The 71072-nt window shown below is 34.9% G+C and overlaps 8 protein-coding genes and 1 long non-coding RNA gene across 12 annotated transcripts; 5 read left to right on the forward strand and 4 right to left on the reverse strand.

The window, feature by feature from the left end:
- On the forward strand, positions 7289-14379 carry LOC109332190. 2 transcript variants are annotated; one of them, XM_019567080.1, is made up of 10 exons: positions 7289-8133; positions 8921-9187; positions 9391-9604; positions 9768-9877; positions 9954-10153; positions 10585-10688; positions 12452-12639; positions 12723-12922; positions 13983-14040; positions 14098-14379. In XM_019567080.1, the coding sequence occupies exons 1-10, from the start codon at positions 7890-7892 to the stop codon at positions 14202-14204; spliced, it is 1692 nt and encodes a 563-aa protein (XP_019422625.1). In that variant the 5' UTR covers positions 7289-7889; the 3' UTR covers positions 14205-14379. The 2 variants fall into 2 exon arrangements, with proteins under 2 accessions (XP_019422625.1, XP_019422624.1); XM_019567079.1 differs by having other exon boundaries at positions 7291-8133; positions 13983-14379.
- On the forward strand, positions 15040-24117 carry LOC109333298 (GTP-binding protein At2g22870). The gene is made up of 4 exons (XM_019568708.1): positions 15040-15583; positions 15684-15753; positions 23292-23454; positions 23546-24117. The coding sequence occupies exons 1-4, from the start codon at positions 15112-15114 to the stop codon at positions 23753-23755; spliced, it is 915 nt and encodes a 304-aa protein (XP_019424253.1). The 5' UTR covers positions 15040-15111; the 3' UTR covers positions 23756-24117.
- LOC109333299 lies at positions 15635-16355 on the reverse strand. Its single transcript, XR_002105997.1, has 2 exons — positions 15828-16355; positions 15635-15790 (listed from the first exon to the last, which is right to left on the reverse strand). It is a non-coding gene; the product is annotated as an uncharacterized LOC109333299 (long non-coding RNA).
- LOC109332125 (50S ribosomal protein L21, mitochondrial-like) lies at positions 24847-28041 on the forward strand. The gene is made up of 5 exons (XM_019566959.1): positions 24847-25398; positions 25490-25570; positions 26542-26643; positions 27450-27524; positions 27610-28041. The coding sequence occupies exons 1-5, from the start codon at positions 24925-24927 to the stop codon at positions 27727-27729; spliced, it is 852 nt and encodes a 283-aa protein (XP_019422504.1). The 5' UTR covers positions 24847-24924; the 3' UTR covers positions 27730-28041.
- LOC109333031 (probable ubiquitin-conjugating enzyme E2 24) lies at positions 36206-42868 on the forward strand. Of its 2 annotated transcripts, none has more exons than XM_019568261.1 (9): positions 36206-36599; positions 37175-38046; positions 38371-39827; positions 40034-40144; positions 40377-40811; positions 40900-40963; positions 41243-41355; positions 41513-41824; positions 42456-42868. In XM_019568261.1, the coding sequence occupies exons 3-9, from the start codon at positions 38382-38384 to the stop codon at positions 42711-42713; spliced, it is 2739 nt and encodes a 912-aa protein (XP_019423806.1). In that variant the 5' UTR covers positions 36206-36599; positions 37175-38046; positions 38371-38381; the 3' UTR covers positions 42714-42868. The 2 variants fall into 2 exon arrangements, with proteins under 2 accessions (XP_019423806.1, XP_019423805.1); XM_019568260.1 differs by having other exon boundaries at positions 36209-36599; positions 41216-41355.
- LOC109333032 (pentatricopeptide repeat-containing protein At2g33760) lies at positions 43189-45264 on the reverse strand. The gene has a single exon (XM_019568262.1). The coding sequence runs from the start codon at positions 45223-45225 to the stop codon at positions 43450-43452; it is 1776 nt and encodes a 591-aa protein (XP_019423807.1). The 5' UTR covers positions 45226-45264; the 3' UTR covers positions 43189-43449.
- On the reverse strand, positions 46007-47148 carry LOC109332662 (CASP-like protein 1C3). Its single transcript, XM_019567677.1, has 3 exons — positions 46913-47148; positions 46492-46597; positions 46007-46338 (listed from the first exon to the last, which is right to left on the reverse strand). The coding sequence occupies exons 1-3, from the start codon at positions 47137-47139 to the stop codon at positions 46117-46119; spliced, it is 555 nt and encodes a 184-aa protein (XP_019423222.1). The 5' UTR covers positions 47140-47148; the 3' UTR covers positions 46007-46116.
- On the forward strand, positions 51663-54375 carry LOC109332265 (protein LOL2). 2 transcript variants are annotated; one of them, XM_019567189.1, is made up of 4 exons: positions 51663-52005; positions 52775-52882; positions 53279-53388; positions 54017-54375. In XM_019567189.1, the coding sequence occupies exons 1-4, from the start codon at positions 51876-51878 to the stop codon at positions 54080-54082; spliced, it is 414 nt and encodes a 137-aa protein (XP_019422734.1). In that variant the 5' UTR covers positions 51663-51875; the 3' UTR covers positions 54083-54375. The 2 variants fall into 2 exon arrangements, with proteins under 2 accessions (XP_019422734.1, XP_019422733.1); XM_019567188.1 differs by having other exon boundaries at positions 51667-52011; positions 54017-54374.
- On the reverse strand, positions 67271-67929 carry LOC109332677 (stress-related protein-like). Its single transcript, XM_019567692.1, has one exon. The coding sequence runs from the start codon at positions 67811-67813 to the stop codon at positions 67286-67288; it is 528 nt and encodes a 175-aa protein (XP_019423237.1). The 5' UTR covers positions 67814-67929; the 3' UTR covers positions 67271-67285.

The following is a 71072-nucleotide window of genomic DNA, read 5'->3' on the forward strand; positions in this document are numbered from 1 at the left end:
CCTTTTGCAACCATAAGAAAGAGGAAAGGCGCCATTAGATCACCCTATCTAATGCCTTTTGACACTGAAAAATTCTTCGAGGGAGTTCCATTAACTAACACAAACATAGAGGTAGATGAAAGACAACCCCTGATCCACTTCCTCCAATTGTTTGAGAACCCGAATCTACACAACATGTAATCAAGGAAGCTCAATTTAACATAATCATAAGCTTTCTCAAAGTCAACCTTAATCATGAAGCAACCATCCTTAGCCTTCTTTGCTGAATGAATAGTTTCATTAATCACCACTGTTGCATCCAAGATATTGTGGTCCTGAATGAAAGTTGATTGAGAATAGCTAATTAAGGATCCCATAACCATCTTTAGTTTAGCTGCCAGAACCTTTGCAAAAAATTTATACAAAGATCCAACCAAAGAAATAGGTCTGAAGTCCTGAATCCTGTTAGGGATTTTACACTTCGGGACCAAAGCAATAAAAGAAGAATTCAGGCCCTTTAGAAGCTTCCCAGATCCGTGGAATTCCTGAATAAAGAGAATAATGTCCTTCTTGACGACTTCCCAAAAAGACTGAAAAAATTTGAAGTTGAAACCATATGAACCAGGACACTTATCACCAGCACAACTCCAAACCGCTACCTTAACCTCTGCTTCCAAAAAATCAGTATCCAGGTTTGAATATTGAGACTCAAGAAACCTATTGAATGCCACCCCATCAAGAGTAGGATTTATGGAAGGCTCTTGTGCAAATGAGGCCTTGAAATAATTAGAGGCACCAGACCTAATGAGATTATCCTCTTCAAACCAAACACCATCAATCCACACCCCTAAAACATGATTTATCCTTCTCCTGTGATTAATACAAGCATGAAAATAGCTAGTATTTGCATCCCTCTCATTCAACCACAGGTTTTTGGATTTCTGTCTCAGGAGACTATCCTTCCAACTTGCAGTCTTCCACCAATCCGCCAAAAGCTCTTTCCTACAAGAAAGCTGAGAAACATCCAAGATGTTTGATTCACCATAAAGGTCAAGTGCTTGAATATCCCCCACCAAATCTCTCAATTTTGTATCAATGCACCCATAAGTCACCTTATTCCAATTTCTGAGGGCCACCTTTAGACGCTTCAACTTTTCTTTGACAATAAAAGCCTTTCTACCAACACCAATATGATCAATCCAACTATTCAAAATCACCTCCCCCAAATTAGGATGCTGCAACCAACAATTATTGAATTTGAAGGGGATATGACCTTTCTCCAAATTTTTAACCCTCAAAATAATAGGACAATGATCTGAGAAGTCTCTATTGAGTGCCCATTGAGACAGATTCGGCCAACAAGAAATCCATTCAGGAGATAGAAGGATTCTATCTAATCTACTCATGGAACCATTCCCAGAATGATACCAAGTGAAACTTCTCCCTATTAAAGGGAGATCAACCAATTCCATCTCCCCAATCCAATTGTTGAATAACTTCGCCTCTCTTCTATTAAAGAACCCTGTCATACCACTTTTTTCTACGCCACTCCTGATAGCATTAAAGTCACCAAGAAAACACCACATTCCATCTCCAATCGATATTTTGAGACATAAAAGCTCATCCCACAACTGAATCTTTAGGGCAAACAGACAAGGAGAATAAATATTAACAATACAACAATTAATCTAAGAGGGCAGCCAAATACCTTGAATAGCCAGAAATCCAGTGCCTCTTTGAACATTAGATTTTTGAAATTACAAAGAATCTCAAATACTCAAGATTCCCCCAGAATTACCAACTGAAAGATTAAACTCCCAGGAGCAGTTACTATTACCCCATAAGTTATAGCATAACGCATCATCAATTTCTTCCTTCTTTGTTTCTTGAATTGCAATAAAATCAACATCATTATTCACAATTAAACTCCTAACACCCCTCGATTTCACTCTACCCCCAAGACCCCTAACATTTATAGACAAACAAATCATGGGCAACCATCTTCATCCCTTGGATTGTTTTCAATGAAACCAATCTTATCTCTCTTCTCTAAGTCTCCAATTTTCAGAATAATATCAAAATCAGGGCCATCATAGGAAACACCCATACACTTACGAATTTCCCACACCTTGCTAGCAACATCTTCATAGTCTTTAAAGTGGAGTAAATTAACAGCCCGGACATTTGAGTTAGAAATGGAGTTGCTGATCGAAAAATCCACCTTATTGTCTCCACTTTCAGTCCTCAAAGCAGTGTGCAACAACTTTTTATTATGTATGTCATCACAACCCGCCAACAATCGTTTAGACTCTCCATTCCCATTCCTTTTCGTTTTGTGCTTGGCAATTTGAGAAGAATTTTTTTTTTATTGCGGAAGGATGATAGGAAGGGAGAAAAAGGACTTGAGTGAGAATTTAGAATTTTTTCTCCTACTCGTTTGGACTTTTAGAGAAGGAACACAAGGTTGACAATTTTCATTGTCCTTACACGTTAGCAAAGTTTCAGAAATATGAGAAGTATCATTTGTGAAGGTTTGGACAAGGGAATGAGAGTCCAAATCCTTAGCCGAAGTTAGATTGCACTCACTATTCAAGGCCTGAATTGGAAGGCCCAAAACATTAGCCTCCCTTTGACTTTGACTTGCCCCAAGCAAATTCACCCCATCAATTTTATCTTTCACGTGCAGCTTTTTCATTTTCACATGTTCACCCTTTGGCAATGGGTTAACACAAATTAAGGATTTATTGGGCTCATGAAAAATTGGCAGCCCAACAACTCCATTTCCTTGACAAACCCTTTTCCCTTTTCTATCTTTCTCTTTCTTCCAAGCCAACCCTAGTCGTCCTTGCCTTTCTTCAACCTCCTTATTATGGTTATGACATAAAGCAACTTTCTCTCCTTCTGAAGGCAATATTTCCAAACACGTGTGTGAAACCACAATATCTTCTGAGAAAACCGGCACCTCCTCACCTAGGTTCTTAGACATGTCTCCCTCATTATCTTCTTTGGTACTTTTATTGCACACCCCAACGTCTGAACACTGTCCTTTTTGCAGAGCCTTGCAGAGAATTGTCACGTCATTTTCTTCCTCCACCGAAAAGGATTCACTGTCCCGCCGGAGTTGCAATCCGGCCACCACTCCTCATCCTCCGAGTCAGTCTCCTCCGATGCTCCTTTGTTACCAGTGTTCAACCCGGCAACAGCTAAGTGGAAACATAGGGTTCTTGGTTCTTCCTCCAAAATTCTCAAATCAAAGATCAAATCTTCAATCAACACTCTTTGATTCACTTCAACATTGCTCCATTGAGAAGTAGCTATCAATACACGGCCAAAGTCAAGCCTTTCAATGTTCAAAGTTTTATCATCCACTTTTATGAACACCCTAATTTTTTCGGCAAGAAAACGAAAAAATTCTACAGTCCAAGCATGAATAGGGACTCTGATGCATCTGACCCATATCATTCTCTCTTTTGCTCCTTCTTTGGGATTCCATCTTCTTATGGAGGAGAAAAAATATTTGCACCAATCTTCCTCCATGTCAAACCTTTTTTCAACATCAACTTCACCTTTGAACAAAAACAACTTTCCCCCCATTGGAATTGCTTTCACGTCCAACACCCCTCGATTAATCAGCGAATCATGAATGGTAAGCACATCCTCCCAATTTCTTAACTCACCTAGAAAAACAGATAGGTTTTTTTTAATAAACTCCACTGGAGCCGAAAAATGAAACAATTGCTTATTCCCGCTGTGAAAAGTCTTCGGTTTTGGGATGCCACTGAGAGTTTCTTTCCAGGATAAAGATGCTCCTAAGTTAGCTCCCACTTGTTTTTTGATGTAGGTTTGAACAGGTTTTGTTGAAGGTCTCATATTTGAATTGATAGAGATCTTTTTTCATCTCAGACTTCCTATCCTCCACTCTATTGTATTTTGGGCTATTGACTTTGATTTTGAGATTCCCAATCCAAATTTGTTCCAAAGCTTTTAACAGTTTACCCCCCTCATTTGATTGCTTAAATCTAACAAAGCCAAATATGTTGCATCTTTATCCTTTTTCTGTGGAATGAACACCCCTCCAACTCTTCCCCATTTTGAGAAAATGGACCACATCTCTGCAACTCCATGGCTTTCAGGGAAATTGGTGAAGAAAAAGGAAGTACAAGTAGCTTGTAAATCCTTGAAAAAGCCTTTTGGGATGAACGAACTAGACTGGTTGCTTTTCCTGTACCTAGGAAAATTTTGATTTGCAAGGCCATAATTCCTGAGTCTTCCTCTTTCCCATGGTCTTCCTTGCTCAAGGTCTCTCTTTCGGTCACCCACTCTCTCTCACCCTCTCTCATTTTTTTGTTTAGGGTTTAGGGTGTCTTAAAACCATGATATTAAATACAATATCATTAGTTGTGAAAAATACGAGGTCCATTTTGTAAATGTGTCACTTGTAAAAAGGTGTAAAAGTACCATCAAACCCAACCCAACTAAGAATAAATGATTAAACTTCTCTAATGTACGTTTTGATTAATGTGTATCAATCTAGACGATTAAAAATGATTGATGATTAATATTATCATATCCAATAAATAAATTAACATCAAATCAACTTAATATAGTTCTTATTGTACATTAAAATCTTAAGTGCAAGCTACACATTTTTTTTTTGTGCCCAAAAACAAAATGTGGATTTGGGATGTGTTAGAACAAACGTTAAACAAACCACAATAAATAATCATATATTATAAGATGCCCAATGTCAACCAATTATCTCTACTTGCACCACAATTCATGTGATGCTGCCGATTGAGAATCAATAAGTGCGACTGTGATTCTAATTATAAACTAGCAAGATATCCGTGCATCAGCGATGCACGAACAATACTTCTATGCTGCAAGATTAATAACACATATTATATGTACATTTATATGGTTAAGAAACATATGTTACCTGTGCATTCGTATTGTTAAGAACACATATGTGACCCGTGCATTTACATGACTAAAAACACACATGTTACTTGTACATTCACATTACTAAGAAAACACATGCATTCGTATAGTTAAAACACACGTTACTTATACATTCACATTATTAAGAATACATGTCTTACCTGTATATTTGCATATTCAATCACATAAGAAAAAGAAATGACAATTTTTAATTTGAATTTTCTAATGGAAATAACAAAGTGAAAGTCTAAAACATGATACCATATTATTTTTATTAAAATAAATATTTTAAAATTTATAGAAAATGAAATGATTTTTTCAATTTTAAATACAATTTTTTAATGAAAAAATGGAAATCAAATCATTATACTAATTTGAGTTTTTTTATTAAAAATATATTTAAAAGTTATAAAAAACTTCAATTTGGAATTTGATTTTTCAATTATAATAGAGAAAAATTAAAATTCAAAGAATCTGAAATATTAAAATTCAAAGAATCTGAAATATTAAAATTCAAAGAATCTGAAATATTAAAATTCAAAGAATCTGAAATATTAAAATTCAAAGAATCTGAAATATTAAAATTCAAAGAATCTGAAATATTAAAATTCAAAGAATCTGAAATATTAAAATTCAAAGAATCTGAAATATTAAAATTCAAAGAATCTGAAATATTAAAATTCAATTGGAAAAGTGTTACAAAACTTTGATGAGGTGTAACAATGCAATTATTCTTAGATTAATAGTAAACGTTAAATATTATACATAGCTTAGTGTAAAGAAATAGTTTGGATGTGAAAAATGATTTCAATCTCATCTAATACTCAATGTCTATTACATTTTAACATAACAAAACATAGGTACAATAAATACTCAATTTTGGTGGGGTGGCAACATAGACCAATCGCTAATTAGTATTAAATTATTAACATATAAAATATATAAAAAGTAAGGATGGTGTGGGAAGGTACATAGTAATAAATTAAATTACTAACATATAAAATATATAAAAATTAAGGATAGTGTGTGAAGGTACATAGTAATAACATGTGACATGAATGAGTTTTTTTTTTTAATTTTTTAATAACTTAGAACATTTTAAGCTGGGAAAATGTGAGGAAAATGTGACATGTGGCATATTTTAAGATGGGAAAATGTGAGGAGAACGTGACATGTGGCATGAAGGGAAAACATGTGAGGAGGATGTGACATGTGGTATGCAGGGAAAACATGTGAGGAGGATGTGACATGTGACATAAAAAAATTTTTTTTTTATTATATTGTTAATAGATAGATAGAAGGTATGACTTTTTCTTGATCCAATTCCAAATATTGATAGACTAATTTATGAATTCAAACCTAAATCGACTTTAGATTTATGAGTTTAACTAATTCTAAATATTAAAAAGATTAATTTTTAAACACAAACTTATATATGATTATATATAATGTATTTATTCTTCTCATAAATTTTTTCATTATTACTTTTATTACGCGTATGAAATTTCACATATGAAACTACACACATAAATATATTTTGTGAATCATTTATATATGTGTATATATGCTAAAAAATGTTATAGAAACAATAGTATATGAAATGACATACATATTGACAATAAATTTGTTGCACAAAGTCTAAAAAATAACTAGAAAAAACAATTAAAAAGGTAGTGGTCTAATGATCAAAGTAAGAAAATTTAAGGAACATATTCAAAAAGTTGTGGGTTTAAATCTCACTCATAACAAATTTTAAAATAAAAAAATAGAAATAAAATTATAAGGTAGTTTGATGATTAGAGGGAGATGAAGTGAAGAAGATTGATGATTCGAGTCACGCCCATAACAAACACTAACATTATAACATTTGTCGATAAAAAACAATTAAAAAAGTAAAATGACATTAATAGTTAGGTTGCTACAATCAAATGCATCATCTATAAATCTATTTTTAGTAGATATTATTACTATATTCATACTTAAATAAACATATATGATATAAAAATAAGTCAAATGAGAATCATCTATGAGAAAAAGATATATATACTAATAGTGTAAGATTTTTTTATATTGTTAATGTATCATCTATCATTCATTTTAAATTATTATTGACTTTTCGAAATAATAATAATCTAAATGAATAATAAATAATACACTGACTATATATACATATTTATATTATCAGTAAATAGATTTAATATTCATTATCCATTACTAACCCAAAGATGAATTTTTAAACTAAACTAACACAAACTCAACCATAACAAATTCATTAAAGTGTAGACCAAACTAGATGAACATAAAAGTCATGATTAAAACACCCTAAGCTATTGGAACATGGTAGCTTAGGCCTTAGTTGCTTTGATTCATCCTTTCCTAAAAAAAACACTCTATCTATGACTGAGAGTATCTGAAGTGGCCTAACATTGTGCAACATGCACACTACCAGATTACAAATTTCGAAGTTTCTATTTTTTCCTCTTAATTCTGTATCTTTACTACATATAAATGCCCAAATTATAACTTTCTTCTCTCACTTCATCGTCATCACTTGTGGATCAGCGACATAATAAATAACAATAATTAAAAAAAACATATCACTTCATTTTTATGACCATGGATTTCTTCCACCAAGTCTCAGATTTCAGAAAACCCTAAAGAGCACCATTAAAGGGAGAGTTTTTTCTCCGACCCAGTTTCTGTTTCAGTGTAATATAACCGTGTCTCAGTTGATTTGGGCACAGCTCTTCTATTTATGAAACTTCCCTTTTTCATTTGATTTTGGGGTATAAAAAAACAATTTTTTAGTTCCATTGTTGAGTTTAAGTGGCATTGCTAAAGCAAAGTGCATTCCAATTGGTGAAGTGGGTCTTTGTTAAATCAGAGAAAAGAAGAGAAATTGAAGGTGATTCAGAAATGAGATGGGCATATGAGAATTTCAATGATAATGAGATATAAGAAAAACAACAATGTCTGGAGGAGGGTCATTGGGAATTCGTTCTGGAAGTTATGGATCTTTAGATAAGCAACAGTTACAGGTTCAAACAGCTACACTTGCATCAGCACGCAGAGCTTCAAAGATGATTAAGGAGAAAGAGAAAGAGAGGTTTTTCCTTTGGATCTATAAGTTTACTGGCCGCAAGAGGGTTGGAATGCTTTTTCTATGTCTTGTGTCTGCTGCAGTTTTCATTTGGGTTTTGTTTATGGCAAAAGGTCTCTCCATTTCTCCCTTTCTATTTGGATTGGTTGCGAAAAATATACTATTTCAGTAATGGATCATATCTATAATCGATTATTTTTATGATCAATTATTGTTATAAGTGATTATAGTTATCATTGAATCAGCTTTATGTTTGTATGAAAGTGATTTTAAAATAATTTGTTTTGCTGCGTCCTTTAATCTTTAGTGAGTCTCAGAAAGCTTACACAAGGTATTTGTTTAGCTTAATAATATTTGTTTGATAATTAGTTCTACATGGTGAAATGAGAAAAAAATATGATTCACTCAAAATAATCAAATTGAAACATCCAGCTTCTTTTAAAAAAACAAACTGTTTTGTTCTCATAAAATCATGTTTCAGTATTTAATCAGCTTTGCAAAAATATGTCACATTAAACTGGAAACAACCTTCTTAAAAAAAGTTTCCATATGGGAATTTTCCCCCAAGTGATCCCTTGTTTTTTATTTTTTTGGTTTTGAATATGTGATTGCAATGTGGTCACTGCTAGTTTAAAGCATAAGTATTTTATTCTTGCTATATTAGTCTGCCTAGCTGTTGCAATTATCAGAAATACAATTTGAGTTTTCGGAATTGTTTGCAATTTTTCTACTAGGATCTAAATTGGAATATGCTAACGCCATAGCTATCTAGTTCTTCTGTTTCGCTCTACTTGGCTTGCCAGCATGTGCTTTGAGTTGTGATTCACATCTATCACTTGATTTCGTTCTAATTTAATTATTAGGATATAACATAATGCTTGTGATTTGGCTTGCTTCCAGGTGAAGATTCTCAAAAAGGAAACAGTGTGCATAGCATTAGCGTTGGTGACAGTGTGTCTATACCTGATTCTCCATCCTTGATCTTCACTGCGGTTAAAGCCATAGGCTTGAGTACGAATTTGGCATTGCTTTCTCCTCCTCCTCCTCCTCCTCCTCCTCCTCCTCCCCCTAGCTATTTTTTGGGCTATCAACTTCCTCCGGGGCATCCATGTAACAGTTTCACACTTCCTCCCCCACCAGCTGATAAAAAGCGTACTGGGCCTAGGCGTAAGTTTTTTTTTTCTCACTATTTTGACGTGCTGCCTATGATATCTCTTATAGGCTGTTTGATATTTACAAATTTGCAATAATATATGTATTAGTTCTTTTGATTTTTGTAGTTCATGATGACATGGAGGATCTGGTATATATTTTAGAGTGCGTACTGTATGTGGGTCTTATCCTGAACTTCTGCCTTGTTTGTGTTTCAGCATGCCCAGTATGTTACCTCCCTGTGGAAGAAGCCATTGAACGGATGCCGAAGTTCCCATCACCATCGCCAGTTCTTAATAATTTAACATTTGTCCAAGAGGAAATTTTAAGTAGAGATGGAGAATTTGGTGGTTCGGAATTTGGAGGATTTCCTACGCTGAAGCAGAGAAATGACTCTTTTAATATACGAGAGTCAATGAGTGTTCACTGTGGGTAGGTTTTGCTTTTGGTTGCATGCTTCTGTTATAGATTTCTATAGTGACTAAGGAATGTTCTTTATGGTATGATTTGTCTGTGCCAATAATAAAGTATATCTCTCGTGTCATACTTTTTTACTGATATTAATCAATTCTGCATCGTCATTTGCATCAATCAGATTTGTAAGAGGAATTAAGCCTGGCCACAACACAGGATTTGACATGGACGAAGCTGACCTTCTTGAAGTGGAGCAGTGTAATGGAGTGGTCGTCGCATCAGCCATATTTGGTCTGTATTCTATGATTTCTGCACTTATATACTTGTTTAAGCTAGTAATTGAATATAAATTAAATATCCCGTGCAGGAAATTTTGATGAGATAAATGAGCCAAAACATATAAGTGATTATTCGAGGAAGACTGTATGCTTCATTATGTTTGTAGATGAAGTAACAGAAAAATATCTGAGAAGTTCTGGCAAGCTGGGAATCAGCAAGAAAATTGGTTTATGGAGAATTATTGTGACTCGTAATCTTCCTTACAAAGATGCCAGGCGGACAGGAAAGGTCAGAATTATATAATTTGCAAGCACCACTGTGACTGTGAAATGGAAATTAGCATACGATTTTTTAGCCATTTTTGTTCATGATTTTCTTTTTACGTTATCTTTAACATCTGATCATTGCTGTGGGAAATTCTTTTTTTGCTCGTGGTTTAATGATTTTTTATAATCTCCCTTGAACTCTTGAAGGAGTTACTATTGCCATGCTGACTAATCCCTAATATTCACAAAGGGGAGGGGGATGCTTAGATCAGTTGACCTCTTAGTATTGGCTAGAACCTTGTGTCAGCATTGTGATGATTCTTTTCATTCAAAATGTAAATTATCTATTCTGTATGAATTGAAAAAAAAAATATTGCATAGACACCAGTGTGTATTCTAGTTCAAAGAGTAGAACTTTTACGTACCTTGTAAATTTTACTACCTTTTCCACAGATTCCAAAGCTTCTGTTGCATAGGTTGGTTCCAAATGCTCGCTATTCTATATGGATTGATGGAAAGCTTGAGCTTGTTGTAGATCCATATCAAATTCTTGAAAGGTATATATATTCCTCTCTCCTTAATACTATAGACAATTCATTTTATGAAAGTGATGTAAATATTCTCATTTCCGTCCCTCTATCATTTTGTTACAAACATAGTCTGGCATTCTGTATGAGATAGATATGATATCCCACCTGTTTAGGATTGACACTCAGAACATGTTTTAAACTAGATACTTCCAGTTTCCACAGCGGCATTAGAAGATGTAAGTTTGAAATTTGCCAGTATGTGTCTGTTGCTTTATCAGTTGTTTTTTATTTTCGTGTAGTTTTTGTTCTTAGTCACAGTTGCGCTATATTGTAGATGCTATACTTCTTAGGACCATCCAGCTTATGGTTCATCTGCCAAGATCCGAGAAGCAGCTTTGCTGCTCAAGTCCCTCTATCACCTATAGATGAGGGTTAGGGAGTAATTACAAGTTTTAAGGAAGCAATGTAATGAATGGCCTTACCAAAGAGCTTTTTTGCCTTAAAATGGTCGCCAGATATTCAGCTGTAGATTTTTTCGTATTGTATGTTCTCCAATTTTGACCAGGTTGCTTGCCAATGATACCACAGTCTAGGATGACGTAAATACAACACTTATCAAACTCTGCCCTGGTCCCACCTTCAATTTATCCCCACAGACTATGCTAACAAATAGAACGAAATCATGAAAGTCGTTTTAACATCTATGTACCTTATAACACAAGCCCGACAATTTGTTGCTTTAGTGCTCTACATTTTTAGTAATATGGGCATAGACGTGCCCAATGGACTCGTCAATCTGATAGGAATTGGATTAAAAGTAATAAAAATAGGAAGAAAACAACAGGAACAAGCTCCAAGTACAGTGTATATACAGAAATAAGTAAAACATGACAAAATTAAGAAGATATCAGAGAAGCAAGAATGCTTTGTCTGTCCCTTGGCTTCCGCCATCCCCTGTTTACCCAAAATGATCAGACACCTCTCCACCACCATCCCGTTCTCTTTATATCTTACACGATTCCAGCACTCCTACACGAATTCCCTGCGCTAAGTTTCCAATCTGTGTTAGAGCTACCTCTGTCTTGCATAACAACCTCCTCCACTACACTTTCTGGCTCATTTCCCATTCTATAGGAATTGAAGGCATTTCTTCAAATTAGAATTCGTAAATTAGGTTGTTTTTTGTCATGCGGTGTAGGCATTTCTTCAAATTGGTATTTCACCAACATTGATTCTCACCAGGAGCTGGCAAGAGTGAAGTTATAAGTTAACACCTTTAATAACTTTCCTGTAGGACATATACTAGAGGCTTACAGCATTAATATTTGTGTTATGAAGTTCCAGAATCTTGTGAAGTGCCTATCTCGGCTTATAGAACTGCCGTTCAGAGACTGTAATTGAAACATTGACAGTTTCAGTTGCCTATCGTTGTTCTTTTGTTGACGTTTACTGCAGAATACTGCTGATTTTGAAATTGATTTTATTAGATCCTTCTCTTCCATTTGCTCTATTCTGAGTCTTGTTTTCCACTTTGGTGGCTACCCACGGTCTAATGATTAGTTCCCGCATGAGCAAGATCCTCATACATACTGTATTATTTTCTATTTAAATGGAGCTTATGTTTTTGCTGATTTTTTTTCCTATATTGTTCTGGGGTATGTCCCAAAATGTAATGCATTAGGCATCATATTTCATACCTGCGTCATATCCAACTATATACAACCTTTGTTTTTATTTATCCTTGTATAATAATATTTTGGCACCTAAATCACTTCTCTTCACCTGTTTAGGTTTTTGTGGAGGACAAATGCAACTTTTGCAATATCTAAGCATTATAGACGCTTTGATGTATTTGTTGAGGCCGAGGCAAATAAAGCTGCTGCAAAGTATGATAATGCATCTATTGACTTTCAGATTGAGTTTTACAAGAAGGAGGGATTGACCCCATATACAGACGCCAAGCTTCCTCTTATAAGTGGTAGGCGAAACTTCCTTCGTGTATCTATCTGGGAAGAGATTCACTTGCTTAACTTTTTCTCAAACTTCATGGCTATATTGCAGATGTCCCTGAAGGATGTGTAATAGTAAAAGAGCATGTTCCTATTAGCAACCTCTTAACTTGTCTTTGGTTCAATGAAGTTGATCGATTTACTTCAAGGGACCAGATTAGTTTCTCAACTGTCAGGGACAAAGTTTTGTCGACGGTGGATTTTAAGTTTCACATGTTCCTGGATTGTGAAAGGCGCAATTTTGTGATTCAGGTAACTATTTTATCTTATTTGTATAAAAAGGGCAGTCAGGTGCATGAGTCTCCCACCTACTGGGTCTGAGAGGGGTAGATGTATACAATTTTACCCTCGGAAGTGAAGAAACAATTTCCAAGATTTGAACTCATAATCTCTGGGTCAGAAGGCAAACAACCTTACCATTGCACCGAGACTCAACTATTTTCTCCCCAATGAGGAGAGTAGATCAAATGGAGGTTAGTCCAATTTCTATAGGGAGAAGGAAGCCAAGAAAAGCCATAGGAGAAACAATTAGGAAAAATAGAGATCAATGCTTTATCAATGAACATGATTTATGATAAAACATTACGATGTTGTTCGATTGATGTAGTTAACCCCACTCAGTGGGATTAAAGCTTGATTGTTGTTGTTATTGTTGTGTATATCCGACTAGAATTAAGATTTTGATTCTGTAGTTTTTCTATAAGGTACATGCTGATTCTGAACATTTTCAATAGTTAGGAATGCAGTAAAGATACAATGATACAAAGATATTCATGAACACTTTTTTGACAGCATAAGCTAAAGTAACAATTATAGCACTTTCCATATTTGTAAATCTTTCTCATTTGTGGTCAACCATGTAGGTGGGTAGAAAGAGATCCCTTTGTTTCCCCACACAGTTTTTGTCTTTGTTTCTCTAAATGTTTCTGCACTTAGTTATACACATTCCTCTATTTCACTATTCAAGTACTTGGCATTCATTTTTTAAAGTTGATTGGGAAGGATATGACCATTTCCATTATTATGGTCGACAATCTTGTTGCATTTGTTTTAATTCACATTTACTCTCCTCACACCCCACTAAGTGGGAGCTTTCTGCACTGTGTCGCCCTTTTTTGTTTTAGTTAACAATTCCATGGCCAATTGTTTTATGAAAACTGTACTGCATCCACATTCTTTTAGGTTTTTTATGCTGAAAAACTCTTGACTCAATGGTTCTTGACTTGTGTCTTTTACTTGGATGGTATATTATTTATGCAAATCAACATTATTGCCAACCTTACTGTAATTCAAATATATCTTGTGCTTACAGAAATACCACAGGGATTTATTGCTGCAGCTCGCAGCACCCGGTGCTCGCATTCATCCACCCCCACCCTCACCTCCATTGCCTGTGCTTGAAACGTCGTTACCCGATAAGGTCATAACTTCATCCGATATAGCAGACCCTGGAAAACGTAGCAGAGATAGGATATCTGGTTCTAAGCGCCACCGTAAAGTTGTTGCCGGAAGTAAAGACATTGAAGGAAGATAAAAGTTTTGTTTAGGTGATTATATAACTAACTTTTAAGCAGAGCTGGAGGGAAAATGTGCAGGATACGAGTTGTATTGTTTCCACATATGCTCTCATTCTTTTTGTTTTGTCTTTTAGTCCATCTTTATTAATTTCTTGTTGTACATAAAGTAAAAAAAATCAATAATTATAATAGGGTCACCAATATATTCCTCACGTGTAACCCATTTTGTTATTCTATCGTCATAAAATAAGTATACTTATACCCCATGAGAGATATATAGAGTTATTATCTCTTATTTTGAGATAGAAGATGTGTTCCCGTAAATAAAATGTTGCTTAGTGGTCACCCTAACTTATCAAGAATGTATCATAGAATCTGCCTTAGTTTTTCCTATTGAAGTCCGTGCTACTTTATGTAACTTAATCTAATATAACTAATCTTGGAGTGCAACAATGTATAAAGAAAATCAAGGGGGTACCACAAAAATTTGTAAGAGAAGAAAACAATCAATCATTTTAACAAATACATGAAAATACAAAAAAAAATCAAGCATTTTGAAGGAATAAAAGAAGACAATAACAAAGTTACCTTGAAGTTCACATATCCCCTTCCCTATCTCAAGAACAATTGATGCAAAGTTTGTTAAAAGACATAGAAATGGAAAGCATAACCAAATGTGAAAATTGATGCAAAGGAAGCACTTAAACATAAAAAAAGATTATTAACTAGTACATAATTGTTGAAAGTCAATAAGAAGTCTCAAATTTCAGCTTATAATTGTGATTACGAAACAACATGTTTATTAGATTTATAGCTTCTTTTCTCTCACACTAGGCCGTTATACTTTGTAAACGACGCCGTTATAAAGACCCTATCGGTACCCCTAATGAGTGTTTCAGAACATAGTTAGAGCAGTGAAAAACCATGAGAAGTAGAATCCTCAGCCTCTCCCTTCAAATCCCTCGTTCTTCATTGCCACTCACCCAAACCCACACTTTTTCACTTTCCATTCCCAAAACCAAAACCCTTCCTTCTCTCATCTCTTTTCGACACCCTTTTTCCCATTCAACCTCAGCTTCCAAAACCACAAACCCTTCTTCTTATTCTTCACCCCTCTCTCAAAACGACACCGCCCTGTTCATCCCACCCGGAATTGAACCCAGTGACGTCACCGACTCAGCGATTCTACCTTGTTCCAACATCGTGGTGGGACCCTACGCCGGAGATGCAAAGGTTAAGGAAGTTGAGTTTATAAAGAGTAGTGCTCGAGCTAGGGATTGCCCCGTTGATGATCGACCTGAATTCGCTATTCTTGGTCGATCCAATGTGGGGAAATCTTCTCTTATTAATTCACTAGTTCGAAGGAAAGAGATTGCACTTACTTCTAAGAAACCAGGTTTTTTTATTTTGTTTTTTTAGTTTTCAATACATTTTAGGGTTTTTTGAAGTGATTCTAGCTTTTTTGATGTGTTTTTGTTTGTTTGTTGTGATTGAAGGGAAGACGCAGCTTATCAATCACTTCTTGGTGAACAAAAGTTGGTACCTTGTTGATTTACCTGGTTATGGGTCAGTCACAGCTAATAGCTTTCAATGTGTTCTTTTTCTTCTTATTTTTTGTAGTTTGATGTTTGTGTGGATACTTCAGTTTGATGTTTGTTTGAGCAAGCAACTTAATTAAGCACTTGTTCAATATGGTTCTTTGACATAGGCTAAAAAGAGCTTATTTCATGAGCTTATTAAAATAAGTTGAAAAAGAGCTTGTGGGAAGGCTGTAAGCTATTTTTATAAATTTATTTTCAGAAGTTGTTCTCATAAGCTCAAACTAACTCTTTATAAGCTCTCTTAATTGCACCCACAGTGTGTATGTAGATGTTAGATTTGTGTCAAATTTTCTCAATAATCGAAGAAGAATGAAGATTCTTGTGAAGAAGAGAGCAGAGAAATGTGAAACTCAATTGAGTATTCATTGTATTGAATTATCCGCAAAACTGTTTTACAAAATGTACATATATAGAAATCAAGAATTGGCGGGAAAAGATAATTGCCAATAACTAACTTAGAGTATCTAAAAATAGCTTATGAAAGGAATCAGTCCAGACTATATGTACAGATTCATTGATGTATCTGGATGGAAATAAGATCAAATGCATAGTGTCTTGGAGGCAATAACCCAGCTGAAATTAAACTGATCCTAACCAGCTTGATGCATCTTGACTATGCATTCTCAGTCAGCTTGGCACATAGAGTGTGACCAGCTTGGTGCATAATTAGATATCCAACACCCCCCTCAAGTTGGATGGTGGATGCAACACAATCCCAACTTGGAAACAAAGGATAGAAAAAGAGATGCAGGTAAGGGTTTAGTGAACACATCAGCCAGTTGATCAGAAGAAGCAATAGGCATGAGATTTAAGAGACCTTTCTGGACCTTTTCACGAACCACATGGTAATCAATCTCGATATGCTTGGTTCTCTCATGGAAAACGGGATTGTGAGCCAGATAGATAGCAGACCTGTTGTCGCAGTAAACAGAAGCAGGCTTGGACATCGTGATATGCAAATCTGAGAAGAGATATTGAAGCCATTGAAGCTCACATGCCAAGCTACCAAGGGCTCTGTATTCAGCTTCTGAAGAAGACCTACTAATCATGTTTTGCTTCTTGGACTTCCAGGAAACAAGGGATGACCTAAGGAAAATGCAAAAACCAGTGATGAATTTTCTTGTATCCAAACAGCAAGCCCAATCAGAATCAGCAAAACCTGCATGATGAAAGTCTGATTTGGAGGAGAAAAAAGAGACCCTGTGCAGGTGAGGATTTGAGATAGTGAAGGACCTTGAAAGCAGCCTTGTAATGGATGTCCATTGGTTTGGCCATGAACAAGCTCAATTGCTGAACAACGTAAGCGATGTCTAGCCTAGAAATGGTGAGATATAGCAGTCTCCCAACAAGCCTTCTATAACAAGAAACATCAGTGAAGGGAGTACCCTGGTTAAGCTGGAGTTTGAGGGAAGGATCAAAGGGAACCTTAGCAGGTTTGGAGGCCAAAGACCCTGAATCTTCTAAGAGGGATAAGGCATATTTCCTCTGATTAAGGTGAATGCCCTATGTGGTTCTTGCAATTTCCAAGCCCAAAAAGAAACGCAGTGAACCAAGATCCTTGATGTTGAAGGATTGGTCAAGAAAGGTCTTAACATGATTGATCTCTACCAAATTGTCACCAGTTAGAACCATGCCATCGACATAGACTAAGATGGCTGTAAAGGAAGTGGGAGATGACTTAGTGAAAAGGGCAAGATCTGCCGGTGAGTGACAATAACCTAGAGAAATCAAAGCAGAAGACAAAGTAGTGTGCCATTTCCTACTTGCTTGCTTTAATCCATATAAGGATTTGTGGAATTTGCAAACATGAGATGCATCAAGTAGAGGCAAACCAGGAGGAGGGACCATGTATACCTCTTCGTGCAAATCTCCATGAAGAAATGCATTAATCACATCAAGTTGCTCCAAAAACCATGACTTGATGGCTGCTAATGCTAGGACAACACGAACTGTGGTGATCTTGACTACTGGAGAGAAAGTGTCAAAATAATCCACACCCTCTAATTGATTATATCCCTTGGCAACCAACCTAGCTTTGTGCCTTTCAAGAGTGCCATCAGCATGATACTTGCTCTTGTATACCCATTTACAACCAATGGGAACCTTCCCGGGTGGAAGTTCAACTAGAGACAAGTCTGATTCTGATCAAAAGCCTGAAACTCAGTTTTCATAGCATCTTGCCAATGAGGAAATTTGGAAGCTTGTTTATATGTGGTTGGTTCAGGGTTGGCAGTAATAGTGAAACAAAAATTCTTGTAACCAGCTGAACATTTTGAGTAACTCAAGACAGAGGACAAAGGATAAAGAACACTTGGAGAAGTTGGGGACTCAACATTAGTGGATTTAGCAAGATGACAATGATAGTCTTTCAAATGCGAAGGGGGTTTTCTGGTCCTTTTGGATTGTCTGAGTGGAATAGTAGGAGGGACAGACTCATATGGAGGATTTTGGTTTGTGTTTGATGTGTGTGGAGGAGAAAAGTGGTTTGTGTTAGACATGTCAATAGTTGGTGACTCAAGATGATTGGAATCATATATAAATGGAGTGAAATTAGGATCTGAAAAGGTGAGAGGAGTAGGAGAGGAAGATTCAGATGAGTGAAAAGGAAAGTGACTTTCATAGAAAACAACATCTCTAGAAAGGAAGATTTCATGAGAACTAAGATCATACAACAAATAACCTTTGGTTCCTTCTCTATATCCCAGAAAAACAGATTTCCTAGCTCTAGGATCAAACTTACCCCTACTAGAAGTAAGAGTACTTGCATAAGCTAGACAACCAAACACCTTGAGAGACTCTAAAGTAGGCAGACTACCATGGAGTAGCTGATAAGGGCATGAGTTCTTCAGTAAAGGACTAGGTAGTCTGTTGATTATATGCACAACATGCTGAATAGAAAAATTCCAAAGGTTACTAGGCAAATGTGATTGAAAAAGAATAGCTCTAGCCACATTAAGAATGTGTTGGTGTTTTCTTTCAACTACACCATTTTGTTGACGGGTGCTCACACATGACCTTTGATGAATGATTCCTTTAAGGGTAAAAAAATCATTCATTAAAAATTCTGGACCATTGTCACTTCTAAGACATTTGAGCTTAGTGTCAAACTGATTTTCAAGAAGGTCTACAAACTGCATAATGTGCTGTCTGGTTTCACTTTTATTTTTCATCATGATAACCCAAGTGAAACGTGTAAAATCATCAACTAAAGTGAGGAAGTAGTTGTGACCTAACATAGAATTAACTGAAAAAGGGCCCCATATATCAGCATGAAGTAATTGGAAACATTTATTTGAATTGGATTGACTATTACAAAAAGACAACTTCTTTTGTCTAGACATATGTCATATATCACAAGGCACAACCTGTTTGTTACAAGAAGGAATAACAGGGAATAAACTTGATAACACTTGCATAACAAAAGTGGATACATGGCCAAAATGTAAATGCCAAAGATTAAAAACATTAGTAGACTCAGAAACAATGTTGTGAGCAGAGTTGTGTATGGATTTTTGGACTTTAGGCACTACGTTGATGACAAAGAAGTCTAGCTGAACCAATCATCTGCTTAGTAGAATTTTGCACAATGGCACAAGAATTTTGATGAAAGATTAAGTGACAATTCAAAGACTGAATTAACTTGTTAACTGAAATCAGATTAACATGAAAATGTGGCACATACAAGACATCAACAAGAATAAGGGAATGTACTAAAACAATAGTTCCACTTATGGATGCACTAACTCGTGCACCATTTGGCAGAGTAATTAGAATGGGGGAAATGGATTTTTGGTTACTCAAAATGCTCAAATCATGTGTAATATGATCAGTAGCACCAGTATCAATCAACCAATCTAGACAAATATTACCTGGTGAAGAAGGATTCACAACTGTGTTCACTACTGCTCCATTAGAACTAGCAGAATTTACAGCAATTTGGCTATTTTCATTCTTAGTCTTTTCAAGCAACATCAGAATGTCTCTGATCTGATCATCATTAAAGGATGAGGTTCCCTTTTCTTGAGATATATCCAGTCCCCAATTACCCTGATTGCGTCCTTCCTCTATTGAAAAAACCAGAGGCATTATTCACCATCTTATTTTACATGTTATTGTTATATCCATGTTTGAGAAAACATGTATCAATAGTATGATTAGTTCTCTCACAAAATGTGTAGAACCTTCCCATTTGATTTCTTCCTAAAGTTTTGTATGGAAATCTACCCCTTCCTTTATGAAAATGATTTCCTCTTCCTCGATTCGAGGAGAAACTTGGATTATTTCTGAATTGTCCATTGTTCTATGATTGAATTGTGAAGGCCTTAAAATCACTAGTCATGGTTGAGGAAATTGGCACATTGAATTGCCTTTCTTGTTGTGCTAACATAGAGAACACCTTGCTTATGGAGGGTAAAGGCTCTATTAACATAATCTGAGATCTCACTTGGGAGTATTGTTCATTTAATCCTTTTAAGAAACAGATCACATAGTCCTGATCCCTATATTTCTGCATTAACTCAGCTTGACCACAAGAGCAAGTACACTTGCAATGTCCTAATGGCCTGAAATTCTCTATTTCTTCCCAAAGAGTCTTTAATTGAGTGAAATAGTCAGAAATAGATTGATTACCTTGGCTCAATCTGTAAAATTCTTCTTGTAAATCAGCTATGCGAAATACATCACCTTGAAAGAATCTGTCATGAAGATCTCTCCAAGCTTCCACAACATCATCAATCTAGAGAATGGATTTTACTATAGCTTCTTCAACAGAATGTTGAAGCCATGACATAACCATGGTGTTGCATCTAATCCACTGTCCGTGCAGAAAATGTGTCATCAATGGCTGAGGCAAGCTTTGATCTATGAACCTCAATTTGTTCTTGGATTGGAGAGCTAATTTCATTGCTCTTGACCAAGAGTGGTAATTCTTACCATTTAGAAGAGGAGAAACGAGAACAAGTGCCAGATTCTCACTTGAATGAAGAAAGTAGGGATTTGAAGGATTTACATTGAAATCTTCATAGCTCTGATTCGCCATTGCAAAGGAATGAAAAATAAGATTTGAAGAAGAATCAGTGAATGATCACCCTGATTGCGTCCTTCCTCTATTGAAAAAACCAGAGGCATTATTCACCATCTTATTTTACATGTTATTGTTATATCCATGTTTGAGAAAACATGTATCAATAGTATGATTAGTTCTCTCACAAAATGTGTAGAACCTTCCCATTTGATTTCTTCCTAAAGTTTTGTATGGAAATCTACCCCTTCCTTTATGAAAATGATTTCCTCTTCCTCGATTCGAGGAGAAACTTGGATTATTTCTGAATTGTCCATTGTTCTATGATTGAATTGTGAAGGCCTTAAAATCACTAGTCATGGTTGAGGAAATTGGCACATTGAATTGCCTTTCTTGTTGTGCTAACATAGAGAACACCTTGCTTATGGAGGGTAAAGGCTCTATTAACATAATCTGAGATCTCACTTGGGAGTATTGTTCATTTAATCCTTTTAAGAAACAGATCACATAGTCCTGATCCCTATATTTCTGCATTAACTCAGCTTGACCACAAGAGCAAGTACACTTGCAATGTCCTAATGGCCTGAAATTCTCTATTTCTTCCCAAAGAGTCTTTAATTGAGTGAAATAGTCAGAAATAGATTGATTACCTTGGCTCAATCTGTAAAATTCTTCTTGTAAATCAGCTATGCGAAATACATCACCTTGAAAGAATCTGTCATGAAGATCTCTCCAAGCTTCCACAACATCATCAATCTAGAGAATGGATTTTACTATAGCTTCTTCAACAGAATGTTGAAGCCATGACATAACCATGGTGTTGCATCTAATCCACTGTCCGTGCAGAAAATGTGTCATCAATGGCTGAGGCAAGCTTTGATCTATGAACCTCAATTTGTTCTTGGATTGGAGAGCTAATTTCATTGCTCTTGACCAAGAGTGGTAATTCTTACCATTTAGAAGAGGAGAAACGAGAACAAGTGCCAGATTCTCACTTGAATGAAGAAAGTAGGGATTTGAAGGATTTACATTGAAATCTTCATAGCTCTGATTCGCCATTGCAAAGGAATGAAAAATAAGATTTGAAGAAGAATCAGTGAATGATCTGAGAATTGTAGAAGGAAGAAATGAAGAACTTGAGATTTCGAAGAATGGAAGACGAATCAGAGTTGAAATAGCTCTGATACCATCTCAATAATCGAAGAAGAAGAAGAATGAAGATTCTTGTGAAGAAGAGAGCAGAGAAATGTGAAACTCAATTGAGTATTCAATGTATTGAATTATCTGCAAAACTGTTTTACAAAATGTACATATATAGAAATCAAGAATTGGCAGGAAAAGATAACTGCCAATAACTAACTTAGAGTATCTAAAAATAGCTTATGAAAGGAATCAGTCCAGACTATATGTACAGATTCATTGATGTATCTGGATGGAAATAAGATCAAATGCATAGTGTCTTGGAGCAATAACCCAGCTGAAATTAAACTGATCCTAACCAGCTTGATGCATCTTGACTCTGCATTCTCAGTCAGCTTGGCACATAGAGTGTGACCAGCTTGGTGCATAATTAGATATCCAAATTTTGGGAAGTAAGTCTCACATCGCCTACCTCATTATCTCGGGAATGGTTTAAACACCTGTTGGGCTACTCCTCTCATTGCCAGTTGGTTTTGAGATGGAACCTTAATATGGTATCAGAGCTAGAGCCTAACTTCTTTCCGGTTGTTATGAGCCAAAAGATGTCTTTTAGTTATGGGTCAAAGGTAACCCTTCGCCTGGTCCGGCAGACTTATGTGGAGGGGGCATGTTGGGAAGTAAGTCCCACATCGCCTACCTCATTATCTCGGGAATAGTTTAAATACCTGTTGGGCTACTCCTCTTATTGCCAATTGGTTTTGAGATGGAATCTTAACAAATTTAGTTGTACAAGTAATGAAGTTGTTTGTTTATCTTGTTCTAAACATGACTGGTTCAAAAAAATTACTCCATGGGGGCAAAATATGTAAATTCAAATTTACAAAGTATTTATGTATAGGTTGACGTAGAACTATTGTAAGTATATAATATATAGGGAACCGGGAAATTACACTTTTAAATGGGATGAAATTGCAAAGTATAATCCATAACGGAGTTCATCTAGATTGAGTATTTCCTTGATGAATGAAGAAGCAAGTTGATGCAGAATATAGGTATGCATGCTTGTTAGGGAGAAGAAAATTTTTGCTAAAACATTGGAGCTGCGCATCCTCCTTGTTAAGTTTCTTTAGTTGATTAATAGTAATTGAAGTTTCTTTGAAAATGCTCAACAATTGCCCAATTAGCAGGATTGGCCTCCACTTTCTTCAATTATGTTTTTGCTCTACATTTCCCCCTTTTCTGAATTTGAATGTACTGTGCGTTAGTGATTGGTATTGTGTTATTGTTAATTGATCGAATGAAGAACATCTCCTCGCATGTTTTGATTTCCGAGTTCTATGCAGCTTTGCTAAAGCACCTGAAGCTGCTAAAATGGATTGGTCCTCATTCACAAAAGGGTACTTTCTGAACAGGAGCACTCTGGTGGGTGTCTTGCTTCTCATTGATGCAAGTGTTCCACCTCAAAAGATCGACTTAGATTGTGCAAATTGGCTTGGACGCAATAAGGTATGATTCTTTTTTATATTGTTCCTAAATTATTGCTTTTTAAGATAGTTATATTTGAAACTGTTCCAATTAAACTTCTTTGAATTTTCAGATACCAATCACTTTTGTTTTCACAAAATGTGACAAAATGAAGGTAACAAAGGGAAAACGGCCTGATGAGAACATTAGGGATTTTCAAGAGTTCATCAGAGAAAACTACAAGCAACATCCTGCATGGATTATGACGAGCAGCGTGTCTGGAGTCGGAAGGGATGAGCTTCTCTTGCATATGTCTCAGCTAAGAAACTACTGGGATCAGTAGGACAAGTTCAAGACCTCATCTAAGGCAGAGCTGAAGAATGTGCAGGAGCAAAGTTGAAATTACAGCAAGATGCAACTGTATAGCAGAATTATGCAGATAAGCATTGGGTTTTAACGTGTGTGACCCTTGGTATTTCAGAATCAGATGGACATTTCATCAGAGGATTTATTCTTCCTTGAACAGCACCCTGATATGTAGTGTAACTTACACACGAGAACCAAGCTAGAGTTGTTTAATGATTTTTATTTGCTGAAGCTGAGTTTTATAGGTCATGTTTTTATCCCTATGGGCCTACCACAGGAAATGTTGCATGCTTTCAAGTTTCAACAATGTAGCTAATGTTTTTTGCTGCTCTTTATTTGTCTTTTTCTTTCCACAATACATGTTCCGGCACACCATTTAATCATTTATATATCTGTCCTTTATTTAATAATTTGAGGAGAGAAAGACGTATGTTAGTTTTTTACATTCTAATGGTATGATCTATCATTCATGTTTAATCAACATTGTCTTCTAAATATAAGTAACACATATATTACTCACCATTCACAAAGTGTTATATTACATTTATAACTGGTAGGTAAAATTTTACTTAGGTAAAATTTTACTTAATTTTGACATAATTGTCTCGGTGTGAGTATAATTGTGGGAAATTAAAAAAAATAAGTAGCAAATAAATTATATTAAATGCATATAATAATTTCTATTTTTTATACCAAAAACAAACAAGTAATGCATGAGTTGTAAGGAAGGTCTTTTATCATTTTATGCATGGTGTAGGCTATTTCACTCTACAAGGATCAATATCAAATGAACCTTTATTTTTTTTCCTGGACAAACAAATAATTAGAACTTCTTAGTAATAAATTATCGTTCCTTAAGTTCATTGTCGTCTTACTTTGATTCTTTAATTTTTTTGTTTGTCTTAATTTGATCCAAGAAATGAGAAATAATAGGTTGACACTAAAATAATATTTTTACCTAATTAAAAAAAACAAAATACATAAAAAATGGGCCAGATTATAAATTAATCTGGTCATGTTCCATGGGCTTTCCTTCTTCACAGTTCAGGCTCTTTAGTTTGTGGGCTTCGGTGTAGCAACAAGTGTTGTTCCTTCGAGAAATCAAAAACCTAGGTTGGTGTTTTCTACAACAACAAGCTTCTTTCAATGGCGAATAGGAGCAGGTATCTCCTCAAAGCTTTAACTCGCCAAGCTACAACCTTTCTCTTCAGAAACACACACCCATCTCTTCAATCTCTCTCTTTCTCTTCTCATTTTCCAAACCCATCAACCTCTCTTCCCATTTTCACCAAACCCCTCTCTGCTTTTGCACAATGCTCCAACTCACGCCACTTCTCTTCTGATAAAACAAGCAATCACAGCAACAAAGTCGAAGACCGTAGTGATCAAGAAGAAGAAGATGAAGATGAAGAGGATTTCGAAGATGAAGAAGATTATGAAAGTGGCGAAGAGGGAGAAGGTTATGATGATGAAAATGCATCTGTGTCAAGTAGAAAGAAGGTGTATACTGAAGAGGAGAAAGAAGCAGAAGCATTAGATATTGGATACAAAGTTGTTGGACCCCTTCATAATGATGATCGTGTTTTTAAGCCATATGAACCTGTTTTCGCTGTTGTTCAGGTTTTCATTTTCCTAACTTATTGTTTCATGTGTACATCTTTGTTTCATAAAAAAGGTTACTTTTCGTGATTGGGTTTTTTTGTTGGTGTAGATTGGGTCGCACCAGTTTAAAGTGAGCAATAGGGACAGCATTTTCACTGAAAGGTTGAAATTTTGTGAAGTGAATGATAAGGTAGGTGACCCTTTTCTTTTGTTTACGTACATTTGTACTAACTAACACTCTTGTACATTGCTTTTGTCGCATTTGCGGGAAAATATGACCATAATTCGAAGAATTTGTGAATCACTGTGTGACTTGTGTTATAACTCTGTGTCTATCCAGTTGGTTTAATTTCATGGTAACATGTTAATGTACTAATGGAGATAAGGATTGTTAGCAATAATATAATTTGTCTTTGTTTTAAGATGCTGCCAATGTTGTCTCTTGCTTATTTCGTAAACCTGTTCGATTTTTTGTGAAGTAACCCGTGGAGTGGGGAGGACAACTGAGTGTTGAATAGTTTGGTGCCATTATTGTCTTACTGAATTAATGATTGAAACATGATATTGCTTAGTGCAAAGAATGAGATCTATTTAATATTAAAAGTATTCTTAAATCCAACTTTTACTTTCTTCCCCCAATGCCTTTTAAATGGTAATACACATGCCTGACTATTTTCATATTCTTCCTTCTGAAAATTATGCTTCTATTTACCTCATTTTTAAGACAAAAACTTAGAAGTGATGCTCATTTGAATAAGAGCTAGTACATGCTTTCATTTGCATTATACTATATATACTCAGATTTTTGGAATCTCTTCTTGCCAAATTAGAGTGCTAACTAAAATTTAATATGTTTTAGCAATCTCTTAAAATTTCTAAATGTTAGTTCTTATTTGAACATTTTTTTATGCCAAAATTTGTTCAGTACTACAGATGTATAACATGCATCATTTGAAGTATGCCAGAAGATGTTAGTTCTTAAATGTTGGCTATTACAATTTTTCCATACCATTTTGGTAGTTCTATGAACTACTCATTTTGGCCTAGTTCGAGATACACTGTCTGGGTGATAGCAGTATATAATATGCATCGTTAGAAGTATGCCATAAAAATTATATTAATCAACAGCTTATATTCCATTGTACTCTTTGCTCACTGCAGCTGATTCTGAACAAAGTTCTGTTGGTTGGCTCAGATAGTCAGACAATAGTTGGCAGACCGACAGTTCCAGGTGCAGCTGTTCATGCTGTTGTTGAGGAGCATGTAAGTCTGAATTGTTGAACTTTCTAGTTCAATTAAATTTCCGCAAATATGCACAACCTTTTACTTTTCTTATGATGGGAGTTAAAATCAATTAATGGTACATGTATAGAATGACAATTCCTTGTTTTTTTATGTCTGCATACTTGAATCTGGGTTGCAATTGCTTTATTTGATGCAATTATGGAATGGAATCAGAACTGTGACTAGATGACATGATTTCCTCTAGTTTGAAAAAATTAAAAAGAATTATATAATACTAATGAGAATAAAGTATCTCCTCATAACACAAGATAACTTATCTCCTCCTAACATGTGAATTGTTGTTAGTTTTAGAAATATTTTTGTAGAAAATGATTAAATCTGACACATGTCATGATTTTTAGGAAATAACTTATCTTCTTATATCAGAAAATATTTTATTCTCTACTTGAACTCATGTATAAAAAGGTCGCCCTAGTGCACGTGTAGATGTACGTAGCCTTACCTTTGCAAGTGGAGAGCTTGTTTCAGGATTTGAAGCCATAACCTTCATGTCACAAGGAAACAACTTCACCGTTGTGTCGAGGCTCATCCTCTACATGCAACTCATGGCATATAAATTTACTCTAATAGTATGATAACCTGTAAAGTTTTATTACATGTTTTTGGGTTTTTTGACCAAGATATTCCTTACAATGGTAACATTTTGCTTTTTTTGTTTTCAGTATTACATTATAATTGTATTATTTCTAATATTGGAATCATTGTATATTTGTTTTCTTTCTTTCTATGCACTTAGATGTGTGCTCATTTCCCCTTTATATCAGGCATTAGATGCTAAGGTAATCATTTTCAAGAAAAAGAGAAGGAAGAATTACCGAAGAACTCGAGGGCATCGTCAGGTGTGTTGGAAATGAATCATTAATCAAATGTAATTTCATAACATTTTTTATATTAATCTGCTTAATGCATGGTTATCATCTCCAGGAATTGACCAAGTTAAGGATAACGAATATTGAAGGAATTGAGAAACCTCAGAATGTTGTGGTTGAAAAACCTTCAAAAGCTGCCAAGGGGGAACAGAATAAGGTTCCAGTTACTGCATAAAAAGGATGTTCCACCTTGGTTGTTAACATTAATTGCTATATGTGTGTCTCAGTGAGTTTCAAAGGTTGTTAGATGTGCCATGTAATAAGCATGATTTTATACCTGATAAGGCTCTATTGCATCTGGAAATTCCTTGTAGGTGGAAATTTTCAACCATCCACCTTTGTAGGCAGGTTTTTGTAGGATTGTTTGCAGAGTTTCCCCTTTTGTAATGTTCTATTTAGTTGTTCAATATCTGAACATAAATCCATTGATTCTTAAACAATTTTTAAGGTCTCAAGAAATTTCATATGTTTAGTTTTATACCATGTCTTTTACTCTTCCGTTTGATGTTATACTTCCAAAGCATATATGTTCTGCTCTTGTAAATAAGAAAGACAAGACCATCTATTTTATGTAAGGATGGATTTGTTTAGATGACACTTTTTATAGAATGCATGAAATAAAGTTTAGAGACACCATTTCTTTAATTGGTTATTAATACTAGTTGGTTGTCATTGTCCAACACAAATATGCCCATCCAAATATGATATACTAAACCTTCCATAGAGGGAATGATTCACAATTTCCTAATAATATGAGAAAAACTTGGTGTGGATATATATATATATCATATTATATTTAGAGATAAATGTATTTATAATTTTATTGCTATCATTTGTAATTAAATTTTAATTAAAATTAAATTAATATGTTGTGAAGATTTTATCTTATACATATGAAATTTGAGATGAAACTCATAATGACATGCTTAAGGGACTCAAGCCCCTCTAGATTAACCGACACACGTTTTGAATTCAACATCTCCAATGAAAAGAATTAACTCTCTCTTGTAATGATTGTTTCCGAGAGTAATGCAAAACATGTATCCCCACCCCATGTTAACCTTGAATCTGATTAGGATTAGCCTTTTTATGTGCTGTCATAACACCCTTTTCTTTCCTACTACTAAAAGTTGAGTAACTCAACATGGTCCCTCTCTTTTACTAGAAAAAAATATTAAATTGTGCAAGACGAATAGTATTAACTATTAACAAAATCCTCATAATTAATAATTTAAAATTTAATTGATTTTATTTCAAATAAGTGGTAAATATATAATGGAAATGAAGTATCTCCTGGTATAAGGAGATAAGTTATCTATTCTTACTAGTAAATCATGACGTGTGTCATGTTTCATCATTTTCTATAAAACTATTTTTAAAAATAAACAAAACAGTACACATGTCACATTTTTACTGACTAGAGGAAATAAATTATCTTTTGATATGATGAGATATATTGTTGTTATAGATATTCTTATAGAGTTTATTTCTCTTTTTTCTTCTTGGTACAAACACATGATGATAATCGGTTTAATGCTTTGTAAATGCCTACATTGCAATAAATGAGGATAACGTGTCAATAGACACCTTTTCTTATGTGGACATTTTAGTGGCCTAAATTCACAACTAGGTAAGTGGATAATTTGTTTCATCAATTCCATACAAGAAAGATAGAATATACGGAATGTAAGTTTAATAAGAGGCAGATAAACTCTAATATAGAAGTAAAAACTGATGATTATATTATGTTGCAAGTTATTAGAATTAGGTATTTTGAGTCAATCATATAAAGTGTTAGGAGTTATAAGGTGATTAAGTGGTTAGGGTGGGTGACTTATCAAACAAATTCATATAAGATGTTAGGATAATTGATGGAGATATGAATTATAGGATTCAAGCGAATTTGATGAAACGGCTTAGTACTTCATTTGTCATATATGATAAAAAGATGTCACTTAAACTTTACATGATAAAAATGTTATATAAGTGAGTGTTAGGTGATAAAAATGTCAATAAGAAAATAGATTTCATATAGCATAAATCAGAATGTTGTACCAGATGAGTAGACATACTGCACAAAATAAGATTTCAAATGAATACATTAGGGGGAAAGTTGGAGTAACTTCTATTGTAGAAAAGATGATAGAGACGCACCTTATGTGATTTGAATATGTATGAATGTTGTTTAAGAAAAATAAACCACGAAAAATCATAGGATAAATGATTAAGAAAAAACTCACTGATCAATGTTGAGCATTATAATATCATTCATTTAATGTATCTGATTTCACTTAGTATTGATGTCTTCAATAAAATATTTCAATATAATCTACTATAAAAGCATTGCAAATTTGTATTGATCTCACATGATTTTAAAAATTGTTCTTATCATTTTATTTGATTCTATTCACCTAGTTATTGAGAAAATTGTAATTAGTGAAAAAGTAGAGTAAATATGTTAATATCATTTTAAAGACGAAGTTAATGAATTGTTTTGTGAACTTTATATAAACTTTAAACTATTTAATAAAAAGTTGAAAAAAACTAGTGTCATAGATTTCTTTTTCACTTCCTTTCTCGTTTTCCAATTCATGGGTAACTTTTCCTTGTGTTGTGTGAGCCGTTGCAACTTGCAAGGGTTAAAGAAATATGCTAAAAATGTATTTTTTACACTTGCCAGATCATCTATTATTCATATCTTAACAAAAATAGAAATGATCGATGATTATGTAATTTTTTTAATAATAATGTATAATATTAAAGTGAAAGAAAATATTGTTCCATGTAGTAAAGGGGTTCTAAGTGTACTCACTTTCTTTGTCATCTCCTCTTTCTACATACAATGATTTGGCATATTGTAAAGCACTTCGCTGCTCCCACTTTCGTTTAAGTTATCATTATGCTAATGAATTAATTGATATATATATTTATTTATTGTAATATTTATGTATTATCTGTGTAAAAATTTATACATAATTGATATATCATTCACCATTTTTGAAGAGTCAATGATAATTAAAAATGAACAATAAATAATATATTGACAATGTATAAAACTAATACATTAGTGTACATATATTTCCTATATATATATATATATAAACCTGTGCTGTCATTTTATTTACTATTATAATTTGTTGAGATTGCCATGAACTTGGTATTACATGTGACAAACTTGTTTTTACCGTACACTGCAGATATCTTTTGCTTTTTAATTTAATGGTGCATGGTGGGTTTTGATTTAGACTTGTATCAAATATCAATTATTTCGTGAATCTATTAGGCCAAAATGGGCCACTATTCAATACACCACATGTTTAAGTTTTTGACTTTTTTGTTGAGTAAACATACAGAATAATTACCAATTAATAATAACAATGTTTTCTCATAAGTTTTGTCAAACTTCCCCTCTTAAAAAATAAATTATATATGTATAAAGGAACCTTTTTATTTTATATGTGGGTTACTGCTATAATTGCATGGTGGACTGCTTGTGTGTCTAGTAATTATATGGGCATGTTACATATTATATATATTAATTATGTTTTCACGATTTCTATGAGAATTTTTTATTCAAAATTCAAATTTTTTTTTATTCTCTCTCATAAGTCATAATTTGTTTGGAACTCTTAACTCCAATAATAATAGAAAATGAATGATGAATAATAAATTGATAATGTATTAAATTTTTACATTATATATATATATATATATATATATATTTTTCTAAATCAGGAGAGCTACGGTTGTAAAATGATAGGATATAAGACCTAGTTAAGGTGCAGCTTTGGTTGTGAACTTGTGAAAGATGCACTATCCTGCTAGTGGTTCAAAAATTCAGTAAGAAGAATTATTTTTCTAATAGCGGAGGACCATATAAAAATGAATGATAGTTAAATGATGTATTGATATTGTAAAAAATCTTACATTGTTTCGTGCATTTTTTTTTCCTTTCTCAATATCATAAATAGCAATTTTCAAATGAAAATCACAGTGGATGCATTAACTACTATGTTTGAGAAAAACTGTTGATTCTAAAACATAATGTCATTCCCCCTTTATAATAATTGCGTAAATATTTGGTTGCATTTCTTCTCTATCTGTAATGCAAAAAAAGAGATATATATATCTTTTTCCAAAGTATTCTCCTCACAAACAAGTGAGAGCCCAATTTTCAAGGTATTGTCCTAGGCTCCTAGGATTATATTTTGCACACATGCTTGGACAATTAATCAAATTCAATATCACACCAATAAAGTGTTAGTCTAGTATGTAAAATCCTATTAAATTCTCAGGATGACTAAAAGGTCAAGAGTTTGATTCATAATAACAATGCTTATTGGGAGAAGTAATCATGAACTCTGAAATGAATTATTTCCTTACTCAAAAGGTAAGGGATGCCCTTGCTAGTACAAAAAATGAGTCAGACTGGAGAGGGAAGTGTTGTACAAAATAAAACAAAAAACAAGATAAAAAGATAATTATATCATTTTGTTTATACTTGTAATGACATTTTTATCCTAAAACTAAGTATAAAAAAATCACTTCTCTCACGAGAGGATCTCTACTCACCAAAAAGATACTCAATAAGACATGCTTCACCAAGCTCATGAGTATTTGACATACATGTAATCTTACCTCATAGGAAAGTTAACATATGAAGTGTCTATTCTCATGATAACTATGTTATCATTGCCGTTAAGGATGTTATTGTTCATGAAGAGCATCTTACTCTCTAAGGTTTTTTATGTGTCAAAATTTGGACCCCAGAACATGCATGGTATCATATTCTTGTCTTGTGTGAATTGACACCTTCATTTCTCTGGGTAATATTTGATCATAGATCTTCTTTAATGCTCAATCATTAGATTAGAGAATATTCTTATTAAGACTCTTGGCCTTTAATTACAATATAACAATGTTAGCTGATATTTAAATTGATAGAATATTATTTTATTTAAAGTTAAATTATTTCATTTTATTTTTTATAATTTATGTTTGGCTTATTAATTATTATTTTATCATTTATAATATTTTTGCTGATACAATAAATTACTTGGACTAATTGATACTTGAGTTTGAAGAATCTTTACCATAGTACACTTCAGTTGCTTTTCCACCATATGACCTACACTTCTGGCTTTGTTCTCATGTCTCAACCCTGTATTTTATCTTGACATTTCTTCTTCGGAAAATGCTCATAAATCAGATAAATTAGTTTCTTCATAGCATTAATGTTGTGCAAGCACTTCTTTGGCAATTTGTGCATTTCATGCTACAATATTTTTTGGTAAGTAGAATAATTCCATATTCCATATTCTATATATCCACATTCACTGGTTAGTATCTCTAGTTTTCCACGAACACATATACACAGCAAAAAGCTGACACGTATATAAGCACCCATTTTCACAAGTATTTAATTATAATGGTGCATACCTGCCTCAAATCATGTTGTAAAAGCCTACCATTGTGGAGCTTTCACAATATTCCTTTTAAATTTGGCATCATATTCTACCATCTATATTGCACCCTCATAAAAAAATGATGGTCAAAAGGAATGAGTATGTGAATTTCGACCTTGTACCCATCATGAATTTCTTGTCTTTTCATATGGAGTGAAATAAATATGTATTGTTAGTATAAAAATTTATTCATATTCAATACATTATTCAATAATTTAGCTGTATTACTTTTCTTGAAAAGTCAAAAAAAATAATTAAAAATGAATGATAAATAATATAGTGATAATGTATTAAATTCCTAATGCATACATTTTTTTCTCAATTATTTGTGCCACCACTAGTGCTTATTGTCCTTGCTAGTTATTAAAATGCAAGTGATCCACTATGTAAATAATTTAATGCACCAGAGCAATGTAGTGCATGAGCATTTAGCAATGACTTACACTATAGATCCATCAGCATTTATAAAATATTTTTTTTAACAAAAGTGGAGATGATGAAAGTTGCATTTACTCGTTCAATTTGCCAAATGTAGCAATGTCATATTGGATGAATAAATAGCATTTTTCATTTTTTATCACCCCACTATTTCCACATTGGTCAATCTATTATTGAATTTATTATCTCAAGCAAAAGTTTTATTTATGAAAGACTATAATAATGTAGGCTAAAATAAGTGTAAAGAAAAATGAGCTACAAAATGATGCATGATCCAATTTGGATACTACAGCCCTGGACTTAAAAGTTGAGAGATGCTCCACCATAATATATTAAAACTGGTCTATTTTCTTATCTTTCAGACTTTCCGAGTCAAAGACAGCTAAGTATATGAGGCCTGAGGCTTAGTGTGTTATGAAATGATTTTTGCAGTTTTATATTAGCAAATAAAAGTCCGTTTTTAGGATTTGAACTAATAACCTTTATTACACACCCTAAACAACTTCACCACTCTTAGACTCACCCTCTTTTGCATATACTTAAAGGAAAGAAAGAAAGCCTCTGATCCCACTCCAAACATAGTTGTTTCCAATTGATGATCATGTTCTAGCGTTTGAAATAAACTTGTGAACTGTGGTTTGCTTATATAGCATTACAGACAGAACAAGAACTTCATGTGATGCATTTCTTATTGACAATAAACTCCAGGGTAAAATCAAGCCGTTAGTATTTGATTTTTCTGCTTTGGCTGTTGAACAAGGAAACCTGAACCCAAAACAAGCATGCTAAACAAACTCTATTACAATTGTAACATTAGAGTCAAAAACATTTTCACGAAGTGTTTGGCTAATGGCTATTGAAGAAACTTCCCATCTCCATAACTTGGTCCCTTAGCAATCATCAAAGGGTCATTGGAATCTGGAATACAAAGAAGTACAAAAAGAAGAGTAAAGTAACTGTTTAAAATTCATTATGGTAACCGGAAGTGATTTAATTGCTGGCTACATCACTTGATGTGGCCCCAATATAGTAGTTGTGGTGACTGTCACAACTATATCACACTCCAATTGCCACAATCGCAATGATAACCACAATTTAAAAGCACCCTTTCCACGAAGTGAAAGAAGTTATTAAGGGTTGGTCACTTTCAGCTAATAGAATTAAACTGATTGGCTTCTAATATCTTCTCTTAGCATATACTGTGTACTAATAGAAAAATAAGGTTGGACCACTTGTTTCTACAAACATTCCTAACTACTTGTACCTTTGTCTTTAGATCATGCTAATGCAGCATTTCTATGTAAAACCATCCCACTCAGTTTTGAAGCATCAAGAATATTCTTTGTTTTGGCTATAAAAGTTATATATGTTGCAAAGGATATTCAAGAGAATAAATTAGAGAGAACCTTGCTTAAGGGCTAGAAATTGCTAATTGTAATCAGTATATAGCTTTTATCACTAAAGCATATAAAGATATTGATCAATGGCAATGACAGTCACTATAACAACCCATGTTCTTGTCTTTAAATACTTTAAAGTACTTTTTGACAAATGCTGTTACTTATAACAGTACTTCCACACACACAAAAATGTGATTATGGATAGCTTTCATGTACAGGTCCATTTTTTCATGGCATAAGTTTTGTTGCATTGGATTAACATTTCATTTTGAGTAATATTTTATGTACATCAAGCAAGCGATACCAAAATACTGTCCTTTGTATTTTGAGATGTTTGTTTGGGATGATTGAGATAGATATAACTTTACACAAAAAAAAAGAAAAAAAGTGAGGTTATTTGAGTATGAATACAATTGTGAAACTCAGCAAAATATCATATAGATGAACTTCATCCTTGTATGAGGATGGACAATTTACATGTACAAGTCCTCACAAAATTGATTTTATGTCAATCTGTCTCTTAGTACCAGTGTTGTTTCTTTAGTTTCATTTTGTGTAAACCATCTTCAAATTAGGGGACAAAAATCTAGTATTTCAAACAATTTTTCAGACTAATAAAAACATATCAAATAAATTTAAAAAATTAAATATTCATGTTTTTTCTGTTTTTCCTTTAATATAATTAATAAAAAGATTTAATCTTTTCTCAACTATTTTTCAAAATTTCTAGTTAGCAATTTTACCAAAAAAGAAAAATCAAAACGTCTTTGGTATCATCCACAATGCCACATCATGCTTTGATAAGACTCAACAATTGTGATTTGGTGAAACCAAATCCTTTAATCAGGTGAATAACATAAACATTATTTACTAGCACCTTTCTTATTAAGTACTAGTGTACTAGTTGTGTAACTTCAGAAATAACTGGGCGATCATTCATGATCAGGGTGTACTTTCAAAACAAAATTGAAGGGTGAGGATTAAAATCCTAAACTAAATTTCTAGGGAGAGTGTTACTCTAATCATGAGATGATTGAACTCTTTAAACATAATATCGTAAATTCGATTGTATAGAAAAAACTTACTGGCGAGGGAAATTTTATTATACAAAAAAAATTAATAGGGTTACTTTATATACAAGGATGCTAATTACACACCAAGTCTATACAAGGATGCTTATTTTTTGGGTTATGACTTATGAGCTTCTTTTATAAACTCACATTTTAAAAGAAATTTTATTTTAAAAAATGTAATATTTTTACAAAACTTCAAAAGAAACATTTCTTCATATTATAATCTTATAAATAAATATAATCATAATCTACTTTCTCCACACTGTGAAGTCCACTAAAGTGTACTTTTTCTAATATTTTGTGTCCGATACTGTTTGGTATATTCTTTTTCTGTTGGTTCAAATAGTCTCCCCCATTCCCTACTCTAACACAAAGTTCCCACCTTCACCAAAGCCTTAGCATTTCAGAGAGAGAAGAAATAGCGTCTCCCTTCAATGTTTCCAAACATGTGTCATGGTGTGGAGGATGGTGAAACTAGACCTATCTGAAAAATACTAATCCCTTCCTTCTTCTAATAAGCCTGAAAAAGTTCTGAGCTAAGTAAGAAGAGAAAAAAGATTGTTTTTTTAAGCTAAAAGCTAAATTTGGGAAGTACCCTTTTAATTTCAGTTTGTTTGAGTCATTGGGTCTATGCCTGTTATAGCTTATATGGGTCCAACTATCCCTAAGGTACAAATGATGCAGTCTCTTTCTCTGCAAATTCACCTTCTTCTTTTTCTTTTGACTCTTAGCTTTGTAGTTATTTATTTGTTGGGGCTAATAGATTAAAGATTTCTGTGTATACTTATTCTAATGCTATAGTATTGGATTCAATATTAATGATTTCTAATTGTCTATGTAACATGATTATGTTATCAGTGATTTCATATGAATTTCAAAGTTCAATAAATAAGGACTACCTTTGGGATTATTCTTCCAATAAAATCAATAAAGTTCTGATTAATTTGACTAGAAGATATTACAGATTGTTTCATGGATTGTAAAATATCATTGTTTTCTATGGATATAAGTTTTGATTCCTTAGGTTCCATTTCGTTGATGTACATTTAAAGATACTTAATTTATCAAAAGCTTTCCACTAGTTTAATCTCAAGTTCTAGCTTTTCCTCTTGCTTCCTAAACAATTGTGCTACATTATAAAATAGCTAACTTTTGTATCAGCAATTCTCATTCCTTTGCAATTTCCATTTTCCTTTCATATTGAAAAAGGTTAGAGAAAGTATTCACTAGTGATTTTGTTGCAGGTTCAGAAGAAATGGTCTTGTAATAGAAGCCATTTAATCAAATTGCAATTGTGTTTCACATTTCCCCTCTTGATGTGAATCCAGGAGAACAAAATATTCCCGTTGAATGGCTAAAGCAGTTCTGGTTACAACTCTTAAATTTTATTGGTTCAAGATTTCAACCAATCTTCTTTGGTACCAAATAGATTTCATAGAGAGTGTTTGGCGTCATTCTAGGAGCAAATACTCTTCAATTTGACTTCAAACTTGAAGAGGAAAGTTTCTTTCCTTTTTGGCTTCTACTTATGTTTTAAGAGTCATCTTTATTGAGCAAACCTCATTTGACAAAAGTGACTTAGTTTCCTTTGGTTAGGTTCTCTCAGTAAAGACATATATGAATTTTTGTTGCTGGCTTCAGTAAAAATATTACTACTCTGGAGTAATTCCTCTAGGGACCCAACCCTTTATGTAGGGCAAATCTCCTTTGGCATCATATAATTATCTTGTTCTGCTTCCCTCCAATAGCTAGAAATTTTCCTCCCAGTAAGCCACTAAAAAAACAAAAACTGAGTCATAGTTCATCAATATTCTGTTGTTTGAAACCTCTCTCAAGGGTTTCCTTATGTAAATTTCCAGTACAAATTGGGCAAATCTCCTTTGGCATCCGGAGTCCTTCATCGACTCCTATTATCCTATAGCCTATAGGGCAACTCTCCTGTTTCAGTGGTCAAGATAATCTTTCGGAGATACTGACTATCTGTGACAAAAAGTTCTATCAAGCAGAAATACTTTGCATTATACACAACTATCCATTGAAGGTCAATATCGGTATTCCAGTCGTGACCAAAATATATACTTACACTGGGATTGGGTGCTTCAATTTGCTTGAGAAGGTAAGGATTTTCATGAATTCATCATATTCACTGTTTAAGTTCATTATGGATATGGTAAAATTTTGTTGTCTAAAACAGTTACTAAGTTGTTGAATATTTTCCTACGGAAAATTGATTAGAAATATATAACTTTCATGCATAGCTCTCACCCAAAGGAAAAAATATGTAAACAGCACTTTTATCCCTTAATCTTGATGCCATCTATTTTTGAGTCTATTGAGAACTCCCCTGCATGGACTAACAGCACTTTTATCCCTTTATTGTTACGATCTCATGTTATTTTCTTATAATTTAATTGGTGTTACTATCAAAATATTATGCTAGGCATATTATCGATGGATGCACTCAGCAGTGATTCAGACTGGGAGGCATTCAGTGACAGTAGCAGCAGTGAGGACCAAGAAGAAAATGATTTTATATATGGCGGTCATGCTCAGAACATATTATCAAATTTAGAGCAAAGCATTGGGAAGATTGACGATTTTCTTTCATTTGAGAGAACATTTGTTCAAGGAGATTTGGTCTGCGCCTTGTCAGACCAATCTGGACAGATGGGCATGGTCGTAAGTGTTGATGTCTTTATGGATTTAGAAAATGTTCATGGGAAAGTATTGAAAGACGTGAGCTCCAAGAAACTTTCGAAGATTCGCTCCATTTCAGAAGGTGATTATGTGACGAAGGGGTCGTGGCTAGGTCAGGTTAAAAGAGTGGTGGACAAAGTGACTGTTTTGTTTGATGATGGAGCTAAGTGTGATATCACTGCATCAGAAAGAGAGAACCTTTTACCACTGACTCATAATTTTCCTGAAGATTCCGAGTATCCATACTATCCTGGGCAGAGAGTAAAGGTTAAGTCGACAAGTGCTTATAAAAGAGATAGATGGTTATGTGGAACTTGGAGAGACAATCAAGATGAAGGAACTGTTTGTTCCGTGGAAGCAGGTTTGTTGTACATTAATTGGATTGCTTCTGTTCCAGTAGGTTGCGATTTGAGTGTGAATGCTCCCCCGTGCTGGCAAGATTCCAAGAACTTGACTGTGTTGTCATGTTTTTCTCACGCAAACTGGCAACTTGGTGACTGGTGTATGCTCTCAGTTGCAGACCAAAAGGAACAGATTATTCAAGATGCACCTACAAGTGATCTTAGAATGGAGCATAGTATGGAAAGAGGAAATGAGAGAAGAAACTTTAGCTCTTACATTGGGGAATTATTTATAATTGGGAAGATAAAGACCAAAGTTGACATTGTGTGGCAAAATGGTGAATATACTTTGGGGTTAGGTCCTGAGAGTTTACTACCAGTGAATATAATAAACAATCATGAATTTTGGCCTCATCAGTTTGTGCTGGAAAAAGGTGCTTCTTATGATCCTCTTAAGCCTAGAAGTCAAAGATGGGGTGTTGTCCAATGTGTGGATGCAAAGGAGCATATTGTGAAGGTACAATGGAAAAATGCTTCCATATCCAACCCAGATAATTTGGATACAGGAAAAATGGAGGAAACTGTGAGTGCCTACGAACTTGTAGAGCACCCAGACTACTCCTTTTGTTTTGGTGATATTGTGTTGAAGGCGGCTCAAAAGCAGCTTGATTACCAAGCTGAGAAAGATAACGCAAAGTCAGTGATTGACTTGAATGTGCAGGCTGCTCTTAGAGACAGGAACCGAAAGGGCTATCAGGATGAGTTACCCGATAACCGTTTCCTATGCTGTATTGGAAATGTTATTGGTTTCAAAGATGGTGAAGTGGAGGTGAAATGGGCTACTGGTTTCACAACCAAGGTATGACATATAATTTTCTGTACTCAATATACTGTACTTAATGAGACTTGTAGCTGTATATTGTGCTGGTGCACTCATGAAGTTTATGCTTCCCATATCTCATTATCTAGAGGAATAGTTTTATTGATAATTACCTATCTTTATTAGCTTATTGATCCAGTCTTTCTCAATGTGTACTAATGCATAATTTTTGTTTTTCCCAACAGGTTACACCTTATGAAATTCTTCGGATCGATGAACATGAAGGTTCAAATGTTGAGCAGTTAATGCAAGGGATGATTGAACATGGAAATTTACCTTCTGAACAGAAGGGAAAGGTGAGGGAATATATTGAGCTTCACGAGGGTGAACCTCGGCACAACACTAAGGTTGCTTCCCTGTGACCTGGAGGTCACAGGTTTAAATCCTAAAGCATTGGAATGGTGTACATCTTTCATCCCCATACCCCACAAGGTGGGAGCATTGGGCCGCCCTTAGTATATATTTTTATCTACGTATATCATGTGTATGTTTGTATATTATAAACTGAATATCACTTTTGATGATCAGGACATGTCAAATTGTGATGGTATTAGAGAGAATTATGAAAAGTATCCACTTGAGTGTAGTTCCTTTTCCCTTCCCCAAGCTGCCTTAGAACTTTTGTCAAGCATTAAAACAAGTATACTCCAAACACTTGGTGGAACATCACTTTCAGGAGCAGTTTCCTCAGTACCTACATTTGAAGAGGATAATGGATCTGATTTTATTGATAAGCAGAATTTGGAAACCAGTGACCATTCCACTGATTCACATCGAAATACTCAGTTGCAATCTACTGAAGATTGCACTTCATATCCACAAGTTATTAGGATTCATGAGAAGATTGGTTTTCCATTTTCTTCAGACAGCAACAGTTCAAACCAGTTTAAGCAGTTTGATGTAATAGAAAATTGCTCTGATCACTACTTTTTGGATGAGGGAGAAGGGTTGAAATTATCTCAGGTTAGAAGTTCATACATCATACTTTAGTGACATATAATCACATTGAAATATTAGGCTAATTGTTTCCTCTCCTTTGGATACAATGTAGATTAAAAGAAGTTGGGTGAAAAAGGTTCAACAAGAATGGAGCATCCTTCAGAAAAATCTTCCTGGTGCGCACTTTATAGTATTATTCTTTATTCTTTTGAACCTTGTTTCTAGATGTATGGACACATTAAACAAGATAGGATTATAAATGAATGTGTTAGAGAGAAAGTTATTCTAGAAAAGATGTTAGAATCACACCTTACGTGGTTATGAAACAATTTAATAATGGTTTTGATTACTTGTTTTTGCTTATGAAAAGGGAAAATATTCTTACCAATTTCTACAAATGCACTTACAATCCTTATTGACCCAAACAGAAACTATTTACGTTCGTGTGTTTGAAGAAAGAATGGATCTCATGCGAACAGCAATTGGTGGTGCATCTGGAACCCCTTATCATGATGGGTTGTTTTTCTTTGATATACATTTCCCTCCAGAATATCCAAATGAACCACCTGTAAGCTTCTAAATGTACTTTGCAGTGCTTTTAATTACTTTCATGCATGGTTCATGCATAGCACCCTTGTTTATAGGGTCCTCCTCTTACTTTGAAATGTTAAGTTCAATATTTATTTATATTTGAACAAACTCTCATGTAGTAAAATTCCATGCAGCTGGTGCACTACAATTCTGGTGGGCTTAGATTAAATCCTAATTTGTATGAGTCAGGGAAAATCTGTCTCAGTCTCCTAAACACTTGGACTGGTACAGGAACTGAAGTGTGGAACCCTGGAGCCTCCACAATTCTTCAACTCCTTCTCTCTCTGCAAGCCCTTGTCCTTAACGACAAGCCTTATTTCAATGAGGCTGGATATGACCAACAAATCGGCCGAGCCGAGGGAGAGAAGAACTCAGTCAGTTACAATGAGAATGCTTTCCTTGTCACAAGCAAATCCATGTTGTATCTATTAAGAAAGCCACCCAAGGTAGAAATTACTACATCTGCAATTTGATTTCTTCCATAGTTGCAGTTCATTCAGTGATAATGGCTTTGAAATAATAGAGAATAATTCTGAGTGGCATTACCAGTTAGTTATGTGTTGAGTGTTGATCATGGATTTAAGCACAATATGGCAGATGTGTCTCATACACAATAAAGGCATTGGAACTGCTAGTAGTACCTGGGTATTTTTGCATATTTCAATGAAATAAATATTGGTCAAATATATATTTATGTATATTGAGTTTGAGCTTCTGGCATGACCTTGAGTTTCTGCAGGTTTTCAATTTATTCTACTAGATTAGATTGAAGCTTCCAGGGTTTCCATCCTTTGTGTGGCCTTGTTCTATATTATTGTGTAGAAAATAATGTCATCTGAATCATTTAATGTAGATTATAGATAGAGAGAAATGCTTACATAAACATGAAGTGCCCAAGTTGAGTGTAGTAAGTCAAATACATCATTAATTATGGTTAATTTTGATAATTAACTATAATAAACATCTATTAATCAATTGTGTAATGCCTCAGTGCATTCAACTTGAGTGATTTAAGTTTATGCAAGAATTTCTCATGGATAGAAATGGAATCTTAACTGATAGTGATGCCTGATGCAGCATTTTGAGACACTGGTGGAAGAACACTTCACGAAGCGCTCACAACATATACTTCTTGCTCGTAAGGCATGTCTTGAAGGAGCTCCCATTGGATGTGCTTTTGGAAGTGGAAAAACTGAACATGAAAACCAGAAGGGAACTTCTACAGGGTTCAAAATTATGCTTGCTAAGATCTTCCCCAAGCTTGTAGAGGCATTTTCTGATAAGGGAATTGATTGCAGTCAGTTTGTTGATATGCATAAATATCTTTCATGCTAAGTTTTAAGTAACTCTTCTAGTTTCCCAACCAGGATATTGCAACCTAAAGTGCAATATTAATATATTTACAGGTATTTGTATAATATCAAATGTAAGCTTGTTAAAGCACCAATCTCTTGAATAAATTGAAGTATGATAAAATGTCATTTCCTCTAGTGTTGTTACAACTCGTCTATTATAACTCTCAGTTCTCTACCCAACATAAAAAGTTGGACAACTTTTTTGAGACGAACTAAGTTGTACAAAAACTAAACATCTCTCATTTCCTTTACCCATCACAGTACACCCTAATATTAGCATTATATGAAAACAAAATTAAGTCTTCAAAAGGGGTGACAGCAAATACCAAGTTCTGCATATTACAAGGTAATCTGTTGTCTATTAGTCTTTGTAGTCTTTTGCTGCAGGTACATAATGCTGATGTTTCAAAAACTCTTAAGCTGGGTGAAGCAGCATCAGTATTTGCTGCTATGTAAGCTTGCTGTATAAGTGCAGAACTTTAGTTTCCAGATGTTATTTGCTTTATTGGTAAAGTGAGCATAGATTAGAACTCACAGAAATGTGGTGAATTTGAATGTTAATAAGAATCCAAACTCCTGTAATCTTTATTTTGGATGCCATTTAATATATTCCTTGGGCATACTTTGGTTATGTATCTTGAAACTATATCATTTTCTGCAAAGATTGTTTTCAAATGAATCTCCAATTAATCAGATCTACACAGGTTAAAATCCTATCACCAATAATCTAAACAAGAGCATGAGCCTTCTTTGAAGTGATGGAAACGAAGCTTATCCCGAATAATTATTTCTCTATTTGTTACAATTGAGATGAACTTAAATGCTGAATGACAGTCTTCACATATCTTAAGATTCTTCACAATCCTGAGAGTCATTCCATGGGTAGTTTTCATCAGACCAAATGCTACCGCAAGCTTCTCACTATGGTATCTTAGAGCAAACTCCCTCTCTTCTTCTTCCAACTCGTGCATCGCTGATTCAGGAATAGGTACATAACCTGCTTCCTTGCACCTCCATATCAACTCGTCCAAATAATGATAAATTTCATTCGTCTCTGGGTGAGACTTGTCACCCATGCTAAAAAGGTAAGGGTTGTTGTTGACATCTATGGTGCTATAGCCTACTTGCTTTCTCAAGCCTCTTTGGATCATTACATTTCTAACTGATTCCACTCTATCCATCTTTCCTGCCAATGCATACATGTTAGAAAGCAATACATAATGGCCAGGATTCTCTGGCTCCAAAGAGATGAGATGTTCAGCTACTTCCACCCCAAGATCAAAATTCTTATGCATCTTACAAGCCCCAAGCATTGCAGTCCATACTGCTGGAACAAGCTCCTGAGGACCAAGTTCTTTGATGAATTGGTATGCTTCACTGAGCAACCCAGCCCGACCAAACATATCAACCATACAAACATGGTGCTCCACACCTGGAACCAGACCATACTTTTGCCTCATGCTTGCAAATACTTCGCGACCTTCGTTTATTAGCCCCGCATGAGCACATGAAGATAAGACAGCAACAAAAGTGACACTGTTAGGAGTAAGCTTATATGCTTTCATCCGATTGAAAATTTCCATTGCTTGAACACCATAACCATGCATACCATACCCATTTATCATAGCTGTCCATGCAATAACATTTCCCTCATCCAATGAATCAAAAACCGCATGCGCTCTGCTTAAATTACCGCACCGCGAAAACATGTTAATCAACGCGGTAGCAAGAATCACATTCACATGTATCCCATTACTAATAATATACTCATGCACCCAATACCCCAAATCAAGTATCCCAAGTTGAGAGCAAGCAGATAACACACTAACAAAAGTTGTGGAATCAGGACGAACCCCCAACTCAAGCATCTTTCTAAACAGAACCACACCTTCATTAGCAAGCCCATTTTGTTCATAACCCGAAATCATTGAATTCCAAGCAACAACACTTCTCTCAGGCATTTCATCAAACACTTTCCGTGCAACATCCAAAGCACCCGATTTTGCATAAAACGTCACCATTGCAGCTTGCACGAACGAATTTGAGCCATACCCATTAACCAAAACATGGGAATGAACAACCCTGCCAATTTTGAGAGCGGAAAGATCAGCGCAGGCCTTGATGACAGAAGTGAAGGTGTAACTTGAAGGTGCAACTTTTGAAGTGAGCATGCGACGGTAGAAGAGGAGTGCATCAAGGGAGAAGCCTAATTTGGAAGAGGATTTGATGAGGGAATTGAAGAGGAATGAATCAGGGTGAAGAAAATGGTGGAAGATGCGGCGAGTGTAGTTGATGGAACCAGCGGCGCAAGATAGAATAAGGAGTTTGGTTATGAGAGCGCGGCTACGGTGACAACCAGAGACGAAGAGATGAGCGTGGATTTGTTGGAGGGGTCTCAGATTTGGTCCTGCACGTACAAGAGCTTCGTATTCTGCAGATTTTGGCGGGAGTTTTGTTGCTTCAACTTGTTCTTCATACTGTTTAGCTTCCATCAAAATTTTGAATGAAAAAATAAAATGAAAACTAAAAACTGAAAAAGGGGACTTATATAGGGACACAAATCAACTGCCCCATTCACAACTTTCTTTGTCATTTAATTAAAAAAAGTTCTAAAAACAAATATAATTCTAAAAAACATAAGATTTATGTTCCTTACGTAGAATTAGTCAATTAGTAGATTATGCAAGAGTGTTGTTTGGTACATGTCATAAAATTATTTTAACGCTGCAATTTTTAGATTATAAATCATAAAACTCATTTTAACAATATTTATATATATATATTAGTATCGGACTTTATGGGCATTGGAAAGAATCTCATCCCAAAAACAGTGTCAAATTAAACCTATAATAACATGTTAACCCTTTGTTTTTCTCACTTTCTACAAACTTTTTTGCTTTACATGCATCAAATCTCGCAAATTATGATTAGAGAACCCAACTACCAAGTTGCTACTAATACCAATTAATTGTATGGGGTCTTTATTTTTTTCCATCTTCTCATCATATCCAAGTGTGGTTTTTTAATGTTTTATTAACTTTATTGCTCTAATATATGATTAGTATTTTTTATTGGTAGTGTAAATTTAAATAAAATATACAACATAATTGATGGCTAAAATTTGTTAGGTATGATGTTAATATTTTTTTATTTGTGCATGTAAAAGAATTTATTTGTAACGCGGACAACAAACAATTAAGTCTTTTTTGTACTAGTTGAGGTAGGCAAGTTAATATTTCCAACAACTTTTATATAAAAGTCCTAGAGACAGTGTTCAATGAAAACAAAGCAACATATGAACACTACAACAGTCAAAATTCAAGAATAACTGCGTGTGAAAGAAAAACACCAAATAAACACTAACGTGTGGTCCTTTTCTAGTTTTATGGGAAGAGATTTGGTACATAGTAAAAAGAGGAACAAATAAGTAGCAAGTATATTATAGCTGCAGCAAAACCAGCAATGAGAGAACCATTGACATGGTCACAAAATTTAGGAACTTGTCCACAAATTGGTAGCCAACCAGCATGATCGTTGCCTTTCTTGCCCACATGAGCTATTGCCAATGCTGCTGAAACACTTGAAGATAGTAGCATAGCTATCACCTTATCAAAAAAGAGTTCAGTTTTAGTGTAATATTTATAGACGATCACAACAATAACAAGTCATGCAAGATTGCATTATATATTGTAAGTTAATTTTGTCAAAGTTTTAATATAGAGAAAGAGAAGGAGGAGGATACAGAAATGGTTGCTTACAACATCTAAGATTAAAACCAAACGCCAAAGTGAATTTTTAGAACGTGTAAAGAGAAGTACAATAAGGCTGTATCCACTTGCTACAGCTTCTGCTATCACAAAGTACCTGTTCAGAAAACATGTAGGGAGGGATTAAGGCTTAAGCCATTGAAAAGTTAAATTTTTTTTGGTATAACCAGGATATTTATTATCATACGGGTAAGAAATTAATTTATTCGAAACTATGTGGATGTCCTTCCCAACAAATGTCGATTTCAATAATCGAACATTTGGTCTTTTAGTATAATTGGGAATCTAGTGAAGTCATGTATCACTAGACTAATGCCTTGTTGGTAGTAAAGTTAATTTAATATGCTTATAACAATAGAGATTCAATATACAGGTCGTAAGAAAAAAGAAAAGGAGCAAAAAAATATCTCACCTGAATACAGGCTCGTTGCTATACTTGGCAGTAAAGGTAAGGTTCAGGACCTTAGTGGACTGATGGCTAAGTACCATAATCACCACTGCTGCTATAGTTGCTCCTATGGCCAGGAACCTTAGGAAAACGTTGAGGCCTATCTGGGTCTTGGTCATGGAGAAGAGTTCCCTGAAATTGAGCCAAATTGATGAGAAGGAAAATGAGTGCTTTGAGAAGATTTTAAGCATATAAAAGCTGAACACTATATAATAGTGAACAAAATATGTCCTGGCCGGTGAGACAAGTGTTAGGTAACCAATATATGGTTTAATAGCCTCTTAAATGCATTAATTAGAAATCAAAAAATTGAGCCTTTTTATTTTATTGTTTACCTAAGACATATCTATTATCTTCAAATCTCACCATTCGAAAACTTTATGTAATGGGTAAGACATTTTTTTTATAGATGACAAATGGTTATACAGCTTTGACCATGGTACTGAATTTTGGACAAAAAGTCTATAGCTTTGATCAACTACCTCAAGGAATGCTGACATTGTTTGTCACTGCTGTTTGTACCAGTGGAGTTATTCTGTTAGTAATATTGACTTGTTGAAGGTACCTAAGGTGATTATTTTATATAACCCAATGCTCTTTTATTGGTTTTCTGTTTACTTGTTTTATAATCAACTACAGAATTTGTCAATTTTTGGACAAATTAAGTATTATCTTCCTACATTTTAATTGCAAAATTTCCACTTTTAAATCCTTAAATAATTTCTTGAGACACATATTACCGTCATAAAATTACTAATTAAAAACTTCAATGTCAGAATAAAAAAATACAACTTGCCATTTTATCAAGGCAATGAATAGGGATGACAACTAGCACGGGCGAGCACGGATAGTAGCTACCTGTTTCAAAATAGGAGAATATTATCCATACCCGCGCTCGTACCCGTACGGGTATTTGCGGGTATTTCTGCGTACCTGTAGGTACAACGGGTACCCACAGGTTTCCGATATTATAAATGAATTTTTAATTTTTTACTTTTATTATATTTCAAATGAGATAAAATTTAATTATTTTTGTACTTTTTGATCGAATATTCGACAAAAATGCTAAATTTATTAGTGTTTTCTATTTGTTTGATTTTTTGTTCTCATTTCCTTAACAAAAAGTATATATTTTCTTTGTAAAACATGTGTGTTTCTACACATGTAATATTTGCAGGGTGTTTCACCACCAAACTCAATAAAATATGTAAACAAAGTAAAATGAAAAAAATGTACATAGTATAATGAATGTTAGAATAATGTACTTTTTATTTTAATTAAATATAATATATTAATCATATAAATAGCGGGTACCTCCGGGCACAAGTGCCATAATATCCGTATCCGCTCGTATGTACTACGAGTATTTTTAAAAACTCGTTTATAGTACCCGCGATACCCGTTTGTGACCCGTACCCGTGCCATACGGGTTTTACCCACGGGTACGGGTTTTTTTGCCATCCCTAACAATGAATAGTGTAAATATTCAATTTTGACCGGGGTAAAATATTTCAAAGCAAAAAGGGAGAGAATTTGAATTTCAAACATTGTGGCAACTGGGCTTTTTCCCTAGCCCAACCAGAAAACTTAATTCTCCACCCCTTATTTAAGCCTAACTTAGAATCTAACCTAAGGCTCATCAGAAAGTGGAAAAAAGAGGCAAACCTAAGAAAGGAGAAGAGAATAGAGAGAGGAGTAGTAGAAAGCTCTAACCCAATCTTCACCACATCCAAGTTGTCATTGTATATATTTTGTGAATTTTTTTCTGTTTGCAGTTTTGAAATAGGGGCTGTTGGACGGTGTCGGCTCTGCATAAAGCCATTGTCGCAGCCCCACCGTGTAAGGAGAGGGACCTGGACGGTGTCGGCTCTGCATAAAGCCGTCGTCGCAGCCCCACCGTGGTAAGGAGAGGGACTGGACAGCAGTCATGGAGGGTTGTCTGTCCCAGCCATGCCCAGAGGGGTTGGACCACCCTTCCCAACGGCGGTCCTCGTGGCTGGCTGCACCATCGCCACCCTGGATGGGCGATGGTGCGCCGCCACGGCTGGCTGCCAAATTGCAATATATATATATAGTGTCAAATAAATACTTATAGAAGTGTGTTTTAGTTTTCTCAGTTTGACTCAAAGGTATCAATTCAACTTCAGTTTTACATGTTAACATCAAATTTATAATTAATAAATCTATTGTTGGACCAGACTGCGACCAAGGGGAGCCTCCAACTATCGGGGAGTTCCATTGTTACATGGATATGGGAAGAGTGGAGAGTCACAAGTGAGACACTACGTCTTGAACAAAAACCTTAAGACATTAGTTATATGAGTCTTTCCTACTTATAAAGTCTTTCACTCCTCCACGCATATCCAATGTGGGACTTTCCACGCATATCCAATGTTGGACTTTACACTTGAATAAACCCAACAATCTCCCCCTCAAGTGTGGGTACCACACACTTTCCGGTATGCTCCCCGTTAAGTCCACTGTGTCCCAGCCGAACCATCGGCTCTGATACCACTTGTTGGACCAGACTGCAACCGGAAAGCCTCCAACCACTGGGGAGTTCCATTGTTACATGGGTATGGGAAGAGTGAAGAGTCACAAGTGAGACACCATGTCTTGAACCAAAACCTTAAGCATTAGTTCCATGAGCATTTGCTTCTTATAAACTCTTTCACTCCTCCACACATATCTAATGTGAGACTTTACACTTGAATAAACTCAACATCTATTAATTTGCAAGGTTGGGGTATGTTAATTGGCTGTAATAGTTAGGGCCTTTCCATAAAAAAAATCCATAAGAACATAGGGAGGAAGCAATAGTGGAACTCATGGAGTAAGAAGTTAATCTCTTTTTAGAATTTATAGTTGTCCATCTGAATAAATGCAGCTTCCAACAAGCTTGTTGGTTAGGTAACTTAGGGTTAGTTTGGTATTTGATTTTGGAGGGGAATGAAAGTATAGAGAAGGCTTTGGAGTCATGAAATATACTTATGAAATGACTTCTAAACCGTCCATTTCCTTTCCTTCTCCTTCAAAATCAAATTCTCAAACTAACAATTAAATTTTTTTAATAAATGTAAATAAAATTGCGACAAAAAAAGCAACTGATCATAGCATCTTTAATAACACCCTAAAACCCCACCATCCATCCTAGTGGCTCCCATTAATAGCCTCACACTACCCTTTTTTCTTTTCCTCCACCTCAAACTCCAATGTCAAATATTTTCTTCCTTACATTTCCCCATTTCATTCTATAAGCTCTACCTTTCATTTCCCTCCTTTTCACTTTCTTCTCTAAGGTTCAACTTATGTATGAATGGAATAATGCAATGAAGAAGGTGGCATTTTAGGCTAAAGATGATGGTTAAAAGATGATTAACAATTAGAGGAAGGTGGTATCTAGTTATGAGGGTGAGGGTGGAAGTGAAAAGGAAAGAGAGAAATAAAAATGAATGAAGGTTAGGTATATTTATAATTTTCGTCTGGAAGAGTCACATTTATAATGTAACCGAGTATATTTTCCTTACCTTATTTAAATTACCATGTTTAGTGAGTTGAGTTAAACCTAGCTAAGATTTTCGTCAACTAGGAATAATAACCCAACTTGGCCTAAACTCATGATGGCCTATGTAGGCTCGAAGTTCATGTCTCACTTGGAAGTTCTACTTCAAATATAGTCACTCACCTTAGAAGCATTCAACTACCAACATGGGTCCACCTAGATGAGCTAGCTAGAGTAATTCAAAGAAAGTGCAAGTTTGGATATCAAAATTCATACCCAAATATAATTTCGCATATCGTGGTCGATTCAATCTACAATGGTCTGGGCTAGACTTGGCGCAAATTATAATTAATTTGTTTTTAAACCTATCAAGTCAAACTTAAAAATTATTACAACCTTTTACCTGAATGACTAAAACTTATTTAGTAATTAGGCTAGTTCTGTAAATTACATTCCATGAACCAAAAGTATGTAGCCTAAATTACTAAGAACAATATGAAAATTAAAGAAACTATTATAAAGTGAGTTAATATCATTCGATGATTGAGATAAGAAAAACATGGATATAAGAGAAAAATATAAGAGTAATATAAATTATCTAATATTTAATGCACACTAGATGATCTAGAACGATATAATATTATATATATTATGCTTAAACAATATAATTTCTCATAAATCATAATTATACAAATTTGTAGTGGGATGGCCCTAGTGATTAGGGAGGTGGCGACATGATATTAGTGTTGACAACAATAATACAATGATATTAGTGTTGATAACAATAATAATAATGTGGGTGATATTGGTGGTGGTAGAGTGACAAGAATGGTAATATTAGGATAGTAATGGTTGTGATATAATGATAATGTTTGAGAGGGATGGTTACACTAAAATAGAATACACTATTTTATCTTATTTTGAACAAAATTTTCCAAAAAATAATAATTAAAAATGGAAACTCACCAAAATCATCAATTACAAGATAATGATATTCATCTTTTTCTTTACCACAAATTGACCAATATTGTTTATAATCAAGAATTTTCTATGAGCCCTGTCCAAAATATTCATTTTAATAGTTGAGAATAAGGAACAAAAAAAATTTAAAATTTTAAAATAAATACTATATAATTTTGAACCCTAACATGAACAAATAAAATATAATTATTGGATTGTGATCCTAGAATAAATACTAAATCTCTATAAATTAGAAGGTATCTCACGAATCCCGATGAACATCCTTAGCCTCCCCGAAGTTGAGGCATGGATGACCCATGTTTGAAGTAATAAAAACCCAAATTGGTGAGGACCCCACCAAAGTTCTAAGAAAATAATGCTATAGTGACATAAAAATCACCCAACTTGATTATCAGTTGAAAACAACCGTGGATTTTGTGGTGAGTGTGAGATTAAGCTGCAGCGATGATTCAAACTCAGGAAGTGAAGATGCGGGAGAAACAAGAAGACGATGATGGCCCACCACCAGGGTGGCAACAACCTATCCATACTACGACGCCGTCACTTCCAACGCCGCCGCCGCCGCGTCCATCTGGTGATAGTGAGTTTTACCATTTTTGTCATTGAGTCTCATTCTTTTATTTTGTTTAATTCCCATAGCTTTGCCCGGTTTTGTTGAATTTTTTTTTGGGTGCCTCTGTTCCAAAATTTGATTATGGAAGAATACCTAGTTGGGTTTTGGCATAAATTTATGAACTTTTTGAATTAGATATTGGTTTAGAATCAGTAGTTGCATAGTTAAGGGGATTTGATGAGATGGGGATTTTAATTTGTCTGTGATTGAATTTTCAAATGTGCAAGCTTCGATTTTTGTCGGGAACGTGTGTGGTTCTGAATGGAATTTTTAAGTATTTTCCCTCATGGACTTTGTGATCTTCAATTGAGAGTAAATCAACCAATGGCATGGTGTGGATCAAGTGTTATTCAGTTAAAGCACTACCAACCTCGGAGGTTTCAGTTTCATTGCTCTAGACCTAGTAGTTTCAAGAATCAGGTTAAAATTTGCTTCTAAATAGATGATAAAGGAATGACGAATAACATCTGTGGAAGAAAGGGGTGTGATTCTGTGAATACAGTGCTTGTAGCCTTGAGCTACATGCTTCAGGTTCAATTGGATCTTTTTAGGGCATAAAGAAATTGGTCGTCTGTTTCTGGTGAATTATTCTTTTTGAGATGTCAATAATGTTGTCCTTGATGTGTTGTTTTCTTTTTCATGTTTAAAGTTTTCAGCATTTTAGTAAGTATTACAAGACATTGGGCAATGCATTAACTTGTTGACTCTCACCGCTGAGCTGTGTTAACAGATATGGGTCAATTGGTTTGTGGTTCTTGCCGTCGCCTGCTTGCATATCCGGGAGGTTTCAAGCATGTTACATGTGCTTGCTGTGGGACAGAGAATCTTGTATTACAACGTTAGTTCTCTTTCCTTCTGTTTCACATGTCTCTACTGTTTGTATTAACTTTGCATTTTAAGTTTGATTTTTATGGATTTGACTGATTCCATGAGCAATTATTCGATTGGCACAAACCTCCTGCTATGCATACTCTTCTGCTTGTGTAAGCAATCTCTTGTGTTTAAGAAAATTTGTATCTATATTTTATAAAGACAAGGGCACTTTCAGGTTTTCATAGAAAGGTTGCAGTCCAAAGTCTAAACACCAATGAGCAATCACACTTAGATTTGATGTTCCATTTGAAGTTTTCACTCATTTAGTCACTTACCTATATGTGGTCTTTTGAAAATTCACTTTACTTCTTTGTTATGAAATATGTCATTATCCTTTTTGTGGTTCATTCCTTCCTTACAGCTCATCAGGTTGGACAAGTTAAGTGTGGGGGCTGTGCAGTATTACTAATGTATCCGTATGGTGCTCCAAGAGTTAGGTGCTGCTCATGCCGATTTGAGACAGAGATTGGGGTATGTTAACTTTGTCATGCAGTAGATCTATTTAGACACATTCTTCTGTCTCTAATTTTGAATTCAACAGAACTTCACGTATAAGTTATAACTAAAGTCAACTTTTTAATGTATTATTGTTGTACCTTATGTGAAAGTTTTGGTCTTCTAAAATTTTGAGATGGTATTGGCTTCTAGTTAGTTGCATTGTGGCAAAGCCGAAGCAATTAGTCTCATAGCAATGTTTGTAGGGATTCCTGGGTCAGCAGCAACAAAAGCCTTTTCCTATTAAATGGTGTCTCACCTTGGTCTAAAACCAAAAAATTGGTGTATCATGAAATAATCATAGAATAAGTTTTCATAGTGTCAATTGAATGTCCCTTAAATTTCTCTCCTAAAAAATGTTCCCTTAAACTTCTGAACGTGTATAATGAAAGGAATAAGGATGAATACACAAAGACTATAGAATTTACATATTATGTATACAAATTCTAAATGAATTGCTGTTGATGAGGTGATACTTAATATGTTTTGAAATGACTAATACTGAAGAGCATGAATTCCACACAGAAAACCAAGATACAAATAGATTGGTACTTTATTTTGAAGTTTTTAATTAAACAATAATTTCATTCCCGATTTTGTGCAGGATCATAACAAGCGCCCTCCACTGTCTGAACAACTACGGAAACCAACTCCTCCCAAAGGGATGTAGAAAAAAGAGACCGGAGAATAGTGAAACAGTGGGGTAACCTTTCAAAATAAGGGCAAAATATATTTAAGTGTAAGCACTAGGTGCACAGATTTTATGTTGTAGACTTGTAGCTATTATATTCAACAGTTGAGTTTATCTATGATTACAATATGCTGTGAAATGAATAGAATCTGTGATTATGACTGAATCATAAGTAAGACCTCCTTGTAGAGAGTGATTTGATACTTCCCCTCGTCTTGAAGATCGGAGCAAAGAGCGAGTTCAGAGGAATTAATGAACCTTGAATGTAAGAGATGAAAATAATGAATCTTGATCGTTAGATATTTATTTGAAATGTTAAACTCAGAAGATAAATGCATGACGTTTTTAAAAAGTTATACAATAACTGAATAAAGTAACTTCTGATCTCGACTATTCATGCACGATAAAGATTAAAGTCAAATACCCAAGGTGTTGAAGATTGAAAACCCAACTCTCAACTAACAGAAACATTTTGCGATCATATTTGATCAGGGAACCAAAAGAGCAATTTAAAGATGCAATTTAAAGATGAGCAGATCAGCTATCTTTGTATTACATAAAACATTATTATGATCAAATTGTTATTTGATAATATGGAAATCAGATGAAAGATTTGTTAGCTAACTGACACAACAAAAGTAATGAGACAAAATGAGTACATATTCACCTGCCCACATCCACCACTTCCTTCAAGAAGGAGGCATAGAGTTTCAGACAAATATATATGTATATAGAGTAGCTATCAATTCTATGGATATTTAATAATTTAGATCTACTCACTAATTCAAACTATTGGATTTCCCTAAAATTAAAGGTTAAGATGATGAGTAAGTTTTTCAAACTTACTCTTGGAGTAAGTGAATCCTACTTTTATATATATGTATATCATATGATACATGAACATGTATAATATATACTATTATTTTTTGGACCACCTGTTATAATTACACACTTTATTCATCTAAGTATGTCAATTATATTTGGGAAGCTAAATAAGATAAGATTGCATATTTTTTCTACAATAGATGCTATCTCAATTTTATCTCAAATCCATTTATTCCTGATCTTTTCATAGCTACTTTTTTTGCTTATAGAAAACAACATTGTACAACAAGTTTATTTTCTTATTGAGTTTTTGTGGGGAACATTCAATCCCATACAATAGTAAGAATCAAATTGTATACAAAGTAGTTGTATAGTTCAACTTAGCACATGCACTTCAAGAAAGTGAATTGGATACTTCAAATTTGTTGGGTCAGAAGTACAATTCCAAGTTTGTGTTAGTGTTGGCCAGTGTGTCCATGCTTAGACGAGTTGAAACCAATTAAAAGCTAAAATATACAGTTATAGATCTATGGACTACTTTTAATTAAAACAGTTCTGAACCATTATTTTTCAATTTCCAAAGTCCAATTCAGGTTGCGTGTGATGCAACTATCAAATTTAAGAGTTAAGGATAAATTATATGTACTATCCATCAGTAAAGAAATACTTCCCTAATGCAATTGAGAAGTGCACAACTTATAAGTAAATGTAAAAACTAAAATATATGTAATACTAGATTAAACATCACTCCACATATCGAGCTCTTGAAGGTTCACAACAGGAGCCAGAAAGGAATTCTCCTTCATCTTGTTAATATGAATTTGAAGAATTTACAATCTACCATTTTCATCAGGAATACTTACCTCAACCTGGACCTCAAACCGCCGTGGTCTACAAATATGCGAATATTGAATGACTTCAAGGTATGTACCACATTCACCAAACCAGTTAGAAAAAATAGATCAAAACTTTTTTTTAGCAAAAAAACAAATAAATAAAAGTGTTCGTCTCTATTTATTGATTAGGGATATTTGTGAAATATATTTATAAAATACCAGAATTCATGATTGTGGATTCCATCCTGGGCTTGGTCATATTTTAGTTTACGTTTTTATTTAATGCGTAGAAATAAAATGAAAGTATACATCTGTTGGGATTCAAACCAAGGATCAACCACTTGCTAAAGAGTGTACTTACTACTAGGCTATCAACACATCTTTGAATTAAATCTAAACCATTTTAATATATAGTCGTCGCACATTATTGCATAATCCCAGAAAAGTATTTCTTTCCATTAAGTGACATGATGTTGGAAACAAGCGAACAATCAAATAGTAAAGAGTATAGAGACAAGAGAATAATACAAGAGATTTGGTAACGAGTTTCAATCAATTATGTCTACGTCCCCGAGAGCGTTGAGTGACTACCACTATATATTATTAGAGAATAAGTATTAGTGTTTTATTATTCTTCTCCTTGTTACATTAGGTTTACATAACATCAATATATATAGCCCTCTACCCCAACCCCTTTACATCAGCCCAAGCCCATAACTTGTATTGCTGTTATCTAGAGATATGAGTAATTGCACAATAATCTCCACCTTGGCGAATATCATCAATCTCCATCTTCTGCCATTGGGTTGGGGGCACTCCATAGTCCAGCATTAGTGAATGTTCAGCAAGCTCATGCAATGCCTAAACTTGTACATGGTAACTGGTTTGGTTAACATATCAGCTGCATTTTCTGAAGTGTGAACCTTCTGCAATAGTATCTGCCCACAAGCTACCAACTCTCTAATCTTGTGAAATCTCACATCAATATGTTTGGTCCTAACATGATACACCTGATTCTTTGCCAAGAAGATAGCACTCTGATTGTCACAATGCAGCGGAACTCCACCTTGCTCAATGCCTAACTCATTTATTAGCCTCATAAGCTACAAGGCTTCCTTAGAAGCTTCACCAACTGCCATGTCCTCTGCTTCAGTTGTGGACATAGCAACAACAGACTGAACTGATGATCTCCACATAATCGGTCCACCTGCAAGGGTGAAGACAAACCTCGTTGTGGACCTTCTATCATCCAAGTCTCCTGCATAGTCCGAATCAACATAACCAATAACTGAAGGCTTACTCTGTTGGCTGCCAAACATGATACCGAGACCTGTAGTCCCCTTCAAATATCTGAAAATCCATTTGACTGCTTCCCAATGTTGCTTCCCTGGTTTCGACATGTACTTGCATACTTGACTAACTGCTTGTGCCAAGTCCAGTCTAGTACAAACCATACCATACATCAAGCAACCCACTTCACTGACATATGGAACTTTTGACATGTATTTTTTCTCTTCATCTGTCTTTGGACACTGATCTAAGGAAAGCTTGAAGTGATTTGCCAATGGAGTGCTTACTCCTTTAGCATTGCTCATATCAAATATCTCTAAGATCTTTTCAACATAGCTTTGTTGGGAGAGCCATAGTTTTCTAGCTCCCTTATTCCTGTGAATCTCCATCCCAAGAACCTTCCTAGCAATGACTTTCAGCTCATTGATATCACTCAAATGATTAGCAGCAATCAACATATCATCAACATAAAGTAACAGAAAAATAAACGAACCATCGTCAAGGCTTCTCACATAAACACATCAATCATACTCACAACGCTTATAACCAAGCTTCAACATATAAGTGTCAAACCGCTTGTACCACTGTCTGGGAGACTGCTTCAACCCATATAGAGACTTCTTCAACTTGCAAACCAAGTGACTCTGTCCAGCTGCACTGAACCCCTCTGGTTGTGTCATGTAAATTTTCTCCTCTAATTCACCATGGAGAAAGGCAGTCTTCACATCCATCTGTTCTAAGTGCATATCCCGGCTGGCTACCAAGGCAAGCACTGCCCTGATAGAAGTGTGTCTCACCACTGAGGAGAAAATCTCATTGTAGGTGATCCCCTTCTGTTGTGAATACCCTTTTGCTACAAGACGAGCCTTGAACTTTTTCCCTTATTTTTCTGATACTGATGGCTTCCTCTTGTACACCCACTTGCACCGAATTGCACGCGTGCCTGGGGGCAATGGAACAAGCTCCCAAGTTTGGTTCTTCTGTAAAGACTCTATCTCCTCCATCATGGCACCCATCCATTGTTCTTTTTCCTGGCTGTTTATAGCCTCTTGAAAGCTACATTGATCTACTGAACTGATATGGAGAGCAACTGAAGCCATATCCTCAAAGTCATATCTCTATGGAGGTTTGATAGGACATTTATCCATGTCTCTAGCAAGTAGATACTCCTACACACCTGAACTCTCTGCTTGAGAATCATCATGTTCTTGACTTGAATTAGTGCATGGTTCTTTGCCTTTATTCACCTGAACCATTTCATTACTCACTAGAATCATATTTGATCCCAAAGTCTCTCCATTTGGCATAGAAACCTCTATCAAAACTGACTGTTTCATTATGAAATCTTCATCAAACACTGCATCTCTGTTCAACACCACGTTTCTGGAAACTGGATCCCAGAACTTGAACCCCTTCACACCTTTGGTATATCCAATGAAGATACATCTCTTTGACTTAAGATCAAGTTTAGATTGTTCATCATTGGGTACATGTACATAAGCAGGACAACCAAATATGCGTAACATATTATAATTAATTGGGTTACCTGTCCATATTTCTTCTACAACTTTACCATCCAATGAAGCCCATGGTGATCTATTAATGACATAACATGCCATACTAAGTGCCTCTCCCAAAATCCTTTGGAAAGTCCAACATTCAGTCTCATACATCTGGCCATCTCTGTAAGAGTTCTATTCATCCTCTCTGCAACACCATTTTGTTGGTGAGTCTTCTTCATGTTCCTCACATAATTTCTGAAACTGTGAGTTTTTGTACTCTGTGCCATTATCTGACCTCATGTATTTGATTTTCCTACTAGTCTGGTTCTCTACCTCTGCCTTCCAAACCTTGAACTTGGCAAAGACTTCTGACTTATGCTTCAGAAAATATACCCAGACCTTACAAGAAAAGTCATCAACGAATGTAACAAAATACCTAGAACCTCCTAGGGGTGGTTCCTGACTGGGTCCTCATACATCAGTGTGGACATAATCCAGAATGCCTCGAGTCCTGAGTTGGCCAGCCTTGAAACTAACTCGTGTCTGTTTTCCAAGCACACAATACTTGCACAAATCTAGCTTGCATTTGCTGACTCCCCTCAACAGTCCTCTTTTGCATAGTTCTGTCATGCCACGCACACTCATGTGTCTCAAACGCATGTGCCATAATTTTGTAGCACCATAGTCTGAATCTATTGAGATCTCTTTAGCCACTCTAGCAACTCCACCTACAGTTGTTCTCCCTAACAACTTGTAAGTGTTCCCTGCAGTCCTTTTACCCTTCATCACAGTCAGAGCACCTTTGCATACTCGAAGAATAACATTGTCCCCATCAACTCTATAGCTAAATCCTTTGGCTTGCAATGTCCCCAAAGAAACCAAATTCTTCTTCAAATCTGGTATGTGCCTAACCTCACATAACGTTTTCACTACACCATCATCCATCACAATTCTGAGTTCTCCCATACCAATAATTTCATGTGGTGGGAACAACTCGAGATACACGAAACCAAAATTGCCTGCCCTGTATGTGGTGAACCATTCCCTGTTAGGCGTCATGTGGTGGGAACAACCAGTGTCAAGTATCCACTCATCTGTATTATGATTTGATGATACAGATAGTAGATCAACTTCACTATTGTAACCAGAGTCATCTTTCTGTGCAATATTTGCAGATGTAGATACTTTATCTTTCCCCACCGGCTTGGTAGGACTCCATTCTTTGGGACAATCCTTTTTGTAATGCCCAGTCTGTTTGCACTTATAGCACTCTACTGGTGTTCTGCCCCTGGAATTTGGTCTTTTCCCTTTGGCAGGACCTCCTATGCCTTGTCTTCTCCTATGCGCTTGGCTCCCTTTCATATACAAACCATCTCCCTGAGATCCTTCACCTACATCTTCTTTGAGTGTGGGACAGAAGTGCAGATGTGATCTCATCCAGTTTGATTGAGTCTTTCCCGTACGTCAATGTTGTCACCAAGTGTTCATAGGAATTTGGCAAAGAATACGGTAATATTATTGTTTTTCCCTCATCATCAAGTTTCTGCAAGTCATTGATCACTTGATTAAAATTTTTGAGATGTTGTTGCAAATCAGCACCTTCCTACATCTTCAGGCCATAAAGTCTATGTTTCAAATACAACTTATTTGTTAGAGACTTGGACATGAACCGCTTCTCTAATGTCTCACATACCTCTATTGGTGATGTCAGATCCATAACATTATACATCACCTCATCTGATAGATAGCGCCGCATGGTTCCCGCAACCTTCTTCTTCAACTCTTCCTAATCCAGTTGATCCATACCCTCTGATTTATTCTCACACAGTGCCTTTGGTAGACCTTGTTGAGCCAACACATCCTTAACCCTCCTTTGCCACAATCCGAAATTACTAGTTCCATCGAACTTCCCCACATCGAATTTGGCACATGGGTTAAGAGCGTTCTGATACCAATTGTTGGGAACAAGCGAAAACTCAAATAGTAAAGAGTATAGAGACAAGAGAACAACACAAGAGATTTGGTAATGAGGTTCGGCCAATTATGCCTACGTCCCCGAGAGCGTTGAGCGGCTCCCACTATATATTATTAGAGAATAAAGATTAGTGTTTTACTATTCTTCTCCTTCTTACATTAGGTTTACATAACATCAATATATATAGTCATCTACCTCAACCCATTTACATCAGCCCAAGCCCATAACTTGTATTGTTGTTATCTAGAGATATGAGTCATTGCACAACACATGAACTTCTCTATAAATTCTTGTAGAAAAAATATACAATCTTATCAGATTTAGCTTCCCTAATATAATTGACATACTTGGGTGAATAAAGTGGGTAATTATAACAGGTGGTCAAAAAAACTAATGGTTGAGATTTTAACCGGTCCATAATTTATTATACATGTTCATGTATATTAATACATATATATATATATATATATATATATATATATGTATATATATATGTGTGTGTCTGAAACCCAATGCCCCCTTCTTGAAGGAAGTAATGGAGGTGGGCAGGTGAAGATCTACTCATTTTGTCTAATTACTTTGTTGTGCTAGTCAGCTAACAAATCTTTCATCTGATCTGATTTCCATATTGTCAAATACTAACAATTTGATCATCATGTTTCATTTAATACAAACATAGTTGCTCCACCCGGATCATCTAGAAGAAAAGACGGAGCGTACACAGACGCTCCATGACCCCATAAAAAGTCCTAAAGGCTCATATGAATTAGGATGAAGTTGGGAATGAGCCACTTGAAGATGTTGCAACACCTGGGCTAACTAGTCGTCAAATGGAACTTTCACCCCAATACGATGACAGAAATACTCATACATATTAAAATTGTGGTGGTCATTGTACTATAGGAAAATATCATGAAAAACATGCTCCTTTTTAGCTGGACTACGCCATGTGATACCCTCGGTTGGGTAGGCCAGCAACTCTACCCGAGGTTGCTTATCTGCTGTATAGAAAGAAGGGCTCCCTATGACCTCTCGGTCAACCCACCAATAAGGAGATTCTGAACCCATCATCTCTGGTGGAAGTGTATATTAGTCAGCACCCTCGGTGAAATTCCTCCCCACAGATAATCTATCATCAAAAGAAGTGTCAGACTCCGAGCTGGATATACCATCCAGGACCGGACCCCACTTCTTACAAAAGGTTGTTTGGTTCAGGATGATAGCCTCGGTCCTATTACCTCACACCCTCACATCACGCAAGAGGGCGGATAAAGATAACCGTTGAGGTCGCCCCCATGTAGTTCGATGCCTTTGATGATAGAGACCCGCAGACGTAAAGATCAGCGAGGGACCAAGCCAGATCTCTAAATCATCGGAGATAGATTCCCCGCTAGTCATAATTAAAAGAAAAAGGAAGAATGGAAGAGGAATTACCGTTTGAAAAATCTTGGAAGAAAGAAGACTTCTAGATAGAAAAAATATGCTCGGATTCAGTAGATGGTTGAATGGTCGGCAAAAAAAGAATGAAGAATATGGGGAGAAAGAACCCCTATTTATAGGAAGACCCAAGTCCAGATCTACTTGGAAGCCCAATTCGAAATGCAAATCTTCCTGTCCAAGAGCACTCGAGAACAATCTAATGGTAGCACAAAAACCCAAATGATGGAACTGGAATGAATAGACGCGTCGGTTGAACACCCATGTGTTAGCCTAGAAACAAATAGCCATCATGACCTATCCTTACACACCTAAACCACGCCTGACTATAACCGGTATACCTCAATCCACCCTTATAGTCCACTAACCCAGTCATCTCTGACCAGCCTAGTAGATTGGGGGAAATTGTTCTATCTTGATCGTAATCAGGCAATTACCCATCAGACCCGAGCATGGTATTCACTGCCCCGCATGGTCCCCGTTGCCCACTTTAAGATTGACCCGCTTGTAGAAGAAGTCATAAATGCTTCTGACACGGCATTGACATCTCTGACCTACCATTTAATGCATATTTGACCTATCATTTAATGCATATCTGACCCACCATTTAATGCATCTCTGACCCACCATTTAATGCATATTTGACCCACCATTTAATGTGTCTCTGACTCGCCTCCAATGTTGGATAACAGGCCACCTACCACGCCGCCTGCACATTCCACCGCCCCCGGCAAATCGACAAGGACAGATCCGCAAGTCAAAGTGAGGACGGCCAGAGTACGTCCTTTGTACCCCTTAAATGCTGACCAATGACCATATGCCACATTAGCACTTCCTAAGCTCTATAAATAGAAGAGACCATACAATAAGTATAATTAATTTTCATTCTCTCATTTATTGTTATACTGATTGTTCTAACTTCTCTCTTATTTACTCATCTTCTCTCTCTAAGAATACTCTACTGACTTGATCGTCGGAGAACCTTTTCAGGTACCTCCCCCGGCGGGTCCAGACGATCATTCGACCAAGTCATTTGCTCTCCTACATTCTTCCGATCAACCACTATCGACTCCCGACCAACCACTCTTAATAGGAAAGAACAATAGCCTTCCAAACAGTTAATTTTTTTGGGTACTTTCAAACGGTTAATTACAAAAAAGAAAACATATCTTAAATTTTTTTGGGAGGGGTTGATATTTTCAAAATAAATGTTTTTCAAGATACATAGGTAAGAAAGAAACAAAATTGCACAAAGGAAAAACTAAGGCATACTAAAAGAAATCATATAGCACTGAATGAACAAAAATATATTATACAAAGATTCACACAGTTAAAATGTCTTAGTTAGTATATATTTAAATAGTAAATTATATAAAGATATAGCATGTAAATGATTGTTTATTATTATTATTATTATTATTATTATTATTATTATTATTATTATTATTATTATTATTATTATTATTATTATTATTATTATTATTATTATTATTATTATTATTATTATTATTTTTTTGTGTCACTTTTTGCCATCGAACAATCACCTCATTTTTTTTTAATTTTAAAGAAAAAATTATTTTTATTGGTTGAAAAAATAATAGTATAAAATGTTTAGGTTAGCATGGAATGACATATATCTATGATAATTACATTCTTTTTAACCTAAAGAAACTTACATAGACATAGGGTTGGCAATAGGTGAATGCCACCGCTCACGACCCATAATTATATCGATATTATGCATATTGAAAAAAATGTGTTTGAATGTCTCTTTGGTACCTTACTCAATGTCTCTGGTAAGACTAAATATGGCTTGAATGCAAGGTTGGACTTGGTTAGTATGGGAATAAGAAAGGAATTGGGGCCAATAATGAAGGGAAAAGTACATTTCTACCTCCAACAACTTATAATTTGTCGAGGAATGAGAAAATGGAATTTTGTAAAGACCTAGAAGGGTACTCTTCCAACATTCAGAACCTTGTATCATTGAAAGACCTCAAGTTAAAAGGTTTTAAGTCTCATGATTGTCATGTACTTATGGAGCATTTCTTGCATTTTGGAATACGATCAATTCTATCTAAAAAAGTTTGAGGAACCATAACTAGGTTATGCTTCTTCTTCAAGGCAATTTGTAGCAAAGTGATTGACCCTGAGAAATTACCTGCATTGCAAAGACAAATTATTTTGACTTTGTGTGAGCTTGAAATGTATTTCCCACCTTCTTTTTTGACATAATGGTTCATCTAAGCATTCATCTTGTTCGAGAAACACAACTATGTGGCCTTTCCTATATGAGATTAATGTACCCCTTTGAGCATTATATGATGACATTAAAAGGGTATGTGAAGAACCGATCAAGACTAGAGAGTTGTATTGTCGAGCGATATATTGCTGAAGAAGCTCTTGATTTTTGTACCGGATACTTTGCCGATGGTGATTTCATGGACATTCCAAAGCCTCGATATGCAAAAAGAAACATTTGGTGAAGGTATTACTGGGAATGAAATATTGACTATAACAAGAACCGAATTGGAGTAAGCGCACTTATATGTTTTAAATAATGCCAACGAGGTTGAGCCATATGTTGAAACACACAAGGAGATGCTAAGGAAGTGTTACCCAAGTAAGAATAAAAATTGGATTTCCAAATAGCATAATCGGTGTTTCATAAAGTGACTAAAAAATCACATTGATGAAGAGTTGAATATAAATGTACATTCAGTTTTCGAAAGATTGAAATGGTTAGCCAATGGTCCAAGCCTTCATGTCTTATCCTACACTAGTTACCTAATTAATGGGTTCACATTTTATGCGAAAAAACAAGATGATCAACGTAAAATGCAAAATAGTGGTGTGACTCTTGTTGCTCGAACTTTACACATGTCAAGTGCAAAAGATAGAAACCCAATATATGTGAACATGTCATACTTTGGAGTCATTGAATGCATATGGGAACTGGATTACATAATGTTTCGGATGCCGGTTTTTTATTGTATGTGAGTTGATAACAATAATGGCTTCCGAGTTGATGAGCTAGGGTTCATGCAAGTGGATCTTAATAGGCTAGGATATAAAGATAAGTCATTTATTCTAGCATCACAAGTTCAACAAGTATTCTATGTTAGTGACTCAACTGATATGAAATGATTCATTGTTCTTTTAACTAACAAAATAATCGTCAATAATATTGATGACCAAGAATATAAAGATATTGATGAAGATGATCCTTTTTTGGGACATATCAGTCGTGTGAGAGCGGACCAACTGCGGGTGATGATTTATATACAAGATATGATCACGATGAAGTGCATTGGATAAAACAATATGCTCCTCAAACAAAGATGACCCTACAAGACAAAAACAATCAAAGGAAAGGAAAAAGTATATTTAAGGATTTTTTTGTATAATTATAGCTTAATTTTGATTGTTTGTAATTTGGATAATATTGTTCAATTTCTTTGTAATTTGTGTAATTTTTTTATTTGTAATTATGTACTCTCTCAAAACATACTTGACATGATATTCATTTTTTGTATTTTGTATTGTATTGATGTTTAATAAAACAAACTTATGGCATGTATTAATATGTTTGTTTTGTTCATAATGTATAAATGTGTGTAATGTTGAGAATGTATGTTCTGCTAATAAATGTATATGCAGATATGAATTTATATGAATTAACAGCGAATTCTATGAGAAACCCTAGCATGCGCTGTTGTAAAGGATAACTACAACAATGCTTTCTATAAAAAATTGTTGTTGTACATTATTAATATAATTGTGCTATGCGTGTGATGTGATGTTGTATTAAGGTGTTGTTTGAGAAAAATTATGAATAATACAACAACGTTTTTTTGTTACGGCGTTGTTAAACATATGAACGTTAACAGCGCAACAATAAGCGCTGTTAATAAGACTTATAAAATGCGTTGTTTATGTAAGAATATATGACAGCGCTTTGTGGACGATGCGTTGTTGTATTGATGCACTATATGAGAATGCTTTTTGTGTGTTACGCTATGGTATATGATGAATACAACAGCGTTTGTGAAACGCTCTTAATGATGACCATATACAATAAAAAAGAAAGCGCTCAAAAATATTGTTATACATCTAAAATAAGCGTTGTTGAACAACAACTCTAATGTAGGGATTGAAGAAAGGCTAGAATTCAATATTGATAACTATGCAACTTTTTTATTTTGTTCAAATGCTATCTGTACCAAAAGAAAATAACAAAGAAAGTGCAGCATTATTTTTTGCATTAAGGTATCCCCTAATCAATAAATAGAGACTAACTCCCCAGCATATATATATATCACGTCGATTGAAAATTCAGCTATCTACCATTTATATATTGGGTCTAGTTTGTTAAAAATGCAACACTTTTATTTATTTGCTAAAAAAGTTGTGATCTATTTTTTCTAATTGGTTTGGTGAATGTGGTACATACCTTTAAGTTATTTATTAACCTTCTTAATATATTTTAAAAAACTTTCATTGGTTGGTCATATATTCAAATGCAAGTTCTGTACAAAACATGTTACATGTCCTAGTTTGGCAATCTCTTAAAAGTCAAAGAAAGTAGTATTAGCTAAAAGTTTATCTTATAAACCATGAAATTTTATCTTATCAACCCATCAAAAGGTTATTTTAATATATTTTGAGTTGATAAGCTAACAATTGTTTCACCATCACATAATTTTAAACATTTTATTCAATTACCTATTTTAATGGCTCATAATTTTCAACTTCCAATATGCAAGCATTCAAATAGCTTACAAGTTTACCATTTACATAAAAGTCTCCCACTATATTATCAACTAGTAGTACCATAAGTAGTGTTTTAGACCTTGGTTGTTGTTAAAAGGAAGAATGACCTTCAGAAACATGTTTTCCAATCAAATTTTGGAAACATTAGATTTATGTTTGGAAAACGGATTCATATCGTCCAGTTTAACCACAAAATTGGTAAACTAATCTCAAATTCAATACGATAAATAATTATATAGATTATACAATTATATTAGTCAAAATTAATCTCACTGTCTAATTTTCAATTGAACAATAACAATTATACCAACCATTTTCATTTAAAATTAATTTTTAACGAGGATAATTTAATTTATTATAAATGTTAGTATAAAAGATTATACAGATAATTACTACATTTGGTTTATATTTCTAGAACATGTTTCTATAAATGGTTTACCATGACACATTTTCTTCTTTATTATACATAATATGTCCTATGTTAGTATTACACCATTATCAGAGGACCGGTTTTATGAGTGGTAGTGTATTCATAAGATTGCATTTAGATACATAAAGTACAATCTTCTTTCTCACCAAAGACCGAAATCGCACACCCTCTCTCCGCTGCTGACACAATCGTCTTATTGTACTTTTCCGTACAATACGCCACCTTATGCAAAACCACATCAACCACCGTAGGGAACAGCGGCAAACCGGTCAGCCTCCACCACGCCGATACAGCACACTGCTCCACCTTCGGCTCATATCTCTCGTACAGCTCCTTCGCCATCGGCTCGTACCTCTCGTAAAGCTTCTCCGTCTCCGGCTCGTATTTTGAATACACTGTTTTCAAAATCTCGGAGACGGTGGTTCGTTCGGCGACGGGGACACCGTGAACTGCCGTGACGGAATCGTGAACCTTGTGGTCGGCATAGCGGAGGATCTCATCGGGGACGAGGTGGAACTTGTCGTATACACGGCCGATGACGCTCTTGACGGTTTCCTCCACGGTGAGGATGCCAGGCCTGATTGGACCAGAGCGTTCTTTGATGTAACCGTAGGCGGCAGCACTGCGCATTACGGGTTCCATGGTTGCCGGGTGAACGATTTGAAGGTACTTAAGTTGTTGTTGTTGTTGCAGCACCTCGTTCTTCCCGGCCTGAAATTTATGCCAAAATTAGAGGAATGTTATACGTAGATTTAAGAGCAATAGCTCTTAGGTTTGTTTATGGTTCAAAACAACTATACTTTCTACAATAAACCTCAAAACGCGGAATGTTAAATTTATTCATAAATGTTAGAGCAAAAGCGTAGGAATACCTACTTGGGGTGTGTTTCGGAGGACATGATTAGAGGAGAGGGTATTGGGATTTTATCAGTTTTGTAGATTGTGAATTTCTGATATTAATATTATATATATATATATATATATATATATATATATATAGAGAGAGAGAGAGAGAGAGAGAGAAGGGTGAAAATTAATGGGTTGTTGGGATTTCGAACCAACGGTTGTGCTCTCAAAGCTATGTCTGAGTTTAGAAATAAAACTGTAACTGTTCATTGTTGAACCATGACCTTGTGTGGCCATGTCAAATTTCTTCCTGACTCGTGATTTGTACAACTTGGGCTAAGTTTAGTCATGCATGCTCCTTATGTGGAGGAATTTTCTACCTGGAGTGGAAAATTGTGTAGCTTGTGTTCATGTGATCACATTTTATATCTGGTATGTATACCAATTGAGTTGAATTTGCGTAAATTTTAGCTTATTGTTAGGGCATGCTCACTATTTGTACGAAAGACTAATTCCCTTCAGTTATTGTAACATTAGTTTACAATTTTTTTTTTGAAGAATTGAACATCTAGTTTTAGTTTTGTAAAACAAATGAGGGACAATCACATATCCCAAAAAATATTTATTCTTTACTCATAGTATGTGAGGGAATACTCTTAGTTTACTCAATTACGTTTACTTGAAAATAATCAAATTTGATATTAAATCGAGTTTATATTAAAAAATTGAGTTTTATATACAATTAAATTCACTCCTAATAAAGTAAACCAATCCTATATACAATCCTGATAAACAACGGTGGTTAACTATTATGTTTTTTGGCTACTAATTTTTGTTTTGTTTTATTATAAGGAGTATACTTTAAGTTTGGTGGGGGATGTCATAATAAGGATGTCTCTAGGAGGAACAGAAATGAAACTGATGTTGAGAGGGTTATGTTAAACTTTAACCAAGTTCAACCTTGGAGTAACCAAAGAGTGTTGTACTAGGTTAAGAACCGACCTTGTACACATGGGTAACACATGGGTAGTTTACATTTACTTTCCCCTTTGAAAATTTGTTTTTTGGTTGTTGAATATAGCTCCCCTTTATTTCTCCTCGCCACCCACAAGTATATAACATTACAAACCAGCATACTCAGATATGTCAAGATGGCTGTTTGTTGCTTTGCATTTTTTGTAGCTCCCAACTTTTGAACTAAATAAGAGAAACAATATATATACTAACAAAATTGTTGTAAATGAGAATATCTACATGACAATAGACAGTAAAAATCTGGTACATGTTCACTGTCAAAACCTCAGGCAATCTTATGCTAGTCATTGAACACTAGAACCACATCCTCATAGCTATTGTATTGCTCTTTTATTGATATGCATTGTTGTAGTAGGAACAGATAGAATTTACATCCAATGCAAATCTACATGACAAATGAACATATCTGCAAACAAATTCACGTTCAAGACTCTTCATCGAACTTTGATATTATTTTTGTGTGCTTTCCATTCAACTAGAATAACAAATTCCAGATTGGGTTTAGAAAAATATCCTCTTAAAGTCCCTGGTTGTCGTTTGATATTATGGTAAGAAAGTTAGTGAAGCTAGACCTCTACTAACCATGTGTTGACCAACTGTATTAAAAAACATCATATTACTTGGCAACTGTAAGTACAATTAAGGTCGTCTTATTCAAAACCTCAATTATGAAATCCCTTCTCTCTCACTTCACACCTCGGAACACACCATTCTCATAGAGAGAGGTGCTTTCACATCTTTTTAAGCCGAAATTGGCTCGGGAGAGAAAAGGTTCCCTTTTTTAGGGTACTGCGGGGTGTCAAGAGGGTCTCTTAACGCCTTCTTTTTTCTTCTCATCGGAGTTATTTCACAAAGATTTGCCATGGTAAGGAAGAAGGGGGAACAAGCACACTTGGAGAGCGCAGTACAACGGATAGTTGTATGCTGCATTCGGGAAGGATGAATCGCTCCCGAAAAGGAATTTATTGATTCTCTCTCAATTGGTTGGACCGTAGGTGCGATGATTTACTTCACGGGTGAGGTCTCTGGTTCAAGTCCAGGATAGCTCAGTTGTGCCAAGGAAATGAATAGAAGACTGACTCCTTCATGCACGTTCCACTTGGCTTGGCTCGGGGGATATAGCTCAGTTGGTAGAGCTCCGCTCTTGCAATTGGGTCGTTGCGATTACAGGTTGGATATCTAATTGTCCAGGCGATAATGATAGTATCTTGTATAAACATTCTGATATAGTTGCATATGTAAATCAAGTCAGATCCTTGGTCTTCAAATTAAAATAACATGGAATAGCTGACAAAATGGTTATTATTTGTATTCATTCAACCATAATGATGCAAGTAGTGATTACTGGGGCCGGTGATGAACCGAACCAACTCAGTATTCGTTCGAAATTCGACTCATTATTTAGTTTGACAAAATTGGTTCATGAACCAAACGAGCCGAACTTGAGCTAGAAATTGAACTCGTTAGATTCATGAGATAACTCGATAATATATATATATATATATATATATATAAATTAATCTTTATGTTTATTCTCACGCCCCATAGCCTTGTAACAAATGGGCTAATGGGCTTTATGTTTAAAAATGAAAATGTTCGTATAAGTTTAAAACTAAAAGAAAGTATGATGTATGTATTCTTCATTGTACACAAAAAGAAAACCCAATTGACAACAATAAAGAAGAAGATGTAGAGCCAGGGAAAGAAGATGAAGAGACAATATGAGAAAGGAGAGCAAAATATCAACCTTTAATCTACTCATTTTTTATTAACAAAGAATAGAAAAATAATTACTCTCAATTCTTAAGCACATCTCACAAAGAAGCAACAATGGAGGGCATAGTTCAGAAATAGACAAATCTAAGCACAAAAGTAATTGAGGGACTACAACCAATATCATTTATTCTATTTTTATTTATCTATGTAATTTTGGTTATTTATTGGTTATTGATTTGTCTACTTGTTTAGGTTTCATTGATTTTTTACATATTTTTACAAACCTTCATGTTTTTTTTGTTTG

The sequence above is a fragment of the Lupinus angustifolius genome, chromosome LG18, assembly GCF_001865875.1.
Source record: "Lupinus angustifolius cultivar Tanjil chromosome LG18, LupAngTanjil_v1.0, whole genome shotgun sequence".
Taxonomy (NCBI): Eukaryota; Viridiplantae; Streptophyta; class Magnoliopsida; order Fabales; family Fabaceae; genus Lupinus; species Lupinus angustifolius.

Excerpts from the sequence above, each read along its gene's own strand:
- LOC109332662 (XM_019567677.1), bottom strand. The coding sequence starts at position 47,139 with ATGCTTAAAATCTTCTCAAAGCACTCATTTTCCTTCTCATCAATTTGG. Across the intron at positions 46,598-46,912 it reads AGCAACGAGCCTGTATTCAG|GTACTTTGTGATAGCAGAAG; the intron begins GTGAGATATTTT and ends TTTTCTGAACAG. Across the intron at positions 46,339-46,491 it reads TGGTTTTAATCTTAGATGTT|GTGATAGCTATGCTACTATC; the intron begins GTAAGCAACCAT and ends TTTTTTGATAAG.
- LOC109332677 (XM_019567692.1), bottom strand. The coding sequence starts at position 67,813 with ATGGAACCCGTAATGCGCAGTGCTGCCGCCTACGGTTACATCAAAGAA.
- LOC109332190 (XM_019567079.1), top strand. The coding sequence starts at position 7,890 with ATGTCTGGAGGAGGGTCATTGGGAATTCGTTCTGGAAGTTATGGATCT. Across the intron at positions 9,188-9,390 it reads AAAGCGTACTGGGCCTAGGC|CATGCCCAGTATGTTACCTC; the intron begins GTAAGTTTTTTT and ends TTTGTGTTTCAG. Across the intron at positions 10,154-10,584 it reads ATGCCAGGCGGACAGGAAAG|ATTCCAAAGCTTCTGTTGCA; the intron begins GTCAGAATTATA and ends CCTTTTCCACAG.
- LOC109332125 (XM_019566959.1), top strand. The coding sequence starts at position 24,925 with ATGGCGAATAGGAGCAGGTATCTCCTCAAAGCTTTAACTCGCCAAGCT. Across the intron at positions 25,399-25,489 it reads CTGTTTTCGCTGTTGTTCAG|ATTGGGTCGCACCAGTTTAA; the intron begins GTTTTCATTTTC and ends TTGTTGGTGTAG. Across the intron at positions 26,644-27,449 it reads ATGCTGTTGTTGAGGAGCAT|GCATTAGATGCTAAGGTAAT; the intron begins GTAAGTCTGAAT and ends CCTTTATATCAG.
- LOC109333298 (XM_019568708.1), top strand. The coding sequence starts at position 15,112 with ATGAGAAGTAGAATCCTCAGCCTCTCCCTTCAAATCCCTCGTTCTTCA. Across the intron at positions 15,754-23,291 it reads GTTGATTTACCTGGTTATGG|CTTTGCTAAAGCACCTGAAG; the intron begins GTCAGTCACAGC and ends AGTTCTATGCAG. Across the intron at positions 23,455-23,545 it reads ATTGGCTTGGACGCAATAAG|ATACCAATCACTTTTGTTTT; the intron begins GTATGATTCTTT and ends TTGAATTTTCAG.
- LOC109332265 (XM_019567188.1), top strand. The coding sequence starts at position 51,876 with ATGATTCAAACTCAGGAAGTGAAGATGCGGGAGAAACAAGAAGACGAT. Across the intron at positions 52,012-52,774 it reads GCCGCGTCCATCTGGTGATA|ATATGGGTCAATTGGTTTGT; the intron begins GTGAGTTTTACC and ends CTGTGTTAACAG. Across the intron at positions 53,389-54,016 it reads GATTTGAGACAGAGATTGGG|GATCATAACAAGCGCCCTCC; the intron begins GTATGTTAACTT and ends GATTTTGTGCAG.
- LOC109333031 (XM_019568260.1), top strand. The coding sequence starts at position 38,382 with ATGGATGCACTCAGCAGTGATTCAGACTGGGAGGCATTCAGTGACAGT. Across the intron at positions 40,812-40,899 it reads AAGGGTTGAAATTATCTCAG|ATTAAAAGAAGTTGGGTGAA; the intron begins GTTAGAAGTTCA and ends GATACAATGTAG. Across the intron at positions 41,356-41,512 it reads AATATCCAAATGAACCACCT|CTGGTGCACTACAATTCTGG; the intron begins GTAAGCTTCTAA and ends AATTCCATGCAG.
- LOC109333032 (XM_019568262.1), bottom strand. The coding sequence starts at position 45,225 with ATGGAAGCTAAACAGTATGAAGAACAAGTTGAAGCAACAAAACTCCCG.